Source organism: Xenopus laevis, chromosome 7S (genome assembly GCF_017654675.1).
Source record: "Xenopus laevis strain J_2021 chromosome 7S, Xenopus_laevis_v10.1, whole genome shotgun sequence".
Lineage (NCBI taxonomy): Eukaryota > Metazoa > Chordata > Amphibia > Anura > Pipidae > Xenopus > Xenopus laevis.
In genome coordinates this window covers 51049067-51115874 of record NC_054384.1, presented here as the reverse complement: position 1 = coordinate 51115874, position 66808 = coordinate 51049067, and the positions used below count along the sequence as shown (strand labels likewise).

At 41.4% G+C, this 66808-nt stretch overlaps 1 long non-coding RNA gene across 1 annotated transcript; it reads left to right on the top strand.

The window, feature by feature from the left end:
• The first annotated feature begins 18738 nt into the window (after positions 1-18738).
• LOC121396376 lies at positions 18739-66339 on the top strand. Its single transcript, XR_005963011.1, has 3 exons — positions 18739-19808; positions 56754-56884; positions 65891-66339. It is a non-coding gene; the product is annotated as an uncharacterized LOC121396376 (long non-coding RNA).
• The last annotated feature ends 469 nt before the right edge of the window (positions 66340-66808 follow it).

Here is a 66808-nt window from a genome sequence, read left to right as displayed (position 1 = left end):
TTATATATTTTGTTTACCAATTTATTAGCAATTCCATCTCCTATCTGGTTGCTAGGGCTTAATTACCCAGACAGTTGGGAAGTCAACGTGGAAGATGACTAGTAGTGGCTTTCAACGTATAAGTAATACAAGTAATACAAAGTAAGAGTAATAATAAAATTGAGCCATTATAGTCCAATTATTATTTGAGTTGCTGGGGGTCAATGACCCCAACAACCAGGTAGCTGGCAAAGAAAATGCCATAAACTTAAAGTAACAAAAATAAGCTCTGTATGTTATAAACATAAAGCAGACAAAAATACTGCATCTGTTGCAGAAAACATAACATATTAATGTACAAATAGTACAATAAGCTGACTGTGGAGTTCATTGTTACTTCATTATCCCTGGTGCTTAGAGGAATGCATGACGTAGAGTTATAGGTTTGTGCTGAAGGTGAGATCTGTGCATGATCAGGGTGCTATCTACTGCAATCTTTTAACTAAATGGGCTCCATATAAGATTAATTCCGAAGTGTGGATTACAGTACAGTTGCGTTCTCTTTGTTATAGACAATCCAGCACCCTGCTGGGAAAAGCACTTGGCACCTGGGACATAGCTCTGTAATTTGTAGGTTCATTATACTGACTGCCATTGTCTGCAGACTGGGTTGTTAAGGGTTAATATTTATAACTTCCTCCACCTTGATAACCTAAAGCACTGTCTAGTGTTTAGATTTATCAACATGAATTTTCTCGAGACATGTGACAAAATGTTTCTTATTGTCTCCATTCCCAATGGAAGAGAAGCATATTGATTTATCCACACATTAAATTAGGACATAGACAGGCTTGTGTTGGAGGTTCAGAATCATAGCATAATGTCCAATCTGTCTATACAGGTATTGTTATGTTTTGGTAGCTGAGGATGCATAAAGTATAACAATGCTTTATTAGCAGGCTCATGCAGCCATTACACAACAGTAAGCAACTCTAACACCACAAGCTGTATAGAAAGTATGCACAGTATCAGTCTTGAGCACAGTGACATCTACAAGCCATTTGTATAAACATCACAGGTCAGTGGCGTAACTACCGGGGGAGCAGGGGGTACGATTGGGCCAGGGCCCACACCCCCTCAGGGCCCCCCAGCAGCTCGAGTGCCACCGACTTCGGGTTATTCCGGGCGGATTCCAGGCGTACGGAGGGGGGCCCGGCTGCACGTCCCACACCCCCTATAGTTAAGTTGCTGCCACAGGTATATTGCTATAATTCATCTGCATTGATCTGCTCAGTCTCAAATGATGCAGGTGGAGTTGTCAGGTTGTGGCTTTGCAGGACACTTTGTTGAAACCAGCTCCAATGTAGAGATAGTTGGATACAGAGGCCACAGTAGGTAGGAGATACTGGTTTCTCTATTTGATGTGAGCTTAAGGGCAAAGGCACATGGGGATATTATACCATAATACTGCTTACTTAAATAGAATCTAAGACCAGTGGCATACACAGCATTTTCTCCCTGGTGCATACATCTCCCATCTGCCAAGTCTAGTGTGTGGACTGACAGACACAACATTAGCATTTTGGTGCCAAAATCTGACCTAAGTGCACATTGATGCGCAGATCTTCTGCGAGTATCTATGTCAGTGGAGAAATGCTGTGTACACCACTGCCCTGATGGCTCTTTTTTTAGATTGTAAAATCTAAATTATACATGATTTTTCTCTTTTTTTTGGCAATATGCATGGAATCCAACAAAGGAAAAGAAATAAACCATCAAAATTTGTCAGATTTTTTTTTTTAATTAAATTTTTTTTTTTGGTTTTATACATTCCATATCAAGAAACTGTAATAAAATTACCTGGTGGTCTAGTGGTGCGGTGGCGTGGACGGGCGCCACGCCGCCGCGCTCCTGTTCCGGCCTCCAGCGCCGGCGCCATCTTGGTTCTCTAGGGCGCGCGCGGTGCGCCTGCGCGCCTCATAAAGGTACAGGCGCGCTGGCGCGATTATGCCAGCACGCATTGGGCACGTTTTGGCGAGAAATTTGGAGGTATTTAAGGCCCATTCTTACTCCCAGCCAGGGCCCGTGATAGAATCTTGATTCTGGTGGTTCCTGAAGCCTTGTGCGGTCTGTTCCTGTGAAACTTGTATCTGTTATTCCGGTTTTGATCCCTGCCTGTTCCTGACTATTCTGATATCCGAATCCTGACCTTTGCCTGCATCTCGACTACTCTTCTGCCTGACCCCATCTGTTTGATTACCCGGTTTGACCCTTGCCTGCCTGATGATTCTTGATATGTGCCTGCCTCGACCCTGCCTGTCTGACGATTCTCTTGCCTGCTCCATTTGTACCGTGACCTTCGGCCCAAAAGACTATCTACCTGCCGTGCCCCTCTGCTAGCCAGAAAATCTCGCCTTGTACCCCTCGTTAAGTCCAGGTGGCACCCAAGTAAGTTGAGGGCTCCTCCCGAAGCCCAACGGTGGTCACACTACTGGTGAAGCCGAGCCGAGACCAGGGTACTTGGCACCTGTTCTGGTATTGGGTGCCGGCCGTGACATTATCACGGCCATGGAGGACGATGGTCATGAAGCTGCTGCTGCCTCTGCTACACCTCAAACTTCCACTGAGATGTTGCTCACTACCTTGCTGCATCGTATGGAGGAGCAAGAGCAAAAACAGAATTATTTGCTTCAAGGGTTCCACAATCTGACCCGCCAGTTGGGGCCTTCGCAGCAGCCGCCTAATCCTGTTCCTGCACCTCCTGTGGGTTCTTCTGCCAGTTGGGGTAACTCATCTAAACCCCATGAACCCAAGATTGTGTTCCCCGAAAGGTTCAGTGGGGATCGCACTAAATTTTTTGTTTTCAAAGAGGCTTGTAAGCTGTACCTTAGTTTCTTTCCTCATTCTTTTCAATCTGATGAGGAGAAAGTAAGGTTCATAATGACCCTGCTTTTGGGTGACCCCCAAATTTGGCCCTCAGGCTGCCTTCTTCAGACCCTGCTCGTTATTCCCTAGACACCTTCTTTAACAGCATGGCCATTCTTTACGATGATCCGGATCATGCATCATCTGCCGATACCGCAATTCGTAAGTTGCGCCAAGGGAAAAGGGATGCGGAGGTGTACTGCACCGAATTCCGCCGATGGGCAGTGGAAACTGGGTGGAATGATTTGGCTCTAAGGAGTCAATTCCGGTTGGGTTTATCTGATTCTGTAAAGGATAGTTTGGTTAATTACCCCCTGCCTTCTAACCTGGATGGTCTCATGTCCCTCGCCATCCAGGTAGATAGAAGGCAAAGGGAGAGAAGGGGTGAGAGGAGTACAAACTTCTCTGGGGTTACCAATATAAGATCCAATGTGGTGACCAATGTAAAATCTCCTAACCCCTTTGTGCCTCTGCCTCAGGAGGAGCCTATGCAATTAGGCATATCCCACCTAACTCCTGAGGAAAAGGCACGCAGGCGTTCCATGGGTCTTTGTATGTACTGTGGTGAGAAGGGACATTTTCTGAACTAATGTTCTAAGATCCAGGAAACTCCGAAGCCTAAATGGAGAAGGGGAGCTCCATTTGGGTTCAGGAGTTTCCTCTCCCCAAACTGCCTCTAAAGTCTTGTTACCAGTTAAACTAACTTGGCCTACGGGCTCTGTTAAACTGTCCGCATTTGTGGACTCAGGGGCGGAGGGTAATTTTCTAGATACTGCTTTTGCAGCTAAATTCTGTATCCCTGTAGTTCCTCTAAGTGCCCCCATGAGAATAATGGCAGTGGACAGAAGACCCTTAGGGTCAGGTGTAATCTCTAAGGAGACGGTAACTCTTTCCATGTGTGTTAATAACTTGCATTGTGAGGAGATAGCTTTTTACCTCATAGAGGGTGCTTCCTCTCCTCTTATTTTGGGGTTACCGTGGCTCCAGAGGCATAACCCTCTGATTGACTGGGTCTCAAGGGAGGTGGTTCAATGGGGTACTATGTGTGGTGGGGTATGTTTCCCCTCTGTAGTTGCAACTACTTCACTTGAAGGGTTACCTGCTGCATATGCAGAATTCGCTGATGTCTTCTCTAAAAAGGCAGCAGAAACCTTACCCCCACACCGGCAGTATGACTGCATAATAGATCTGATCCCTGGGTCAACTCTTCCTCGTGGTAGAACCTATCCTCTTTCATTGCCCGAAGCCCAGGCAATGAAAGAGTATATAAAAGAGAACCTAGAAAGGGGTTTCATCAGACCTTCTAGTTACCCTTTGGGGGCGGGCTTCTTTTTCGTTGGGAAAAAAGATGGTGGTCTTCGCCCCTGTATTGATTATAGGGGGCTCAATAAGATTACCATAAAAAATCGCTATCCTCTCCCTTTAATTTCTGAACTTTTCGATCAAGTTAAAAATGCAAAAGTCTTTACCAAGCTTGATCTTAGGGGGGCTTATAACTTGATTCAGGGAAGGGGATGAGTGGAAAACAGCGTTCAACACCAGGGATGGCCACTACGAGTATTTGGTAATGCCATTCGGTCTTTGTAACGCCCCCGCAGTGTTCCAGGAATTTGTCAATGACATCTTTCGGGACCTGCTGGGGATATTCGTAGTGGTCTATCTTGATGACATTCTTATTTTCTCTTCTAATCTGGTTGAACACAGGAATCATGTTTGTGAGGTTTTACGTAGACTAAGAGAAAATAATCTGTATGCAAATTTTGAGAAGTGTACTTTCAAAGTTACCTCTGTTCAATTTTTGGGTTTTAACGTTTCTAACAGGGGTCTTGAGATGGATCCAGGGAAGGTGAGAGCAGTCCTGGAGTGGACCCAACCCCTTTCTTTACGAGCAACCCAAAGATTCCTTGGTTTTGCAAATTATTACCACCAATTCATCAAGAATTTTTCCCTGGTAGTTGCCCCAATCACTAACTTGACCAAAAAGGGTGCTGACCCTAGTATTTGGCCCCCAGAAGCAGTTCGAGCTTTTGAACGCCTCAAACAAGAGTTCAGTTCTGCCCCTATTTTGCAGCATCCAGATACTGCTTTACCATTCATTGTGGACGTAGATGCCTCTGAAGTGGGTGCTGGGGCAGTCCTTTCCCAAAGGCACCCCATTACCAACAAGTTACATCCCTGTGCCTTTTTCTCTAGGAAGTTTTTACCTGCAGAGGCAAACTATGATATTGGGAACAGGGAATTGTTGGCTATCAAGTGGGCCTTTGAGGAATGGCGGCATCTACTTGAAGGTGCTAAACATATGGTAACCATAAAAACCTGCTTTACATAGAATCGGCCACATGGCTAAACCCTAGGCAAGCTAGATGGGCATTGTTCTTCACCAGGTTTAATTTTTCTTTAACATATAGGCCTGGATCTAAAAACACCAAAGCTGATGCACTCTCTAGGAGTTTTGAATCTACCTCCTCTGACTCTAGTGAGTGCATCCCCATCATTCCTAGGGAGTTGATTGTAGCCGCATTGGATTCTGACCTCTCCACCTTGTTGTCCCCTGTCCAATCTTCTGCTCCAGCAGATGCTCCCGCTCGGAGAATGTTTGTGCCTGAGGAGCTGAGGGAACAAGTTCTTGAAGAGGTTCATAACTCCAAAATGGCTGGGCATCCTGGCATTGCCAAAACTATTTCTTTGTTAGCCCGTCATGTGTGGTGGCCTTCTTTTAAACAGGATGCTAAGGTTTTCGTAAATTCTTGTCCAATTTGTCAAAGGTCAAAAACCTCTCGTCAATTGTCACAAGGTTTGTTAAATCCGTTACCAATCCCTGAGAGGCCATGGTCCCATCTTTCGATGGATTTCATTGTAGATCTGCCTCCCTCTCAGGGTAAAACTGTAATTTCGTGGTGGTGGATAGGTTTAGTAAAATGAGCCATTTTGTTTCCCTTCCACACCTCCCTTCTGCCAAAACCTTAGCCAATCTGTTTATCTCTCATATTTTCAGGTTACATGGGTTTCCTGTTAACATTGTGTCTGACAGAGGTGTTCAGTTTGTCTCGAAGTTTTGGAGAGCTTTCTGCTCTTTAGTTGGTATTGATTTATCCTTCTCAACTGCTTACCATCCCCAAACCAACGGACAAACTGAAAGAGTGAATCAATCCCTGGAGCAATATCTCAGGTGTTATGTATCTGATAACCAGTCCTCTTGGGCGGAATTGTTGCCCTGGGCAGAGTTTGTCTACAATAATGCCACTCACTCCTCTTCTGGGGAGTCTCCTTTCTTTATTGTAAATGGGCTACATCCAAAAGCATTTTCTTTTTCTGGTTTAGATTCCTCTGTACCCTCTGCTAATTCCTCAGTCAATCACTTTTCTAAAGTTTGGTCCCAAGTTCATCATTCTCTTTCTGCAGCTTCCTCTGCTCAAAAGAAAGCTGCAGATAGATCTCATAGAGAGGCTCCTCAATACAAGGTAGGAGATTCTGTTTGGCTATCTACCAAAAATATTAAGTTGAAGGTCCCCTCTCTCAAACTGGGGCCCAGGTTTATTGGACCATACCCAATAACTGAAATAATCAATTCCTCTTCTGTTCGTCTCCAATTACCTGCAGAGTTTAAAATATCTAATTCTTTTCATGTTTCTCTTCTAAAACCAGCCACTCAAGTCCGTTATATTCCTGTTCCTCCCCCAGTGCTAGTCGAAGGTCAGCCTGAATTTGAGATCCAGGAGTTCCTCGATTCTCGTCTGGTACGGGGTAAGCTCCAGTATCTTATTAAGTGGAAGGGCTATGGCTCTGAGGAGAACTCCTGGGTCTCAGTCGATGATATCAAAGCTGATCAACTCAGAAAGAAATTCCATAAAAAATTTCCTGGGAAGCCTGGGGGTCCAGTGGCCCCCCCTAGAGGGGGGGTAATGTAATAAAATTACCTGGTGGTCTAGTGGTGCAGCGGCGTGGACGGCCGCCACGCCGCCACGCTCCTGTTCCGGCCTTCAGTGCCGGCGCCATCTTGGTTCTCTAGGGCGCGCGCGGCGCACCTGCGCACCTCTTAAAGGTGCTGGCGCGATTACGCCAGCGCGCATTGGGCACGTTTTGGCGCGAAATTTGGAGGTATTTAAGGCCCATTCTGACTCCCAGCCAGGGCCTGTGATAGAATCTTGATTCTGGTGGTTCCTGAAGCCTTGTGCTGTCTGTTCCTGTGAAACTTGTATCTGTTATTCCGGTTTTGATCCCTGCCTGTTCCTGACTATTCTGATATCCAAATCCTGACCTTTGCCTGTATCTCGACTACTCTTCAGCCTGACCCCATCTGTTTGATTACCCGGTTTGCTAGCGGCATGGGAGGATCTAGCCATGAAAAAACCAACGTCCCATTAGACACTTCTCTATGTACACACACACTTATTGTGTCATTCATTTATTTCTCTTTTACACCCTTTCATTCTATGCTTACTTTCATGCAAACTCCCAAATACACATACACTTTCCCTTACCACTACCATACACATCTTCATATTTCACTTACACATGTATACACACTATTGTGCAACTGCACATATCACTCTACTTTGTTTTTAATTACAACACCTGACTTCTACTTTTCTAAAATGGGCGTTGGTTAAGGCAGTCTCTCCCTCTTAAAAGCCGCTTAGCAGTTGGCGGGGGAGGATTTAGCACAGAGTTTGAAACCAAAGCATAGGAGATGTTTACATAAAGAATTGTTACTACACAGAGAGGTAATATTCCTTTTTTACTATGACTAAAGATAAATAAGTTAGGGACCACCATGTGGGGTTTTACCTTGATGTGGTATGGTGGCTTATCAATATTATGATCATAACTTTGTAACAAAAAAACCCTGTTTCAAAATTACATGCACTTGCATATTTACTTGAATCATTTAGACAGGGCTTTAAACTTTTTGAAATTGGCCTTAGGTGTGCATCCACAATCTCCCCTAGTTTTGTATTTGCCAGGAGCTTTGGCTAAGCTCATGTGGTTATTGCACCCTCATACCCACCCCTTTTTACTTTTGGTGGTCCCCCTCACTTGTGGTGCCTTGGTTTATGCAATCTGTCTCCCTTAAAAGCCATAGATGCTAGCGGCATGGGAGGATCTAGCCGTGAAAAAACCAACGTCCCATTAGACACTTCTCTATGTACACACACACTTATTGTGTCATTCATTTATTTCTCTTTTACACCCTTTCATTCTATGCTTACTTTCATACAAACTCCCAAATACACATACACTTTCCCTTACCACTACCATACACATCTTCACATTTCACTTACACATGTATACACACTATTGTGCAACTGCACATATCACTCTACTTTGTTTTTAATTACAACACCTGACTTCTACTTTTCTAAAATGGGCGTTGGTTAAGGCAGTCTCTTCCTCTTAAAAGCCGCTTAGCAGTTGGCGGGGGTAGGATTTAGCACAGAGTTTGAAACCAAAGCACAGGAGATGTTTACATAAAGAATTGTTACTACACAGAGAGGTAATATTCCTTTTTTACTATGACTAAAGACAAATAAGTTAGGGACCACCATGTGGGGTTTTACCTTGACGTGGTATGGTGGCTTATCAATATTATGATCATAACTTTGTAACAAAAAAACCCTGTTTCAAAATTACATGCACTTGCATATTTACTTGAATCATTTAGACAGGGCTTTAAACTTTTTGAAATTGGCCTTAGGTGTGCATCCACAATCTCCCCTAGTTTTGATTACCCGGTTTGACCCTTGCCTGCCTGATGATTCTTGATATCTGCCTGCCTCGACCCTGCCTGTCTGACGATTCTCTTGCCTGCTCCATTTGTACCGTGACCAAAAGACTATCTACCTGCCGTGCCCCTCTGCTAGCCAGAACATCTCGCCTTGTACCCCTCGTTAAGTCCAGGTGGCACCCAAGTAAGCTGAGGGCTCCTCCCGAAGCCCAACGGTGGTCACACTACTGGTGAAGCCGAGCCGAGACCAGGGTACTTGGCACCTGTTCTGGTATTGGGTGCCGGCCGTGACAGAAACACTCACATGTCAGTACAATTGGAAATTATACATATCAATGCTGTAGGTTCAAATGCATTTCCCTGTTTGAGACACAACTTTATGTCAACATCCACAGAGCGGTCTGGGTGAATTAGCTGTGGTCTCTTCCGCCGGTTTATCCAGAAAGAACTACTGGTGTAGCTAGTGACCTTCCATATGGAATATTTCAGTCTAGTCATGCAGGGAAGTGCCTTGAATTGTTCTGACTTGAGTTGATGACAACAAAACCAAAAAGTATTGCTTAATAAACAACAACCATCATAACGGTAACAGAGAGGAGAGAAAAGCATGAAGCACAGAAGGTGATTAGAAGGGGAAGAGAGGAGTCCACTCATTTAGGTCACCAATTGACCATTATTGAAGTGCCACTTTTTACCTGTGGTAGGACCGCCAGAGTAACTAAATGAATGCTTCTATAAATATAATTAGAGAGAAGTTTCTTAATGTTTCTCCTCATTAAATGACAATGTATACGATCTGCAAATAGTACCCTTTATTTTTTCATCCTATTTTATCTTTAAACATATTTCCCATGCTTACAGTATTATGTATTGTTCTTCTATTAAAAATTATATTGATCCCTAAACTGAAAACAAAGCGCTCCATGTGCCTGCTCCCCAGGTGATTTTCATTTTAGCAGGCGGAAGGCAGGGGAAGGTAGATTGGGGAGATTAGTCACCGCGAAGAAGAGGAGATTTGTCATCTGGCGACTAATCTCCTCGATACTGCCCATTTGGCCAGACCCTTATAAACATAAGAGAAGCAAAAATCACTGCTTCACCTTATGTGGCCTACATAATTGTAATTATTATTATATTGACCTATTACTGCACCGTTTGAATCATTACAGTGTCTAAATATTTCACAATTGTGGGAAACCATGCTTCCTTCCATATCTTACCTTTTATTTTTTCACAGTTACATTGTTTTTGTTTTTCTAAGATCGTTACCTTGTTTCCTAAACCTTTACATGAGTCCAGTAAATTAACTACACAAGGGCCACTTTACAGGAAAATCACAGAAGTGTGTCTTATGCCATTCAGAATAGCATATTAACATAGTTTACATAAGACTAACATGGTGTGGGCTTGTTCGCAATTTTCAAACAGCTTTTCTTACCCTTGTGTCGCTTCCCAAGGGGGAAAAGATTTGTAATTCGGAGATAGGTTGGGAATTCACTGGCATATATAGAGACAATGCAAGCCTGACTAACATAGATGACACTTGACCACTGGGAAAGTTAGAGGGGAGATCTGACAGTCAGTCAATGAAATAAACACTTTGAGTGGGTATATTAGTACATGTGTATGTAACTGTAATTTTAATATAGATACAAAATCCAGAAATATTCAGTGATTTAACCAAGTAACAAAAGCCACCATTTTGGATAAGGGGCTAAATAAGAAATCGTCTAAGGTGATTGCTGAGATGTAAATTAGTGTGTATGGGAAGCAAAATATTGAAAACACAGTCCTACACTTTTGGAACAACAGAACCACAGATAAAATCTCACATGGCATCTTCCACCCAAGAAACAAGAATGTGCATGGTGTATATCTGCCTTTTGATGCTACTTAACAGTGAGACAGTGACTCTGCTTCCCTTACCTCTCATGGAGGGAAAAGTTTCTATGAATGATGTCAAAGTTCCCAAGGTTGTGCCTGAGGCTATTCAGAAGCTTCAGGAAGTGTTTGCTTTTGGTGAGGTGCCCCCAAATATTCTGCCAGGAAAGAAGCCCCCTCAGTTCATGTTGGAGCTGTACAGTCGAGTGGCAGGTCCCGATGGCAGCACCAAAGCAAATGGACTCATGCAGGGCAACGTCGTCAGGAGCTTTGAGAACAAAGGTAAGTGTCATGGCAATTTACAAGAAATATTAACTTTTTAAAACATCATTGTACTTCTCAGTGCTGTACAATAACAAGGATTCATGGATAGAGATCCATTTGCAGGGTAGTTAATCTTCAAATTCTGGGGGGGGGGGGGCTTCCATGAAGTTTGTAGAACTTTTAAGGGCAGAGACACACAAAGCTATTTCGGGAGATTAGTCACCCAGTGACAAATCACTTCTTCTACTGGCGAACTGCCTTCCTGCCGGCTAGAATGTAAATCGCCAGGGAGATGCCATTTGGATCGCTTCGGCTTTCTGAAGTCACCAGAAGTTTTGAAGCTCTAAGAAGAAGCAATTTTTCACTGGGCGACTAATCTCCCAAAATAGCAGCTTGTCTCTGCCCTTAAGGATGACTGAATAACTAAAATTCACTGAATTACAGGTGCCTCAGGTAACCAAATGGATCACCTGGATTACTATGTTTATGTTTTTATCTATCTGATTTTTCTATTATAGATATGCTGCCATTTCAGTGCTGATGCAAAATTGTTTGAGAAAGGAACTAGATTTTAGATTTGCATTATTTTATTTTATTGCATTGCATTTGTTTATGTTACATATAATAATAATAATTAATAATCTTTGTTACTGACAGTGGTACTAATTAAAGGTGGTTTTCTGCAGCATACTCTGAGTCAGGAGAACCTTTTTTTTTTCAATATCTTATCTATGGGAAGCAGTGAGAGAATGTTAAAGGCAGAGCTTCGAGTTAAGTGGAAGCCTATTAGGATCATTCCCAGGCATTATTTTTGCAAGGTACGAAATCCAGTTGTGACTGTGTACTGTTACAGTTAATTTACAAGCAAAATAAGTTAAAAAAATAGAAACCCTGTCTTATATTTATAAACAGATTTGTATAATATTTGCCATATGAACAAAACAAAAAAAATGTGTGTTTGAGCGCACACAAATATGCAGAGCAAAGCTAAGCAAAGCTACAGTAAAGCTGGCCATAGACGCAAAGATCTGATCGTACGAATCGAGGATTCGTTCGATATTCGGACCGTGTGTGGAGAGTCCCGACATTTTTCGTCCGGCGGAGATCGGTCGTTTGGTCGATCGGACAGGTTAGAAAATTTCTGTCAGCTGCCGATAATATCTCTGTGTATATTGCCGATCGTACGATTTTCAGTGGGAGACTCACTAGCTTTGGTTGGACATAGATATCTTACGATTGCTGTCAGGGGCAGAACATTGCTGATCTGTTCTTTAACTAATCTGACTGGTAAGACTTTGGTCTGAATGGTTAGTGGCGGGTCGGGAGATGGGAAAGTCCGATCGTACGATGATTCGTACGATCGGATCTTTGCATCTATGGCCAGTTTAAGGGTAGCTAGGGTTTATTTTAATGCAAATCATTGTTTATACCATTCAGCCATGGGCTAGCTATACTTTGCAATTAGAGCATAAGCATTATTTTACAAAATGTTAAATATGTGGTATTATATTGACACCTTGAGTAACATGGTTGTTAAAAGTGTTTATCACCTGTATACAATTACATATATATTTATTATGCTCCCTCCCTGTTTTAGGTGGAAGTATATGCACTTACAGACTATGCCTCAAGGCCATGGAGTGGTAATTTAATTTCTTCACGTTTGCTGCCCCTACAATATCAGGGTTGGGAGATGTTCAATGTCACTCAAATGTTAAGTGCAACGTGTATGCTGCACAGCAGTTGAAAATGAGCAGGGTACAGATATAATAGAAGTTGCTGATATTTTTTCAATGACTAGTTACACTACTTGTATAATGGCTGTAGCTGTTGGCCAAATAATAGTTTCCGATAAAATGTAATTCTTATTCTTCTGCCAAAATAGATAGGTTAGCAGAAAATGTTCCACTTTTAAAGGGGTTGTTCACCTTCCAAACACTTTTTTCAATTTAGTTGTTTTTAGATTGTTCCCTAGAAATAATGACTTTTTCCAATTACTTTCCATTATTTATTTTTTACGTTTTTTCCAAAATCTAAGTTTAAAGTTGAATGTTCCTGTCTCTGGTGTTTGAGTCTGGCAGCTCAGTGATCCAGGTGCAGATTCTGAACTGTTACAATTTTGCAACATTTAGTTGATACATTTCTCAGCAGCATCTCTGGAGTATTAGCAACAATTGTATCAATTCTAACAGCTGCCTGTAATGAAACCCAGAGATTCTGCTCAGCAGGGACAAAGATAAGAAATGTATCAACTAAATGTATCAATTTAGAACAGTTTACAGGATCGGCGACCCCCCCTCCCAGAGCTGCTTCAGAAGGAGAGAAATGACACTTTATACTTCAATATTAGAAAAACCGTGACACATAGAAAATAGAAAGTCATTGGAAAAAGTCGTTATTTCTGGTGATCTATCTGATAACAACTAGTTGTTTGAAGGTGAACAACCCCTTTAAGATGGTTACCATTTTGTTTCCAGTGCCAATAAGTCTAATCACATCATTAGTGATGGGCGAATTTGTCCTGTTTCGCTTCGCCATGAACTTCGTGATTTTCTTGAGAAATTTGAGAAACGGGCAAAAAATTCACAAAACGTGAATTTTGACGCTGGCATCAATTCGCAAGCGTCAAAATTGATGCAGACGACAATTCAGACGCCAGCGACAATTGACGTGCATTAAAGTCAATGGGCATCTGTTTACTTGTTGCAGGTGTCAAAATTGTTGCCACCGTCAAATTTGCGCCTGGAGAATAAATTCACCCATCACTACACATGATCACTTAGAGCTGCAGTAGATGAACCTGTCATTTTGTTGTCAAAGGTCTCAAAGTGGATTGGTGATAAGACAAATCATGGCTTCCTCGTGATGTTCACATTGACTTCTGGTAATTTCCTAGAGGTGGATATCTCAGCCTTCACCAGACACCAGCCAGACAGCAAAAGGTCCTACCTTGTTCTCTTTAACGATGATGGGAGAAGAGTCCCTTACAGCTTTATATTGTCGTTGAATATGAAAGACACAGGTGAAATATTATCTTTAAGCAATAACTGCTTCTATTGCATATTGTACCATGTGTTATTGTCACCATGCACAAAAGCAAAAACTTTTTTATATGTAATCTTTATATGCCAGTATACTTGTACTTCCTATATGAATATACAGTAGACATGACATTTAGGGGCAGCTTTACTAAGGGTCGAAGTGAATTCGAGGGAATTTCAAAGTAAAAAAATTCGAAATTCTAAGTAATTTTTTGGATACTTTGACCATTGAATAGGACTACAGCTTCGAATTTACTCCGACTTCGATTCGAAGCAAAAATCGTTTGAATATTCGATCCATTCAATAATCGAAGTACTGTCTCTTTAAAAAAAAACTTCGACTTCAATACTTCACCAAATTAAACCTGCCGAAGTGCTATGTTAGCCTATGGGGTCCTTCTAGAACCATTTTCTAAGTCTTTAGAGGTCGAAGGAAAATCCTTCGATTGATCAATAAAATGATTCGAATCGTTCAATTCGAACGATTTAATCGTTCGATCGACCGGTTTTTATTCGACCGCAGGATTGCCAAATTTGTTGAAAAAACTTTGAATTCTATATTCGAATTCGAAGTTTTTTAATTCGATGGTCGAATTTCAAGTTTTTTTGTACTTCGAAATTCGACCCTTGATAAATCTGCCCCCATGGCTTCTTTTTAATAGTCAAAAAGGGAAGCTTAATTTCCATACTGGCAGGGGCATCTTTTTAATTTAGTTATTTTTGCCTATCTTTCTACTGTTTCAAGTTATTGAACAGGTATAGGGTATTTCTACTGAATCTGGATATAGTTTGCAGATTTGGTGAGTTTCATAATGTAGTTGCACAGGTATCCAGAATGAGGGGGAACTGGGTCTTTCCAGATAAGGGGTCTTTCCTTAATTTGGATCATCCAAGGTTCTGGAAAGCATTTTAAAAATTAGAATTATTTGATAAAAAATTGGATAATTTGTTTCTGTATAAATGATCATATATCTGTATACAATTTCTTTACAGAAACCTACAACTTTTCGGTGAGTAGCCAAACTATAGTCATTACTGATTTCACCTAATAATACTGAGTACATAGTAAAATGAAAGATCCTTTGGTATTAAGCCTTTTAAAAATTGACACGTTTATATAATATTGCTCTTCGTCACTACTTAGAATGTTATCAAAGTGCCACAAGAAAAGAATCTTAGATTTGACACTCTCTGAAATCTGTAATGTTGTAATTTTTTGTTAGGTTTCCACATTCCATCATTTGAGGACTCTTCAGTTTTACTGCCTACACCATACAAGTCTTCACTAGTGGTAGAACTGTCCAAGAGTCGAAGAATTAGAGAAGTTTTCATAGAAAAACAACCACAATGCCAAAGCAGACCTCTTTATGTAGATTTTGAGGAGATAGGATGAGCAGGATGGATCATCTCTCCAAAAGGATATAATGACTACCACTGCAAGGGAACATGCCTCTTCCCTCTGGCGCAGGGGTTGGTGCTACCAACCATGCTACAGTTCAGTCAATTGTCCATGCTCTAAAACGCAATAAAGACATTGGGACTCCATGTTGTGTTCCCGATGAGCTGAACTATATTTTTATTTTTTTTTTAACTTAAATTTTTTTATTAGGAAGTAAAGGAGACATACACAATCATAAGCCTTGCAAAATAGTACAGCACATCGCAAGCAATGTTAAACAGTTGCAAATTCTATAAGGCCCCTTTGATAGAGAAGGTTGATTAAAGAGAAGAAGTAAAGATGAGAGGGGTGGGGTAGACAGACGGTAGGGCGGGGGGGTGAGTAAAGAATAAAGAATAAAGAGGGAGGGGGTGGGGGTGGGGGTAACAAAAACAGTCAGCCTAGGATAGTTAACTCCAGCAAAGCTAATAACAGCAGCATGTGAAAAAGTCTTCTGTAAAAAGAAGAAAAATAAGCAAAAACATTCATCGGGTTAGACTACAAGTGGAAAAGTCTCATTCTGCTAGACCCTCGAGTACCCAAACAGACCAGACCTTTAAATATTTCAGGGTTTTGTTCTGCAGGAAGGCCATCCTTTCTTTGAAGGATCGATTACTATTTACCCGGGTTATTACTTCAGAAGTTGGAGGATCTAGGGCTTTCCATTTGGCTGCTATGGCTAATCTGGTCGCCGTTAGAATCTGATTGACTAAGGACTGGGACTGTCTGGACAGCCGAGGGAATGGTTTCCCCAAAAGATATGTTAAGATATCTCTGGGTAAGGTAAGGTTAGTTTTTCTGGTTAGTTCTCAATATCATCCCATAGTTTTTGTAATTTAGGACAAGACCAAAAAGTATGGATTAAAGTTCCAACTTCACTACATTGCCTCCAACAAACATTCGGATGATCCGGGAACAGAGTGTGAAGCTTGTCTTGTGTGTGGTACCACCTCATAAGTACTTTATATAAGCTCTCCTTTTGTCTGGTACAGGTGAACATTTTTTGGGCATTGAACCAAATTGCGGACCAGTCCTCTGCGCTCAAGCTCCCTTCCCATTTGAGCATGTATGGGTGCCAAGCTCCCTTCCCATTTGAGCATGTATGGGTGCTTTCAGTGATTGTCTGGTGGTGTGCCCATCAGCAGTTTGTAGATTCTAGATATTAGACCTTCTTGTGGTAAGCCTGATCTGGCTAGGAGCTCGAAAGGTAGAGCCGTGGATTCAGCCTGCTGTATATAAGGATGCAGAAAGTGCCGCAGTTGGAAGTATTCAAATTGTCGAAGTTGAACCGATGGAGCTTTTTGGGAAAGTTCTCTGAAAGTGAGGATTGACTTAGTGGGAGACAATAGGTCCTTGATCGTGTGTAAGTTAGTTTTCTGCCATTTAGAGTAAAACTCCCGCAGTGTGCCCGGATAAAAGTCCGCATTGTTCAAGTAAATAGTATTCAGGGAGTAAGCAGAATTCAAGTGAAAGGGGAGAGGGGACATCGCTGCCTCGTACCATTTGAAATTGGAATTGGATTATGAGCCTGGCCTGGAAGTTTGAGATAAGTGAAAGGAGTGCTATACAGGCTATTTAGTGCTGTTAGGTAGGGGCCTGATAAATCCAGGTGACGCAGAAGAGTAAACAGAAAAGGCCAACTTAAGTGGTCAAAGGCCTTTTCGGCGTCCAGACTAAGTAGAAGCATTGGTTGTTTCTGTTTATGGGCAATCTCCAAAAGATCTATGGTCCTTCTGGTATTGTCTCCCGCCTGACGGCCCTGAATGAAACCTACCTGATCTTTATGAATGAGGCGTGGCATGATAGGGGCAAGGCGATTGGCAATCTTGGAGAATAACTTTAAGTCAGAGTTTAGTAAGGCTATTGGCCTATAGTTGGAACACAATGTTGCATCTTTACCTTCCTTAGGAATTAAAGCTAAATATGAAGTGAGGTCTGTATGCGGGATGGGGTTACCGTTAAGATATTCATTGAAAAGTTTTGTAAGAAATGGAGAGAAAATATGGAGGAAAGTCTTATAGTAGCGATAGGCATTGATTTAAGCGTCATTGCTATCTCCTCCGGAGTGATGGGTTGATTAAGTGTCTGTAGGTCTAAATCTGTGAATTTTGACAGGTTAGCTTCCGTCAGAAAATCTGTAATAGGGTCAGAATCTGGGGTATTACCGTCAGGCAGTTGCAGATCTAGATTGTATAACTGATGATAATAGTCATGAAATATCTGTCCTATATGATCAGGGTTATAAGTTATCTGTGCTGTCTGGGTTTTTATAGCAGTTATCCTAGACCTAGAGGAAGCTTTTTGCTCTCTAAGTTTTTTCGCTAGAAGTGTGTGTTGCTTGTCCCTTTCTCATAATATTTCAGCTTGGTCCAAACTATAGCTTTCTCTGTATCTTTATATTTGGTTGCCTTAAGTTTATTTCTCACTTGTAGAATTTGCGTCAGCACAGTGGCCGAGTTTTGGGTATTATAAGAGCTCTCCAATGTGCGAAGTTGGGTTTGCAGGTCACTGAAAGAGTTAGAGTATAGCTTCCTCTTTTTGCAGTAAGAGCTATAAATCTACCTCTTATAGTAGCCTTATGAGCTTCCCACAAAATCGGCAGAGATTGTACTGAATCCATATTTAATCGAAAGTATTCCTGCAATGCTTCTTCAATTATTGTAACTGTATCAGTGTCATGTAGTATTGTCGCGTTCAGACGCCAGTGGGGGAGTGGTGAGTTGTAATTGCAAAGTAATAGGGGAGTGATCGGACCACGTAATGGGGAGTATGTCTGTGGAGTAATGAAGTTTCAAACAGGTATGTGAAATAAGGAAGTAGTCTATACGTGTATGGAGTTTATGTGGGTTAGAATAGAATGTGTATTGTTTCTCATTTGGATGATTGATTCTCTATGCGTCAAATAGAGAGAATTGTCTCATTAACTGTCTAAATTTCTTGGACATGTTGTGGGATGGTTGATTGGGTGCTTGTTGTGAGCGATCCATTATTTGGGAATAAGTCATATTAAAATCACCTCCAATAATAAGATAAGAGTGGAACGTGTCCAAGTGTCGCTGGAGGGTCCTCGATAGGAAAGCATATTGCCTTTTGTTAGGGGAATATATATTAAGCAAGCTAATTGGGATTCCTGCATAAGTAGCCAATAGTAATAGATAGTGGCCTTCAGGATCACTGATGATCTGAGTGACCATAAGGGGACAATCTTTATGAATTAGGATGGCTACTCCAGCTTTCTTTTGGTTATTGGAGGCATAATAGCCGTTTGGGAAATATTTGGTAGACAATTTGTGAGGTTTGGAAGCATCAAAGTGAGTTTCTTGTATAAAAGCTACGTCCGCCCCCGAGAGTCTCAGTTCCTTAAGAGTCAGATACCTTTTGGTTATACTGTTCAAACCTTTAACATTGAACGATATCAACTTAACCATTGTGGATCATCCAAGGAGTGAGCGGTAAACTGGTACAAGGAGGAGTCTCTCCAGGGGCGGAGTTTCTATGTCTCAAAGATAACATCTTGGTTGGTTTCAACCTATCACAAACAACAATTTGCATAGTTATACAAAGCATACCCAACGGAACATGAAGCTGACGTCCAGACATCACATTTACATTTACTAACCATTCAATTTTGAGTGCAGAAAAAAGTAGGGAATCAAATACCAAGGCTGAAAATAACATGAATAAAAACAAGGTTAACTGGTTAAAAATACCGGTAAGAAGAAACACATATGAATTGCCTAAGTGGCCATATAAAAGTCCAGGTTGGAAAATTCCTGGCTTAGTATACCAAGGCATATATGAGCCAAAAAAGAGCCTATGGAGGGGGGGTATAGGTAACATGTGGAGTAGCGCAAAGCTAGTCAGCACCCCACCATTTGACCTGTAGCAGCTGACCGAATCAGAGGTTAAAGGGGAACTATCGCGAAATTAAAAATTTGTAAAAAGAATCATTGCATGAAGTTATTAAATTGTCTAAATATAATGTATTAAAAAAAATGTACAGTTTTTAAAATATTGAAGTCATTATAATGAACACATGCCTAGCTCCTTCTCTCCTACCTGCCTCTGGCTAGCTCTGGCGTCGGAGTCGAGTTTCTTTGCATAACAACGCTGTCCTCACTCTCATTGGCTATCAGTGCTGTCAATCTTGAACTGTGTAGAGGCAGCATAATTAATGGCTCCGTTATTTGTGCCCTGCTGGATTGATCCTTTTCCTCTTTAGAGCCAGCCCCCCATCCCCTGCAGCCAGCCCCAGTACTTATAGTGCTTTTAAAACTCTTTTTTTTTACACTCAGCTGCTTTCCTTCGGCAGCTCCCCCTCCCTTCCAGAAAGTTATGTGAAAAGAAAGCCTCCGTAACAAGCTCCTGCTCAGCCCCTCCCCCTGCAGTCAGTCAGTCAGTCAGCATCGTAGTTTTACAAGTCCGGTTACATGAAGACTTGCTCTCCTGAAACTCCCCCTCCCTCCCAGAAACGAGGCAAAAGGAACTAAAGGTGGACTGATTAACACTGGCTGAATCTGTGCAGGTCATTAGTCTGTATGTGACACTGAGACACGTGAGTATTGAAGGTGCTGCTGCTCCAGTTGATTTTTTTGCTTGTCTAACATGGCTGCGTCTCAGTGTCAGCTTATTTTCTACTGAAAAAAACAATGTATAGTTTTCCTAGATAAACTAAAGGTTTCTCCTCAGAAAATGCCCCTAAAGTGAGAGAACAGGGGCAGATTTATCAAGGGTCGAAGTAAAAATTCAAAGTAAAAAAAAATTCAAATTTCGAGCTATTTTTGTGTACTTCGACTATCGAATAGGCAAACATTCTATTAGAATTTGAAAAAATTTAGCTTTTCGAATATCGATTTTCGAATATCGAAATTTATCATGTGCTGTCTCTTTAAAAACTTTCACTTGAACCATTCGCCATCTAAAACCTGACGAAGTGCTGTTTTGTGTGAGAGAGATAGGAGTGGCTGGGGTGAGTGAGAGTAGAAGGTAAACATGGCAGGGGTGAGTGTAAGTGAGAGATGAGTGGCAGGGTTGAGTGTGAGAGAGATAAGAGTGGCAGGGGTGAGTGTGAGAGAGATAGGAGTGGCAGGGGTGAGTGTGAGAGAGATAGGAGTGGCTGGGGTGAGTGTGAGAGAGGAGTGGCTGGAGTGAGTGAGAGTAGAAGGTAAGCATGGCAGGGGTGAGTGTAAGTGAGAGATGAGTGGCAGGGTTGAGTGTGAGAGAGATAGGAGTGGCAGGGGTGAATGTAAGAGAGATAGGAGTGGCTGGGGTGAGTGTGAGAGAGATAGGAGTGGCTGGGGTGAGTGTGAGAGAGATAGGAGTGGCTGGGGTGAGTGTGAGAGAGATAGGAGTGGCTGGGGTGAGTGTGAGAGAGATAGGAGTGGCTGGGGTGAGTGTGAGAGATAGGAGTGGCTGGGGTGAGTGTGAGAGAGATAGGAGTGGCTGGGGTGAGTGTGAGAGAGATAGGAGTGGCTGGGGTGAGTGTGAGAGAGATAGGAGTGGCTGGGGTGAGTGTGAGAGAGATAGGAGTGGCTGGGGTGAGTGTGGGAGAGATAGGACTGGCAGGGGTGAGTGTGAGAGATAGGAGTGGCAGGGGTGAGTGAGAGAGACAGGAGTGGCAGGGGTGAGTGAGAGAGACAGGAGTGGCAGGGGTGAGTGTGAGAGAGATAGGAGTGGCAGGGGTGAGTGTGAGAGAGATAGGAGTGGCAGGGGTGAGTGTGAGAGATAGGAGTGGCTGGGGTGAGTGTGAGAGAGATAGGAGTGGCTGGGGTGAGTGTGAGAGAGATAGGAGTGGCAGGGGTGAGTGAGAGAGACAGGAGTGGCAGGGGTGAGTGTGAGAGAGATAGGAGTGGCAGGGGTGAGTGTGAGAGAGATAGGAGTGGCAGGGGTGAGTGTGATTGAGATAGGAGTGGCAGGGGTGAGTGTGAGAGAGATAGGAGTGGCAGGGGTGAGTGTGAGAGATAGGAGTGGCAGGGGTGAGTGTGAGTGAGATATGAGTGGCAGGGTTGAGTGTGCGTGAGATATGAGTGGCAGGGGTGAGTGTGAGTGAGATATGAGTGGCAGGGGTGAGTGTGAGAGAGGAGTGGCTGGAGTGAGTGAGAGTAGAAGGTAAGCATGGCAGGGGTGAGTGTAAGTGAGAGATGAGTGGCAGGGTTGAGTGTAAGAGAGATAGGAGTGGCAGGGGTGAGTGTGAGAGAGATAGGAGTGGCAGGGGTGAGTGTGAGTGAGATATGAGTGGCAGGGGTGAGTGTGAGTGAGATATGAGTGGCAGGGGTGAGTGTGAGAGAGATAGGAGTGGCAGGGGTGAGTGTGAGAGATAGGAGTGGCAGGGGTGAGTGTGAGAGAGATAGGAGTGGCAAGGGTGAGTGTGAGAGAGATAGGAGTGGCAGGGGTGAGTGTGAGAGAGATAGGAGTGGCAGGGGTGAGTGTGAGAGAGATAGGAGTGGCAGGGGTGAGTGTGAGAGACAGGAGTGGCAGGGGTGAGTGAGAGAGACAGGAGTGGCTGGTGAATGTGAGTGAGATAGGAGTGGCAGGGGTGAGTGTGAGAGAGATAGGAGTGGCAGGGGTGAGTGTGAGAGAGAGATAGGAGTGGCTGGGGTGAGTGTGAGAGAGATAGGAGTGGCAGGGGTGAGAGAGATAGGAGTGGCAGGGGTGAGAGAGATAGGAGTGGCAGGGGTGAGTGAGATATGAGTGGCAGGGGTGAGTGAGATATGAGTGGCAGGGGTGAGTGAGATATGAGTGGCAGGGGTGAGTGTGAGTGAGATAGAAGTGGCAGGGGTGAGTGTGAGTGAGATAGGAGTGGCAGGGGTGAGTGAGTGAGATAGGAGTGGCAGGGGTGAGTGTGAGAGAGATAGGAGTGGCAGGGGTGAGTGGAGAGAGATAGGAGTGGCAGGGGTGAGTGTGAGAGAGATAGGAGTGGCAGGGGTGAGTGTGAGAGATAGGAGTGGCAGGGGTGAGTGTGAGAGAGATAGGAGTGGCAGGGGTGAGTGTGAGAGAGATAGGAGTGGCAGGGGTGAGTGTGAGTGAGATAGGAGTGGCAGGGGTGAGTGTGAGTGAGATAGGAGTGGCAGGGGTGAGTGTGAGAGGTAGGAGTGGCAGGGGTGAGTGTGAGAGAGATAGGAGTGGCAGGGGTGAGAGAGATAGGAGTGGCAGGGGTGAGTGAGATATGAGTGGCAGGGGTGAGTGAGATATGAGTGGCAGGGGTGAGTGTGAGAGAGATAGGAGTGGCAGGGGTGAGTGTGATTGAGATAGGAGTGGCAGGGGTGAGTGTGAGTGAGATAGGAGTGGCAGGGGTGAGTGTGAGAGAGATAGGAGTGGCAGGGGTGAGTGTGAGTGAGATAGGACTGGCAGGGGTGAGTGTGAGAGAGATAGGAGTGGCAGGGGTGAGTGTGAGAGAGATAGGAGTGGCTGGGGTGAGTGTGAGAGATTGGAGTGGCTGGGGTGAGTGTGAGAGTAGAAGGTAAGCATGGCAGGGGTGAGTGAGATATGAGTGGCAGGGGTGAGTGTGAGTGAGATAGGAGTGGCATGCTTTGATCTGGGAGTATGCAAAAACCTCATTCTGCCAATAATATCAGCATTTTCACACTATAAAAGAATAACAGCCTTACTGTTCTCAGAATGAGATTCCAGAGAATGCAGTTGGTGTGTGGATGCTTTGGATTCAGCATGAAGAGGGTGGGACTTTGCTAGTTGCTACGTGACATCACAGTTGGGGTATAGCCACTCCCATTCAGCAATTGCTTGAACTGGCTCTCAGAGAAAGCATTCTAACTCACTGTAATATTATTGAATGCCTTTCAAAAAGTAAGCATTTCTGTTAAATGAATATATTTGAGAATATTGTTATTTTCATCCTATCTATCCACTGGGAAAATTCGATTTTCGCGATAGTTCCCCTTTAAACAAACCAAAAGGCAAAGTCATCCTTCACATACTGGAGGAGAGGGACTGAGTGCAAGTGTGGGTTCCTGTGAAGACATAGGAGCCTTGTTCCATAGAGGAGTGAGTGGTGGTTAAGCTGGAGATTGATGCGGGGAGGTGGTAGGACTTTTGGACTGGAGTCCCAGTGCTGCCAGCAGTTTATTCCCCTTTGCCGGATTTAGGAGAGTGTGGCTTGTGCCACGATGATTGACAATCAATTTAAAGGGGAAGCCCCATCGATAGGGAATTTTGTTTTCTCTCAATTTCTGTGTAACCGGTTTAAGCTCCCTTCGTTTGGCCAGGGTAACCAGAGACAGGTTCGCAAATATCTGCAGTTTATGATTCTGAAATTCAACCGTCTGCATTGAACGTGTTGCAGAGGCTATCGTTTCTTTTCCCTCATAGTAATGGAATCGCGCAATAATGTCACGCGGTGGTTTGTTGTCTGGGGGCCTGGAGGCCAGTGAGCGCTGGGCCCTGTCTAGTGACCAATGGATTGAGGGTTCTTGAGGGCAGAGCACTCCGAATAAATCCTGTAAATATTTCCCAATCTCTGGGCCACCTACGGTCTCAGGGACTCTCCAAAAACCTTAAATTTTGCCTTCTTGACCTGTTTTCCAATTCTTCACAGTTGTCTTTAAGGTATGTTAGATCATCCCGTAATGAACAATTTTCATCCTCCAAAAGTCCCAGCCTTTGAGCAATGTCGTCTGTATATGTCTCCAATTTGACAGTTCGCTCACCCAGATCATTCAGATCCCTCTGAACCTCCCTAATTGCTGATGTGACTGCCCGTCAGACTGCTTGTGTAATGGTGTCTTGCAAGGCCTCCTTAAGCTGCGCCAAATGTTGCGCTAATATCGGGGCAGTAACAGGTTGAAGGTGTCCTGGGAGTGAATCAGTATTGAGGGACTGAGGGACTGAGCATGCAAAACCCTCCAGGAAAGATTTCAAAACTTTCAGGGGTCTGCCGTACAGAATAACCTTTGGTTCAGGCCACCCCAGTCCTCCTGATCCTTTCAATGGATGCATGACCATAAATCCAAAGGGCAGCTAGTATAATTTATTATACAAGTTGCATTGTAATTGTAACAGCAGAGAATCTCTAGAGGCTTTAATAAAGTAAAAGGATATGACTGACTGAATAAACCAAAGACAGGGAAACCATAACAAAGATCAACAGACTTGTTGCACTCCTATTTGTAAGGGCAAATAATATATCACCAAATCATGAGGCATTGCACCAATTACCTGGCCCTGTTGTTTAATATTGACCCTTTAAAATGGGGATCAGTAATAAAATCATTTCTTTACACAGTATAAGTCAAAGTCAAAGTAAACTTTATTGTCTCAGCAGTATACAAATACACAGTGAGACGAGACGATGTGGCTCCAGCTAGTACATATCACAAAAAGGCACTTAAAAATACACAATAAATATGTAAACATGAAATGTGCAATATATTGGCAGAAATTGGATATATACATGTGTAAACCTTTAGAATTGTGCAAATAAATTAACTTGTCTGGAATGTAATTGGAGGCAGGCAATGAGTTGGGGAGTCTGATAGCTTGCAGAAAAAAGCTTTCATGCAGTCTGGTTGTTCGGGCTTTAATGCTGCAAAAGCGTCTGCTGGATGGGAGCAGCATGAACAGTCCATGTGAGGGGTGTGTGGAGCAAATTGGTAATTGCTCACGCACACCTGTCTGTGTAGATAAATCCAAATTCACTTGGTGCTCAGTGATAGAGGTAACCAGCAACCTCAAATCAGATACTGAGAAAAGGCACACTGGCACACAAGATGTGAATGCAGATGAAAACCTTGCAAAATTTTATTATCGGAAGTGCAACGTTTCGGGTCAAGCCCCTTTGTCAATGCTTGACAAAGGGGCTTGCCCCGAAACGTTGCACATTTAATGACACCCAGTTTGTGTTCCAGCGGATGGTGGGAATCAAACAACAGATATTGATCCATATAAATGGGTTTCCTGTATACTTCCATTTTCAAGTTACCCCCCTCTCGGATGCATATCAAACAGTCCAAAAAGGCAAGTTTGTTCTCGTGGACATCTTCCCTTGTGAACTTGATGTTATTGTCCACTGAGCTAATGTGTTCTGTAAAGGCCGCCACTTCAATGGATCTGATTTTAACCCAAGTGTCATCCACATACCTGAACCAGTGACTTTGTGTAGTTCCCTGGAATGTAAGTAAGGCCCTCCTTTCCACTTCCTCTATGTACAAGTTAGCTACAATGGGAGAGACTGGAGAACCCATTGCACAGCCATGTTTCTGTCTATAAAAAAGGTCCTAGTATTTGAAGTATGTGGTGTTAAGGTACAAATCTAGCAACAAACATACTTGGTTAGGACTGAGCTTTGTTCTGCCTATGAGGTTTTTATCTTGTTGCAGTCAATTTCTTAGTCTTTTGAAGTGACATCATATGCTACCATTGTTTTTACTGCCTCTAGTGTAACGCCATGAATCTTGGTAACAAACTCTTTGGCATTCTGGATATGATGCACTGTATTGCCTACCAATGGGGCTAAGATATTAGCCAAGAATTTTGCAATGCTATATGTCACTGAATTTATGCTGCTGACAATGGGTCTTAGCGGGGCTCCTTCTTTGTGTATCTTGGGGAGTCCGTATAAGCATGGTGTGGCTTCTCTGGGGTACAAGCGGCGGTATAAAACTCGATCAATGGCTTTATCCTTTTCAAGTTGTTGTAGGCAACCTATCATCTTTTTCTTGTAACCGCTGGTTGGGTCTTTCCTTAAGGGTTCATATGTATTGCTATCATTGAGTAGTGTGGTTATCTTGCGGTGGTAGTCAGTTGTGTTGAGCACAACCATGCATTGCCCTTTATCTGCTGGCAGGATAGTGATGTTCGGGTTACACAGAGAACTGAGCGCTCTCCTCTCTTGTGTAGTAAGGTTAGAGGGAGGTGTTCTGACACTTGACAAGGCAGCGGCCACTTTTGGCCAGAGTTGTTCTTCTTCTTCCTTCATTGTGAATTTGCTTATTTGTCGCTCCTTACTCTATAGGGCCGATTTATCAAAGATCAAAGTGAATTTTCAAAGTAAAAAATGTTGAATTTCGATGTAATTTTTGGGTACTTCAACCATCGAGAAGTCCAACTGTCTCTTTAAGTATACAGTTGTGTGTGCTTCAACCACCTCACATAGGTTCCTTTCGGGCAGAGTGCAAAGCAGTATATAGGCCCTTGCCATGGGCCAATTATACAGCAAAAAGGAAAAACTGCAGCACCTCTTATTTGCAAATTGTGAAAAATTTATTACAATTGGTCAGTAACAGGCAATGTTTCGGGCCTTGTCTTGCCCTTTCTCAAGCCTGCCTGATAGTGTGTGATACAAACATTTATACCCCACATTGGGGGAGTGCACAATATCAGGACCCACCCCCAATCATGTTCAAACCAATCAAGTGAGGACATCGTGAAAGTTCAGTAAAGTCCAAGCATTATTCATTTTTCGTGTGTCTTGTTAGTCCATATTCCATGTTGGTATTTAGTTGTATTTATAAGACAAAAATTTCAATAGTGACACTTAGTGATTAAAAATTAAAACAATATATAAGGTTATAGAGGCTGCAGTACCTTTTACCCGGAGAGGATAGTTCCGAATGGAATCTCCTCGATGCAGTCCGGGATCATGTACCCATTCTTCATAAATGTTGATAACCTTAAAAGACAAATATCATGTTCAGAACAATGTAAACATACAATAAAAGGTTAAAACCAATCAGAACAAAAGAGGGTGTTGTCTGACCTAAGTGGAATAGAAGGGTATTACAACTTAAATAAAGCACATAGGTGTATATTCCCTATTAAAGGGGTTGTTCACCTTCAATGTACAAATCTTATGAAACCACTAACAATGCTCTCAATGTGTTAGAAAAACCATTTTCCATAACAAAAAGTAAAAATGCCATTGTAAAAGCTAATTTTTATAGCTATTAACTCAGTCCTTCTCCTGTCTCTCTGACCAGTTTTCTGAAGTGATGGGAGTGGCCTATTTTGAACCTGACACACCAAGAACTTCCTATATGATGACATCATCATGCCCAGGCTTTGCCCTTACTTGTTTCCTATTGGATGTTGATACTGCCCTCCTCCTAGTAATTTATTGGGTGCTTGTGAACTGTAACCAGTCACATCATTTGAATGGTCATTGGTTGATTACTCAATTGTAATGGCAGAGGTTAACAGACGCAGCATATAATAAAAAAACCTGCCTTGTAACAAACAATCACACAGCCATGCAGACAAATACTGCAGAAAAGGAAGGAGCTTGTTCTCCCAATTCTGGGATTCTCCTTCTGCCTAGACTAAAACTGAATGGAGTGCCAAAGGGGTGCAACCTTTTCTGGGAATAAATACTGGCTTTTCTATATTTTTATCTTTTAATACCTTTGGCATTAAGCATAATGTCAGTTATTTACAAAATTGCAACAAAAACCAGCACTGACTTGCTTAGAAACGTATGTAACTTACACATCTAGCAGGGACAGTAGGGCTGCCACCTCACCCTTTTAAAACCAAACACATATGAAATCCACAGCCTGCATGGCTAATTATCAACTCATTTAGATGCTGCAGACTGAACTGATTTCTGTGCAGCCATGTATCGTGCATCTAAATGAATTGCTTATTAGCCACGCACGCTGTGGATTTCATATGTGTTTGGTTTTAAAAGGGTGAGGTGGAAACCCTAAGTGATTTTGTGCGCTCTCCTGGGGGGGGGGGCGGTAATTTACCTAGAAAAACGATACCTTTTTTAAGTGTTTAAGTGTTCCACTTCTGGAACAAGATTTAGAGCTCTAAATACCAAAAAATTAAAAAGTTATATTTTTCATGATATAGGGATCTATACCAGAAAAATATTTTACTTTATGCACAAAAATTCAACTCATTTGGAAAGCCTCAAGCTCATACAAATAGTCCTGGAAGTCACGTCAGCTGCTGAATAATGATTTTTTATGAGGTAAATACACAAAATAATACATGCCCCCCCCAAATAATATATTTCTGGAAAGTACAAGTGTCATCTCCCATAGTATCCATTTTAAAAATGATTTATTTTTTCTCTGTAATAATAAAATAGTCGCTTGTACTTGAGCCCAACTAAGATATAATTAATCCTTATTGGAAGCAAAACCAGCCTATTGGGTTTATTTAATGTTTACATGATTTTCTAGTAGACTTAAAGGTATGAAGATCCAAATTATGGAAATTATCCGTAAAACTCCAGGTCCCAAGCACCTTGATCCCCCCATCTGCACAGTTGAAGTCTCTGCTGCACACAGCCCACACTCCCCCTCCCTCTCACAAACTTGTAACAGTTTCTCTTCAGTACCTGAATGCTGCTCAAATTCCCCAGCACAGCCCAGCACAGGAAGCAGTGGCAGATTGACAGCAGACATAGCCAATAGGAGTTAAGTTAGCTGCCAGTACAATGTGTGATGTCATATAAGGAAGAGGAAGTGAACACTGTAGTGTTTTTAGGGGTCAGTGACCCCCTCCCAGCACAGGGTCTGTGTGGAACTGAAGGATTAGTACAGGGACACTTCTGAGGTGAATATCTCTTGAACTGTACTTTTTCTGTTAACTATTTGTATGGAAAAGTTTGTTCTATTCATGTGAACTGTTAGATTTGTCATTTTGTTACAAAGGTGAACAACCCCTTTAAGGCCCTTAGGCCAAAGCGTACCCAATTTGTTTATCCAGTACATTTCTTTTCTTTTAAGGGCTTTTAACTGATCGCCCCCTCTTCTTAATTTGGGGACGCCATCAATAATCTGAAATCTCAGCTGACTTGGTGTATGTTACGCTGTGTGAAAGTGTGCAGGCATAGGGAGTTCGAGGTCTTCACATCTTATGGTTGATTTATGTTTTGAAATTCTGTCTTTCACTTTCTGTGTTGTTTCTCCCACATATCCTAGTCCACATGGGCATTGTGTCTCTTTAAAACTTCAACTTCTACCATTAGCCAACTAAAAGCTGCTGTTTTAGCCTATGGGGGACCTCCTAGAACCTATATGGAGGCAATTGGTGGAGTTTGAGAGATCAAAGTTTTTTGGGGGAAAAACTTTGAATCAAAGTACATCAAAGGCGCTATAACTTTGATCGTACATAGGCCGAATACGTACCACTTTGACCCCCAAAAACCTTTGACCTCTATTCGCTTGGTCTTTTTGAATTCAAAGTTCGAACTTCGACCCATGATAAATCTGCCCCTATATGTGTTGGGCAATCTGTGCATGTTCAACAAAAGCAACCACCCTTTCCAGAGTTCAGGCAGTTCTTTTGCCAGACTCAGTTTCAGATGTTCAACTTTCTGCTTAGGGGCATCAATCGTAAAGTTGATCTGTCATTTAGTAGATGTTTTTGGGCTTTTTGTAAAATCTTGTTGTCTCTGTGACTTTTTACAGTGAAACCCAGGCATAGGTTACAAGAGAGGAGTCCCTGATGTCAGCATCTGTGATTAAATCGTAGATGTTTTTGATAGTCCACCAGTTTTCTTGCTGTTCTTTCATAGTCCCAAACCAGTTTTAGAGTATTCTCTCCAAAATGAATGGCAATATGACTATGAAGATTTTCATTCATCCAGGTCATGGTATATCTAGTATAGGTAAAGCTAAAAACAACTGGACTTACAGCAAGTCCAGTTGTTTTTAGATTTACCTATACTAGATATACCAAGACCTGGATGAATGAAAATCTTCATAGTCATATTATAAAAATGGTTTATTTACATGAAGCAGGGTTTTACATATGAGCGGTTTTATGCAATATATTTTTATAGAAACCTACATTGTTCAGGGGTATAGTTTTGCTTTAATGTGATGCAAGGTGCAGAACAAATCTTGACTTGCAGCATGAAGAGCAGCATTTCAGACACAAGGGAGCCCTAGAATTAACACCATAGCAATACAGTAATTACAGGGCTTTCCAGCTCCTTGCACCCACTGGTGCTCCTAGTTTGTCTGTCTGAATGATTTGGAAATGATTGGGAATTTCACAGGACCTAAATGTTGTGCCCTTCAATGACCCCTATGTGTGTAAAGTTAAATGTAATGCAATACATACGGGGTGAAGTACAACTTTTCTGTTCCAAACTAAGGTGCACAGGGCACTTTGCTCCCATTTTTTTGCAATGTGCTTGTTTATCAGAATGGAAGTGAAGACTTCCCAGAATATTAATAATTATTTTTTTGTTCCATTTAGAAGATATAAGGGATGTTTCTGTTCCATCAATAACATTTACTTAAAATGTGATATACAGGATGTAAAATGGTTAATTATACTCAATACCCCCCAAATGAATCAAAGAAAGATACTCTGCACAGCTATTAATAATTATTTGCTTCCCTTACCCATCCTTTTGGCATCATTAAACATTGACAATTAAAACCAATTGCAATTGTTCATTCTAAAGTGGGTTAATGTTGAGGAATTTTGCATAACATATAGGTTTGTAATCAAAATAATAAATAAAATGTAAGTTTCTTGGATGTTAAATTGGGCTACATGCATTTTAGCAGTTTTCCTTTTACTGATTTTGTAACTCTGCTTATTAACTTAGATGGCTCAGCATGGAAAATGTATGAATAAAAATACTGCCTTGTAAGTATAACTCTGGCATACTGGTAGCAAATAATGTTTTTGTTTTCTGTGGCTCAGAAACAAAAATATATGTGTAACACCTATTTGGGCCATACGGGGTTAGTTCACCAGCTAGTGCACTAGAGCATGGGTTACACGTGCCTTCGCTATATGGAAGATTAAAGGTGTGGTGAAGTGTAACTACAACTCCCACAGGCTACTGTGCAATAACAAAACATACAAAAGACTTGGGCGCCAGGAGGTTCTTAATACAACAGGAACAAGGTTTATTAACCATGCATGAGGCAAGTGACATCAGGTTTCTACTCACGCAGGAGTTGAGGGAACAGCATAAGGAGATTTACTTACCTGGTAAAGCTCTTTTGCATAGGCCCGTACTGTCAGTGCAGGACGACTGGGGTTAAGTTCTCCTCTCTGGAGGCAGGACAAACAAATAATGAATCTTAAACTCCTCCTCTTCCTGTGTCTCCTTCCAGAAACATGGAACTAACTCCCTATCTAGCTAAGGATCGGTAGCAACCGGCACCCACACCAAAAAAAGGGCGGGATGCTGCACTGACAGTACGGGCCTATGCAAAAGAGCTTTACTAGGTAAGCAAATCTCCTTTTATGCATACGGCCCTACCTGTCAGTGCAGGACAACTGGGGATGTCCCACAGCCGTCAAAAACAGGGCAGGGCAGAAAAATATTTAACTTTTTAAAACAAAAAAAATGGAAATTGTTTTGAACTAAAGGAAGCTAACTATGTGCTACTGCTGCTCGTAGCACCTTCCTTCCAGAGTCCGACTGTTCGGAATTATACAAATCAAACTTGTAAAACTTAGAAAAAGTGTTAGGAGAAGACCAGGTGGCGGCCTGACAAATTGATTCCAAATATTTTGGAAAGCCAGGGAAGTGCTGATCTTTCTAGTGGAATGGGCCCTTAACTGAATAGGAGGGGGCAAGTCTGACTGTGAATAAGCAGTGGAAATGGTGTCCACTATCCACCTAGCAATAGTCCTTTTAGAAGCTGGTGAACCAGTTTTATGACCACAGAAAAAGATGAAAAATGCATCAGTCTGTCGAAAATCCTGAGTTCTCTGAACATAAATCTTCAAAGCTCGAACAGGGTCTAAAGAAATAGTACTCCCCGAATCTTGGTCCACTTCCGAAGACCGAAATGCAGGAATGACAATGTCTTGGTTCACGTGAAATGCTGATACCATCTTCGGTAAAAAGAGAGGCTTAGTACGGAGTACTGCTTTGTCTTGATGAAATTTGATCCATGGTGGTTTGCAAGATAAGGCAGCCAATTCTGAAACTCTTCGTGCTGAAGCTATGGCCAAAAGAAAAATTGTCTTGAGAGTCAGGAACTTAATTTCTACCGAATCAAGTGGTTCAAATGGAGCATATTTAAGTGCCTCTAATACTAAGGTCCCAAGTAGGTATAGGACTTTTAGTAGGAGGTTTAAGGCGGTAAAGACCTTGAAAAAATAATTTGAACTCTGGTAAGAGAGCCCACTGGAATTGAAACAATGCTGCCAAAGCCGAAGCTGCACTTTGAGTGAAGTAATGCCTAACTGCTTGTCGAAACCATTCTGGAGGAACTGTAGAATTTGAGGAGATTTGCAATCTTGCCATTGCAATTGCTTTGAGTCGCACCAAGAAAGAAAAATGCGCCAGATTCTATGATAAGATTGAGCAGTTGATGGTCTTCTAGCTGATAGTAATGTATCAATTACTGACTGTGGAAAGCCCTTCTGTTTCCAGATGCTGGATTCAAGAGAAAAGCCGTTAAACTTAGCTTGTCGACATTCTGATACCAAGCTGGCCCTTGTGTTAACAGGTCCGAAGTGAGAGGTAACCAAAAGGGCTGATCCTCTAGCATTGCTATCACGTCTGCAAACCAGCTGCGAGCTGGCCATTGTGGTGCCACTAGAATGATTGGTACCCTTACCTGGCGGATTTTCAATAGCGTTCGTTGAAGTAGTGGCAATGGTGGGAATGCATAACCCAACTGGAAGTTCCAGGGAGTAGCTAACGCGTCTACAGCCTCTGCCATTGGGTCCCTGATCCTTGAGAAGAATCTGGGTACCTGACAGTTGTGTCTGGAGGCCATGACGTCGACACAGGGAGTTCCCCACTTTGTGGTGATGAGTTGGAACACTGATGTCTTGAGTTGCCATTTGCCTTTATCTAGGGTGTTGCGACTGAGGTAATCCGCCTGCCAATTTTGCAGCCCTGGAATGTAAATGGCAGTGAGTGTCGTCGCATGTGTCTCTGACCAATTGATGATTTTGGATATTTCCAGCATTGCTGTTGCACTCTGTGTACCTCCCTGCTTGTTGAGGTACGCAACTGCAGTGCTGTTGTCGGATTGAATTCGAACATGAGAAGTTTTGAGAAGTGGTGACCAGTGCATGAGGGCATTAAATATTGCTCTGATTTCTAGGATATTTATGTGGAGTTTCCTTTCCTGTAGACTCCAAAGACCTTGACACGATCTGTGCTGCCATGCTGCTCCCCAGCCTGAGAGACTGGCGTCCGTAGAAATCACTGCTGGAGCCGGGAGATGCCAAGGTTTGCCTCTGGTAAGAGGTTCTGGTGATCTTTGTTCCACTGTCTGAGGAATTCTCTTTGTAGAGGTCTCATGTGAAATTTTGCGAATGGTACTGCATCTATGGTTGAGGCCATAAGACCTAAAAGTTGGAGAACAGAGTAAGTTGTTGCTGTCTTGGATTGCAAGGATCGGATGATTGATTGGATATGTAGGACTTTTTCCGTTGGAAGGAAAAGTGTTTGTAGGGTAGAGTTTACTACCATCCCTAGAAATGGAAGAATCTGGGTCGGAGTTAGTAAACTCTTTTGATGGTTTATTATCCAGCCGTGTCGAGTAAGGTGATGAATGCATAATTGCGTTGCTAGATGAGCCTTTGGGCTTGATTCCGCAAAAATGAGAATGTCGTCCAAGTATGGGTAGATCTGTATTCCCAATGAGCGAATCATTGCTACCAGTGCCCCCAGAATCTTTGTAAACACCCTCGGAGCTGAGGTCAAACCGAAAGGCATTGCCTGGAATTGGAAGTGTTGTTGGTTTATAAAAAATCTGAGGTACTTGTGGTGATCCGGGTGTATTGGGATGTGAAGATATGCATCCTTCAGGTCCACCTTTGTCATGAATGCGCCTGGTGGTATGGCTGTTGTGATGGAGCGAATTGTCTCCATTTTGAACCTCTGGTATTTTACCGCCTTGTTGAGCGGATGCAGATTTAAAACTGGGCGGAAGCCTCCATCTTTTTTTGGTACCAAAAATAGATTGGAGTAAAAACCATGGAAATGTTCCTTGGGTGGAACTAAAGAAATGACTCCTTTGTCTTGGAGGTCTCTTAGAATTGATTTGGTGACTTCCACCTTGACAGGGTCTGAAGGTTGTTTTGAAGGAACAAACCTGACTGTTGGTGGGAATCTTGTGAAATATATTTTGAGGCCTGATGTAACAATATTGAGAACCCAGGGGTCCGAAATGGAGGATCGCCAGATGTTTGCGAAATGTTGTAGTCTGCCTCCCACGTTTCCTACTGAGTCAGGAATCCTGACTCTTGGAAGGTCCCCCTTTCCTAGTATTCTTGAGTTGGGATTGCCATGGCTTGAACTTCTTGTTAGTGTTGGCAGAGGTGGGACGACTTCTGTTGGATTGTTGTGAGTAGGAGCCCCAAGATCGATGATGGTAGTTACGTTTATGAACCACCTTGTAAGGTCTTTTACCCTGAGGTAGGAATGCTCCTTTCCCACCTGTTACCTCGGCAATGATTTGTTTGAGCTCTGAGCCAAACAATTGTGTCCCTTCAAATTTAAGTGACACTAATCTGTGCTTGGAAGCCGTGTCTCCAGACCATTGTCTTAGCCAAAGTGCACGCCTTGCTGTAATGGCAGCTGCAGACGCTCTGGTGGCTAATTTGGTAACATCCAATGAGGCTTCACTGAGGAAGGATAGAGCTAGAGATAGTTTGTCTAGCGTAGCAGCAGTGTCTGACTGTTTGACAAGAGGTGATTTCTTTAGTTCTTTGCACCAAAATTTAGCTGTGCGTGCCACGCTGATAGAAGCGGGCGCTGAGCGTAAAACTGCTGCTGAGTGAATAAAATCCCTTTTGAGAGCTGATTCCATCTTTTTGTCCATGGGATCGCGGAAAGAGCCTGCATCTTCCGCTGGTAGAGTGGTGTTCCTAGACAAACGAACTATAGCCGAATCAACTTTAGGTGATTTGTCTGCAAATTGTTTGAGTTCATCTGTAACTGGATATTTCGGATAAAATTTTTGTGGAACCGTGTTACGTCTGTATGGTTGAGACCATTCATTAGATATAATTTGAGAAACAGATTTGCTAGTGGGAAATGCTCTAGATTTCTTGTGGGTGTTACCCAAAACCTTGTCTATCTTGGAGACAGGCAATGGAGCCTCTTTAATTTCTAGGGTATCACATAGTTACTGAAGAAGTAATTTGATATCATCAGGTTGTTTTGAAGAGATTGCTTCATCGGAAGCTGAAGAATCTGAATCAGAGGAACCACTGTCATTAGATTCAGAGTCTGAACCCAAATTAGAATTTGACTGTGAAGAATCAGAATGGGTATTCCGTTGAAGCTTAGTTCTAGGTCTAGACCTAGTAGGCATTTGTACGTGGCTATCAACAGCCTGTTGGACTGATGAATTGATATGTGTTTGTAACCAGCCAAAGAATTGAGAAAATCGATGATTTGCAATATTAGAAGATGGAGAAAAATCCTGTGGTACAGACTGTGATTGAGAAGTATGAGCAGGGCTGGCTGGGCCCGGTGAATTTTGTGGTGTAGGAGGGTCCTGAATAGCATGAACAGTGGCAATTGTAGATATAGGCACTGGTAGATCTAATCCATCATCAGAATCTGCTGAATGGGTAGATTTTGCCATCTTATGTAGGATAGGAGGAGAGGGAGAGGCATTGTAAGCTTCTTTTTTCTTTCCCTTCTTTTTAGATGGTCTGGTAGGCTTTTTTTGGGTTTCAGAGAAATCCTCAATTAAATCAAAAAGTTTTTTAGAATGTGCCATGATGTATCAGGCTAATTCAGATCGTCTCCTTGTGTGTTTAATATAATACAGATAAAGTCAGCATGAAAACGATTGCACTTATCTGTGCTGCGCGCATGCAGCCTGTCTCACTCCCTGATGACGTCACCACCCTGCGCGGCAATCACTTGGCGCGCTTAGAGCAGTTAGCAGTAGGCGGAAGTGACGTAGGGAGGAGGATGCGGCCGAGGACTGGCTCCCACGGACAACATGCGGCTTTAGCAACAGCCGTTTACAGGGACGCAGAGTTTAAAACAGAGCGGCAGAATGGTAGGGGGCCTTGGGAGAACAGCCGGTCATCCTGAATGCGCCAAAATTGCAATATGTCAGAGTGGAGCTTCACAAATCTTGGCCATAAATGGGTGAGAGAGGGCTCACAATAACTAGGCAAACGCTGCTCGAAAGGAGCGGAGCACACAATTGGGGCTCATTATTGAAATCAGTGAAAAACAGGAGCACACTACATAGAGAAGGAAAGAGGGCTCACCTGATTAGAAGCTCAGAATAAGGGCTCATTACACTGAAAAGCACACAACCATATAAGGGGGCTCAATTACAGTGAAGAGCACACTAATAAATATAAAAAATAAAGAGTAAATAAAAATAAATGTGGAGAGGAAGAATGATGTGTCCACCTCTGAGCAGGGCAAACAAAAAACTGAGCATAGAAGGAGACAGGAAGAGGAGGAGTTTAAGATTCATTATTTGTTTGTCCTGCCTCCAGAGAGGAGAACTTAACCCCAGTCGTCCTGCACTGACAGGTAGGGCCGTATGCATAAATAGAGTTCACACAGATCTGCAGGCAGGCTCACTTAGAGCAGACACAGGCATTTCATGAGGAAGAGCCTCCATTAGGCATTTGCAGAATTCACACACATTCCCTCCTGCAAGTTGTCTGGAAAGCAGCTTCTACCCTACAGTCCCTCTTCACTGTGGTCCCTGACTGGAGGCAACACACAGAGCCTCTGGGAAGCTACTCCCTTACTTTAAATCCTTGTTGGAGATTCAGCTGCTCTTTCCCTCTAACCTTACTGCCTTTCTCTCCTAGAGAGACTATGACAAGTCTGCCCTAGTATATATATTCCTCATTCACGGGGTTTCCTGGTCCCCGACTTGGACACATGCCTTCTTCTGGGCCTAGTGTACTCAGCCCCTCTGAGCACACCCAGCTGGATCAGCATCCAGAGGAAGAGGCCACTCCTTACACAGACTATAGTGCAGTATAGCAGGAGCTGTCACACCTCTCCTGGCAGATCACTCTAAGAAAAAGGTGGGGGTCTTAAAGCTGCAGGGCAGATTAACCTGTAGGGGCCCCTACATATGTGTAGTATGTATGTATGTATAGTAAATTGCTCAGCTTAGGGCTCTTATACACAAACAACAAATAGCATCTCAGTACAACCTGGGCTCTGTTAAGACATGTTCCTTTATAGTAGAATACATAAAAAGCCACCGTAAGGGAACAAGATTGAACATTCGTATCTAGGAACTTCCTAGACTGGAGAAGAAAGGTTAACATATTGGTGCAGAGGATATCATTTTCAAGCAAGTTCACTATCTGCATGGTGTTTATACACTGTGCTTGCGTAGGGTTCCTCCAAGTACTCCAAAACAGGGTTGCCATCTGGCTGGTAACATAGTAAGTTAAATTGAAAAAAGACACACCATCAAATTCAATCTTTGAACTCTATTTTAACCTGCTTAACTGCAAGATATGCCAATTTTATTCCAATGTAATTAATTGAGAATAAATATAAAACACAGAACTGTATTTTGTTCTATAAAATGTGGCAACCCTACTTCATTAATATACAGCCTGGTTAACGGGTTACTGATAAAACTGAGCATAGTGCACTGCTCAAATATGTATACTGTCAAATATGTATAATGCCTGTATATTGCTGCAAAAATGTCAGCAATTAAAAAAAAAAAGTGTAATGTCTATTAGCAGCAGGGCCTCCAAATGAATTGTCCAGTACATGGCTTTAGATGGGTTATTTTTGCCTTCTTTTGTATCAGCCAGCAGTTAGGCAGATTTCACTTAAAAAGAGCTTTAGTGTTGGCGTGTTTTTCACAAGTCTCATGTAATATGTTACTATGTACTATGTACACAGTGGGGAATAAACATTCATGCGTAATTGAACTTTTCAGGCAGGCAAGGCCATTTGGTCAGAAACTGTCAGGAAAACTATACTCATATCCTATATCCTATACCCATATCCTTTAGCATGTAACTTACCTGCTAAACTGAATGACATTTCAGTTTAACAGTATCCATTTCATTTCAATTCAGTGTGATCATACAATCCAAATGGCCAATTCATCTCACTTTTCTGAAGCTAGCTATAATGTCCTATCATATCAACCTGGTTTTATATAGAGGTCACTGCAGAGTCCCTTGGTAGGCTTACACATCTTCATACCTGGATAAGAGTTGCCTTTGGGAGGATATGTGCAATGTCCATTGGCACAATACTACAGAAAGTAAGGGAGTACCTTAGTATTTACCACTCTTTGTTCCAAGAACTTTTGGTGCTTTTTGGAAAAAATACTGTGCCACCCATAAAAACCCTTCATGTTGAGCCACCCATAAAAACCCTTCATGTTGAGCATGCTATCAGTCTTCTGTTAATATCCCTAAAAATGTCTTTGCCAGCAGTGGACAGAAACAAACAACACCCATCCTACTGACATGAAAAGAAAAAAAGACACTTGGGATCAGAGAAAATCTTTAAAACTGTCGACAACAAGGTTTTTTTTTTTTTGCCTGGGGTCTTGGTTGTGGAAATCACAAAAGCACAATCTGTTATATCTTTTATTGTCATGTTCCATTTTCAGGAATCTGAAACAGGCTGTTATCAGAAAACAGTTGTTTCACCTGAGTGCCTGAGCTAAGAAACAACACAAGCAATGCAGAAGAACAGCACTCTCAGGACTTGCTTCAATCTTCCAAAGGTTTATTCTGCCCAATGTTTTGGTCCCCCACAGGGACCTTCGTCAGGAATCAAACAAGTCCTGTGTGTGCCGTTCTTCTGCATTGCTTGTGTTGCTTCTTAGCTCATGCACCTAGGTGAAACAACTTCCTATGGTATGCAAATTATTTCTCTCTCTCTTTTACCTATTGAGTCATACTTCGATGCAATTGTTGATGGTGTGCACCAGAAGTCAGAGCAGAGTCAAGGAGTATTGATGTCCAAGACATTACTACCTTTCTCAGCACCCCGCCATCCTTGACCTGGCTCTGCACATTTGCTATCACTCTAGCTCTCCCATTCCCAATGTTGTCAACACCACTGCTACTCCCCCACAGAAGCTGTCACTTGCTCACAAGCTTTCCTCACAGGCCTGTAACATTTTAAGAACTATGTCCCATTCTGACTATGCTGTCCAGACACATGCTAAGCACTTTGCTAAGCACTTTTTGTTATGACCAAATAACATTTTTGTCTCATCAATCCAAAGCACTTTGTTTCAAAATGACTGTGGCTTGTCTAAATGAGCTTTTGCATACAACAAGCGACTCTGTTTATGGCGTGAGTGCAGAAAGGCCTTTTTTCCATCACCCTGCCATACAGATGTTCTTTGTGCTGAATTGTAGAACGATGTACAGATACACCATCTGCAGCAAGATGTTCTTGCAGGTCTTTGGAGGTGATCTTTGGGTTGTCTGTAACCATTCTCACAATCCTCCGCATATGCCTCTCCTGTATTTTTCTTGGCCTGCCAGACCTGGGTTTTACAGCGTCTGTGCCTGTAGCCTTCCATTTCCTGATTACATTCCTTACAGTTTAAATGAATTGATCAGTGTAAAAATAAAAACCGGGTAAATAGATAGGCTGTGCAATATAAAAAATGTTTCTAATATAGGTAGTTAGCCAAAAATGTAATGTATAAAGGCTGGAGTTATTTGATGTATAACATGTCAGTCAGAACACTACTTCCTGCTTTTCAGCTCTTTTGGTTTACACTGACTGGTCACCCTGGCTACCAGGCAGTAACCAATCAGAGACTTGAGGGGGGGCCACATGGGTCATATATGTTGCTTTTGAATCTGAGACGAATGCTGAGGATCAATAGCAAATTCACTAAACAGAAATGTTTTTTAAGAGTAGGAATAAAAAATCCAAATTGATAAAAGTGAAAGATAAACTGGGCTCCCTGACCAATGACCCTTCAAAACTAGTACAAATTTTTAAGGAGTATTACAAAACCTTATATTCTGCTCCAGACTACAATCAAGACAAAAGCATTAGGTTCTTTGAAAAAATCCAGATCCCTTCTATTTCACAGGAGCAACTAAACAATTTAAATAATCCTATATTAATAGATGAGGTCTCGAACGCTATAAAGAATCTGAAAAAGAAAAAAGCTGGTGGGCCTGATGGTTTACCACCAGTTTTTTTTACAAAATACTATCCGCTAAAATTGCTCCTTTTCTCACAGAACTCTTTAATGATATTTTATTATCTGGTAAGAAACTCCCAACTAGCATTGGGTCTAACTTGATAATCCTTCCAAAAGAAGGAAAAGATCTTTCGTTACCAGAATCTTACAGGCCCATCTCATTACTTAACCAGGACATTAAACTGCTTTCTAAAATTTTAGCGGATAGACTTTCTTTAATCCTTCCATCCGTTATATCTGAAACCCAGAATGGCTTCATGAGAAGGAGGTCGGGCATAAAGAACATTCGAGCAGTTCTCTCTGCAATTGCCCATGCTAGAAGGCATAAGCTCCCTTGTACTGTGGTTAGCTTAGACGCTGAAAAGGCGTTTGACAACATAATTTGGGAACATCTCTTAGAACTCTTTGAAATCACAGGTCCCTTCTTCAGTTTTATTAGTTACTTGTACACTTCTCCAGAATCTCAAATACTAATAGCTGGAGTGAAATCCTCTTCTTTTAAAATTCACAAAGGAACCAGACAAGGGTGCCCCTTGTCCCCACTACTCTTTAACATTTCACTAGAACCATTGATTAGAGCATTAGATAATCTGAACACTTTCCATGGCATCAAAATCAACAAAGTTCTGTTGAAATCCTTAGCATTTGCCGATGACCTACTTTTGATAACACAGAATGTTAATGACTCTCTAGGGGACATTTTCAACATACTCCATGAATTTGGGTCTTTTTCGGGTTATAAAATAAATGCCAATAAATCAGAACTAATGAATATAAATGTATCCGTGGCGACTTCTCTATTAAGAAACTTAAATTTAAAAAATCCCAAACCCCATTTGAGATATTAAGGACTCCTAATTCCAGTTGATTTGAGAAAACTATATGACCTGAACTTCACACCTGCTGTTAATAAAGTGCTTTCTCTTTGTCACAAATGGAAAAATGCTCCCTTGAACTTAAAAGGTAAGATAGCTCTCTTCAAAATGCTAATTTTTCCCAAATTGATCTACCCGCTAATAAACTTACCGCTGTTACTAAAGCATTCCGATATCAAGAAATTGGATTCTTCTCTGAACACTTTTATTTGGGGGTCCAAGAAACCCAAAATTGCTCTTTCAAGACTAAGATGTCCGAAAGAACTGGGGGGATTGAAGGTCCCTAACTTTAGAATCTTTAACCTAGCTTCTATCACTAGATACTTAATTGAGTGGATATCTGGGGGAAACCGATATATCAACCCTAAACTTGAAATTGTCCAAGATAACTGCCCCAACATCTTGGCTATTGTACACAGCAAATGGAGTGAAATTCCCGTTGTTTACAAAACTAATCCCTTATACAGAGACTCACTTTTCACTTGGAAACATTTGTTTTTGAGTCATGGCTTCAACCATACTCAGACCCCCTTCATGCCTATACAACTCCTTTGGAAAAATTCTAAATCTGGCTTCCCTCCTTTCATCTCCGGCAAGAGTAAGAACTTACCTTTATTGATTAAAGATGTGGTAGATCCTACTAATGGAAATTTACTTAACTGGCCTGAGTTAAAGAGACAAAACAATCTGAAGCCCAACGACCACTTCAAGTATATGTTTATTAGAAGTGGTTTATTAGGAGTCCAAAACAAAGAGACATTTGCTTTTCAAAAACATTGGCTAGCTTTGTCAATACATGATTTAACTGAGAATCCTGATTTAATGAGCATTAACCTCATCTCTCAAACATTGTGGGTTCCAGATAATAAGAAAAATCATCCACTTAAAAAAATAGCTGAAAAGTGGTAGGGTTATATGCAATCCGAAATCACTCCCACTCAACTTATACTCTCCATTTGTAAATATAATAAGTACTTAGTGTCTGAAAATTGGAGAGTTGAGCATTTTAAATTGATCCACTTAGGATATGGTAGATTGTATAGAAAGTCAATAGGTTTGGGTTCCCAGCCTTTCTGTCCAAAATGCTCCCAATTAAATGTAGATTTATTTCACTACCTTTGGAGTTGCCCTAAGGTGCAAAAAGTTTGGCTAGTTCTGGAGAAGTATCTGAACCACAAGTTCAAGCTTCATATTAAATTAAGCCCAAAATTGGCATTACTCCACATAAACTCTCCAGATAAGGATTTACAGAGACATCTAAATGTTATAAGTAATTCTCATTTTAACCTGGTGATGCTGTTTACAGCTGCTACTAAGAAATTATTATTCTCAAATTGGTTGTCAGAAAGTACTCCCTCACTTTCAGATATCTAGTCTCTTCTAAATAATCTTTGTTGGCAAGAAGCAGTAAGGATTAAATCAGAAGATCCAACTCACATATGTATATTTACAGAAACTTGGTCAATATTTTGGGATCAAACAGATTCTAACTTAAAATTTCGAATCCTCGACTGGCTCAAGAAATAGTCTTTCCTGTAGTGGCTAAAACCTATTTGTCCATTTTCTTCACATTCCTTACAGAATTATTGTATCACTGGTGCTTAATATTCACTAAGTGTTGTCAGGTTGTTGGATTTAGAACTTGTTTTTGTTACTTTACTTTTATTTTTACTTTCACTCTGGTAAAATGTAAATAAGGCACTCCAATTGTTATCATTATTGTATTCCTGTTCTATATCTCGAGTCTCCATAACCAGTTTGGAGATGCCTCATTTTACAACTTTGCATTTTTGTTAAATTCCTACTTATTTTGGTTTTAAAACTCAATAAAAACATTTACATGATAAAACAGAAATGTAGCATGTGGCCCCCCTTCAAGTCGCTGACTAGCTCAGAGTTATAGAGCTGAAAAGCAGGAAGTTGGATTCTGGCTGTTTTATTAGACATCTGTTCACTCCAGCCTTTATATATTGCATTTTTGGCTAATTAACTATATTAGAAACATTTTTTATGTTACACAGCCTATCTATTTACCCAGTTTTTATTTTCACACTGAACTGTTCCTTTAAACCTCTGAGATAGCTTTTTGTAGTCTAAACCATGATACTGAATCTTTGTTTTCAGACCTTTTGAGGGTTGTTTTGTGGATCCCATGCTGTCACTCTTCAGAGGAGACTCAAACAAAAGCACAACTTGCAACTGGCCACCTTAAATACCTTTCTTATGATTGGACACACCTGCCTATGAAGTTCAAGGCTTAACAAGCTAATCCAACCAATTTGGTGTTGCCAGTAATCAGTATTGAGTAGTTATATGCATTCAAATTAGCAAAATTACAAGGGTACCCACATTTTTGCACAGCCAGTTTTTCACATTTGATTTAATTTCATACAACTGAATACTGCTTCACTAAAAATCTTTGTTCAGAGAACACCTCAGTACTCAGATGTTCCTGGGAAATGAAAGACATACCACTGTTATCTTTTTTGTTGAAAGTGGAATAAATTATTATGCAGGCTGAGAGGGGTTCTCAAGTTTTTTCATACCCATGCTTTTTTTAGCCCTGCCAGAAGACAAAAAAAAATTCCATATATTATATGCAATTAGATATACAATCACCCATAGACACATATTCAGTAAGAAAAACTTGCATTTTCAGTGATTTACAAAATAAAATCTGTATCTACATCACAATGCATTCGGTGGCACATCTGCATTTGTTTGAGGACTTTGTATGAAATTGTTGCACCCTATTTTATCATCATTACACATTTTTCAGCTTTACATGCTAATAGAACATATTAATTTTATTGTTGATTTAGAATTTCCTTACCATGTTCCTATTGTAACCTCATGCCAACTGGGACCAGCTGTGCATCTGGCCCAAAAACACTATAATCTCATTCAGTATCCCAAATGTCTGATGCTTCAGCTGTGCCCCCTAATTCTACAGTTTGTTAACCATTAAACAGACTGCTATAAAAGTTCTCTGTTATGTGGCATAAATGGATTTAAACAACAACAATAGACTAACATCATGTTTTAAAATGGACAGCAGTACCTGGGGGATGGGAAGTATGTGAGCCTCTTTGCGCAGCACTACAAAGTATTAAAAGGACCTCAGTTGGAATATTTTTTCTACTTTCAAAATAATTATAATTTAAGATTTGAAGGTAATGATTTATTTAGATTTTTCCATTCATATACAGTTACCAAGAAACCCATTATGCAGAAAGCTTCAAATTCCGGAAATGCCACCTCTCATAGACTCCATTTTATACAAATGATCCAAATTTTTAAAAATGATTTCCTTTTTCTCTGTAATAATAAAACAGTACCTTGTACTTGCTCCAAACTAAGATATACAGTAATTAATCCTTATTGGAAGCAAAATCTATTAGCCTATTTATTTAATGTTTTAATGATTTTATAGTGGACTTGGGGGGTTATTTACTAAACTCTGAATGCAAAAATCACGAAAAATTTGTGATTTTTTTTCATAAAATTTGACTTTTTGAAAAATCAAAAATTTTTCAGAATTTTATTAAACCCAGAGGGTGAAAAAGTCTGAATCTGAATATCGGCATCTCAGACCTGTCGAGGTTGCATATAAGTAAATGGCAGAAGTCCCAATGGTTTTTTGATGTGTGCTGGGTTTCGTGCAAGTTTTCGGCCAAAAATCAAATTTTTTTCCCGAAAAGCAAATTTTCGGGAGAATGTAATAAAAAATAGGCGCAAAAAACCAGAGCAGATTTGATCGGATTTTGTAGCAGAAAATATTGAGATAAATTCTGACTTTGATAAATAACTCCCTTAAGGCAAAAAGATCCAAATTAGAGAGAGATCCATTATCCGGAAAATCTCAGGTCCTGAGCATTCCTTGAAAAAGGTCCCAGAGAGGACTGAAACGTTGGAAATGAACCTGTGAATAAAAACACATTTATTTCACTAATATGAACGAGTGCGGGTCCATTTACTGGATTGTAACATTAAGCTTTGACCAACACACCACCATCGACAGAATTGTACCCGGGAGGAGTGCGTTCACTGTACCAACATATTATATATATATATATATATATATATATATATATATATATATATATATATATATATATATATATATATATATATATATATATATATATATATATATATATATATACATGAAATGACTTTGACGTAGTTGGCCAGATTAAATATATTGCAATATATAGACAAAACATTCCTGTTTTGTTTAAAGGGTAAGGCATTTTTTTTAGTAGCTGTATGCACAAAATGTCTCAATGTCTTAAATATATTGATATTGGTGCAGAGGACCTCTTGTATTTGTCTATATGTATTTTGTGGTCACAGCCTTGTACCCCCACCTAATAGTTGTAAAAATTAGTGGTGAGCTCAACTTTCCCTAGTTTGTTATAGTATATATATTATATACTATATAGTGAAATTCTATTCCAGTAGTATTTTATCACTGCAAGGTAATAAATAGGCAAAAATTTGCATTTAGTACTTTTAATTTTAATTAAGTGCAGTGTACACTTAAATTATTACGTGTTTTTGATTCCTGGGGACAGGCCCTACTTTAGGAGATCATTCTTTGGATTAAAATTTCCCCTATTTTTATCCCAGTCCACTGCTTATGTGTACACCATAGACAAAGTTGGCCATGGTCATTTTAATGCATTATTCAAGTGATTATTGAATAAATTGATGAATAGATGAAATTGCAAATAGGATATCATCTGTCTTGTGCATAAGGAAAATTTAATGGGACATCTGTGCAAAAGGCTGAGTGCTTTAAAAGCATTAAATGTGCATAGATTCTAAATGTAAAATGCATAGTGTTCCATTACAATACAGCCTCTCTGGGTCCCTAGGAAAATATGGGCACATTTTAATTACATTTTTAACATAAAAGGGGTGTGGTCTTCATCTGGAGTGGTCAAAAAGGAGCTTGCGTCACTTGAATTTTCAGGCTTATTCTTGAATGGTTTTTTTCGTACTTTTTCCCTGAATCGCTCAATTTAGTCTTTTTCAAGTCTTTTCCTGAAAACCTGAAAAAGTCAGATTTTCAGGGGAAAACCCCCTCAAGATCCCGATAACTTCAATTTGAGATAGGTGAAGCCTCTTCCTATCTGACCTCCACCCACCCAATGCTGGATCATTAAGCACTTATATATTATAAGTATATCAATTGATCTATATTCTAGTTCCCTTGTTCCTGTGTTCTAGCTCCCTCATTCTTATGTTTCAGTTATCCTGCTCCTATGTTCTATCATCCAGTTTACTTGGTCAGTAAGTCCCTTCCTGCTTATCTTTTCCCTGCATATTTGATCTCCTGGTTTTGATCCCTGGCCTTATTATTTGGACTTGCTTTTGCCTTCCCCTTGCCCTAAACTTCAGTCTGATTATAAATCTGTGCCTTAGCTTGCTTCCAGCCCTAACCTTTGATTCTGTTGCATGGACTTGCCTTCTGTCTGCTGTTACTTATTTTGTTCATCTCCATTTTGTCCTTACATTAAATCACTCACTGCGTACAGTAAGGGGCATATTTTTCAAGGGGTTTTCAAGGGTCAATTTTTCGAATTGAGAAAACTTCGAAAATCGAATTCAAAAAGACAACCGAGTTTTCGATCGAATAGGTCTGTATTCGGTCGAATTCTAATCGTACGAATTGAAGGAATAGTGCAATCAATCAAATTTGATTCAAAGTTTTTTCCAAATAAAACTTCTATTTTTCAAAGTCAACCAATTGACTCCAAATAGGATCTAGGAGGTCCCCCCCCAGGAAGACAGAAAATTACAGTGCTTAGTGAAGCTGTACAATATAGCATAGCATAGAAAGTGCATTAATCACTGTGCAGAATATATAAACAACAACCTGTACAAATGTAAAAGGGTGAGAAGTATCTGTATATAGCATAAGGCCTAGATACCTGGGGAGGAACATATACTGCATAGCAGTGCCATGAGGTAGCTGCATATATAACCTGCTATAAAACTTGTATAAATGTACAAACCAAGTAAATAATGGTCTACATTCATAAACCAGGGTTGGAGATTAGTAATACCTACCAATGATGCTACCACAAGGCTGGTTGGGGAAGGAATACTGCGGATGGTGTTGTGCTAGCTGTGAACTGTATAAAGATGGCAGCTAGACTGGCCATTTTCCTGGTATTACACAGGTTCACATGGTAAGGGTATGGTAGCCTAAGAAGGACATTTTTATAACAAAGCATAACCATACAACTAAATGACTAAGTGATGAAACACAAACAATAACACAATGCTGGAGGCATAACAGTTACTCTTGGTTATTCAGAACCTTATTAATAAAAAATATAATGCAGTGCCCCCCTGCACTATTAAAACTGCTGTGTTTGCTTCAGAAACACTACTGTTTATATAAATAAGCTGCTGTGTAGCCATGGGGGCAGCTATTCAAAGGACAAAAGGCTCAAGTTACACAGCAGAGTAAAAGGGGTTATGAGGCACATTGGCTCTTACTTTCCAGTCACACACCTATAACTGTACCTGACAACACCTGAGCAACTGATAAAATTAATTATTGTTATGATCACTCAGGCGGTGTAATAAAATTACCTGGGCATGGTGTGGGGGGACGGCAGGGACGCCTGCCGCCCCCTCGACGGGGACGCCCGTCACGCCGCGCTGCTCCGGTGCCGGCTTCCTAGCGCGCGCGCGCATGCGCACTCGGATTTAAAGGCGCAGGCGCGCTGACGTAATGACGTCAGCGCGAGAGGCGCCAAATTCAAATAGTATTTAAAGGGCATTCCCACAGGTTACCATTGCCCGTGATAGGATTGAATTCCTGGTGCTTCTGAGCTGTGTGCTATTGTCTGATTCTGCCTGATTCCTGTTTTGACCCCTGCCTGGCTATTTTGACCATTCTGAATTCTGGATCCTGACCTTGCCTTCTTACGACTACTCTCCAGTTTAACCCCTTGATTGATCACCCGGTTTTGACCCTTTTTGCCTGTTTGACGATTCTTGTTATCTGCCTGCCTCGACCCAGCCTGTCTGACGGTTCTTGTTTTCTGCCTGCCTCGACCCAGCCTGTCTGACGATTCTGCTGCCTGTTCCGTTTGTACCGTGACCTTCGGCCCAAAAGACTCTGCTACCTGCCGTGCCCCTCTGCTAGCCAGAACATCTCGCCTTGTACCCCTCGTTAAGTCCAGGTGGCACCCAAGTAAGCTGAGGGCTCCTCCCGAAGCCCAACGGTGGTCACACTACTGGTGAAGCCGAGCCGAGACCAGGGTACTTGGCACCTGTTCTGGTATTGGGTGCCGGGCGTGACATTATCACGGGCCATGGAGGACGAAAGTCACGATGAAGCTGCTGCCGCTGCTGCTCCTCCAACTACCACCGAAGTGCTTCTTACTACATTGTTACAGCGCTTGGAGGATCATGAACAGAAGCAAAATTACCTCCTACAGGGTTTTCACAACCTAACCCGACAGCTGGAGGGTACGCAGGCTTCACAGCAGCAACCTGTTCCGGTTCCTCTGCCAATTGGGGTAACTCATCAAAACCCCATGAACCAAAAATTGTGTTCCCCGAAAGGTTTAGTGGGGATCGCACTAAATTTTTTGTTTTCAAAGAGGCATGTAAGCTGTACCTTAGTTTTTTCCCTCATTCTTTCCAATCAGATGAGGAGAAAGTAAGGTTCATAATGACCCTACTTTTGGGTGACCCCCAAGTTTGGGCCCTCAGGCTGCCTTCCTCTGACCCTGCTCGTTTTTCCCTAGATACTTTCTTTAACAGCATGGCCATTCTCTACGATGACCCGGATCGTGCATCGTCTGCCGATACCGCGATTCGTAAGTTGTGCCAAGGGAAAAGGAATGCGGAGGTGTATTGCACCGAATTCCGCCGGTGGGCAGTGGAGACTGGGTGGAATGATTTGGCTCTAAGGAGTCAATTCCGGTTGGGGTTATCTGATTCTGTAAAAGATAGTTTGGTTAATTTTCCCCTACCTTCTAATCTGGACGACCTCATGTCCTTTGCCATCCAGGTAGATAGAAGGCAAAGGGAGAGAAGGGGTGAGAGGAGTACAAGCTTCTCAGGGGTTACTAATTTTAGATCTAATGTGGTGACCCATGTAAAATCTTCTAACCCCTCTGTGCTTCTACCTCAGGAGGAGCCTATGCAATTAGGCATATTCCATTTAACTCCTGAGGAAAAGGCACGCAGGCGTACTCAGGGTCTTTGCATGTACTGTGGTGAAAGAGGGCATTTTCTGAACCAATGTTCTAAGAGGCCGGGAAACTCCGAAGCCTAAATGGAGAAGGGGAGCTCCATTTGGGTGCAGGAGTTTCCTCTCCCCAGTCTGCCTCCAAGGTTTTGTTACCGGTTAAACTAACCTGGCCTACAGGCTCTGTCAGGGTGTCTGCATTTGTGGATTCTGGGGCAGAGGGTAATTTTCTGGATACTGCTTTTGCCACTAAATTCTGTATCCCTGTAATTTCCCTAAGTGCTCCCATGAGAATAATGGCAGTGGACAGAAGACCCTTAGGGTCAGGTGTAATTTCCAGGGAGACGGTAACTCTTTCCATGTGTATAAATAACTTGCATTGTGAGGAGATAGCTTTTTACCTCATAGAAGGTGCTTCCTCTCCTCTTATTTTGGGGTTACCGTGGCTCCAGAGGCATAACCCTCTGATTGACTGGGTCTCCAGGGAGGTGGTTCAGTGGGGTACTATGTGTGATGGAGTATGTGTTCCCTCTGTAGTTGCAACTACATTGCTTGAAGGGTTACCTGCTGCATATGCAGAATTCGCAGATGTCTTCTCTAAAAAGGCAGCAGAAACCTTACCCCCACATCGGCAGTATGACTGCCCAATTGATCTGGTTCCTGGATCTACTCCTCCTCGTGGTAGAACCTATCCTCTTTCATTGCCCGAAGCCCAGGCAATGAGAGAGTATATAAAGGAAAATCTAGAGAGGGGTTTCATCAGACCTTTTAGTTCCCCTGCGGGGGCGGGCTTCTTTTTTGTTGGGAAAAAAGATGGTAGTCTTCGCCCCTGTATTGATTATAGGGGGCTCAATAAGATCACCATAAAAAAACGCTACCCTCTCCCTTTAATTTCTGAACTCTTTGATCAGGTCAAAGATGCTAAAATCTTTTCCAAGCTTGATCTTAGGGGGGCTTATAACCTGATCCGTATTAGGGAGGGTGATGAGTGGAAGACTGCATTTAACACCAGGGATGGCCACTACGAGTATCTCGTTATGCCTTTCGGCCTCTGTAATGCCCCCGCAGTGTTTCAGGAGTTTGTTAATGACATCTTCCGGGACCTGCTGGGGATCTTCGTAGTGGTCTACCTAGACGACATTCTGATTTTTTCCTCTAACCTGAAAGAACATCAAAATCATGTTAGTGAAGTCTTACGGAGGCTAAGGGGAAATAATCTTTATGCGAAACTAGAGAAATGTACTTTTGGGGTTTCTTCTGTTCAGTTTTTGGGGTTTAACATTTCCTGCAAGGGTCTAGAAATGGATCCAGGCAAGGTGAGAGCAGTCCTGGATTGGACCCAACCCCTTTCGTTACGTGCAACCCAAATATTTCTTGGTTTTGCTAATTATTACCGTCAATTCATCAGAAATTTTTCCCTCATTGTGGCCCCCATCACTAATCTAACTAAAAAGGGCGCTGATCCCAGTATATGGCCCCCTGAGGCCGTTCAAGCATTTGAATTCCTCAAAAAGGAATTCAGTTCTGCCCCAATCCTCCGTCACCCAGACACTGCGCTTCCTTTTATTGTGGAGGTTGACGCTTCTGAGGTGGGAGCTGGGGCAGTCCTTTCTCAAAGGCACCCGACTACCAACAAGTTACATCCCTGTGCTTTCTTCTCCAGGAAGTTTTCTCCCGCAGAGGTGAATTATGATATAGGTAACAAGGAATTGCTGGCAGTCAAATGGGCCTTTTAGGAATGGCGGCACCTCCTGGAGGGTGCAAAACATCTGGTGACGGTCTATACTGACCACAAAAATCTGTTGTATATAGAGGCTGCTAAACGCCTTAATCCTAGGCAGGCTAGGTGGGCTCTATTTTTCACTAGGTTTAATTTTTCTTTGACTTTCCGGCCTGGGACTAAAAATACCAAGGCGGATGCACTTTCGAGGAGTTTTGAAGCAATTTCCCCTGACTCTAGTGAGTGTACTCCCATCATTCCCAGGGAAATAATTGTTGCGACCTTGGAGTCTGACCTCTCTTCCTTACTGTCCCCTTTACAGTCATCAGCTCCTGCTGAAACCCCATCTGGTAGATGGTTCGTTCCTGAGGAACTTAGGGAACAAGTGTTAAGGGAGGTTCATGATTCTAAAGTGGCGGGTCATCCAGGTATTACAAAAACCATTTCTCTTTTATCCCGTCATGTCTGGTGGCCTTCCTTCAAACTGGATACTAAAACATTTGTCATTTCCTGTCCAGTCTGCCAGAGGTCTAAGTCTTCTCATCATCTGTCCCAGGGTCTATTAAACCCCTTACCCGTTCCAGAGAAACCATGGTCTCAGATTTCCATGGATTTTATTGTGGAGTTGCCTCCTTCTCAGGGTAAGACAGTGATTTGGGTGGTGGTCGATAGGTTCAGTAAAATGGCTCATTTTATTCCTCTTCCACATCTCCCTTCTGCTAAAACCCTGGCTGACTTATTTATTACTCATATTTTTAAGTTTCATGGTTTTCCTGTAAATATTGTTTCTGACAGGGGGGTTCAGTTTGTTTCAAGATTTTGGCGTGCTTTCTGTTCCTTGGTGGGTACTGAATTGTCTTTCTCTTCTGCCTATCACCCCCAAACTAACGGTCAAACCGAAAGGGTGAACCAGTCCCTTGAGCAGTATCTCAGATGCTATGTGTCCGATAACCAGTCCACATGGTCCGAACTGCTACCCTGGGCAGAATTTGCATACTATAATGCTACCCATTGCTCCTCTGGAGAGTCTCCTTTCTTTGTTGTCTATGGTTTGCACCCCAAAGCTTTTTCTTTTTCTGACTCTAATTCCCCTGTACCCTCTGCCAATTCTTCTATCCTGAAATTTTCCGAAATTTGGTCTCAAGTTCATAATTCTTTATCCGCAGCTTCACTAGCTCAGAAAAGAGCTGCTGACAAATCCCGTAGGGAAGCACCCCAGTACAAGGTGGGAGATTTGTCAACAAAGAATATCAAGTTGAAGGTTCCCTCTCCTAAATTGGGTCCTAGATTCATTGGTCCATACCCCATCATTGCAATAATTAATCCGTCTTCTGTCCATCTTCAATTACCTCCTAATTTCAAAATTTCTAATTCTTTCCATGTCTCTCTGTTGAAGCCTGCCAGTGATTCTCGTCTTCTTTCTGTTCCTCCCCCAGTGTTGGTTGAAGGTCAGCCTGAGTATGAGATCCAAGAGATCCAAGAGTTCCTCGACTCCCGCCTCGTGAGGGGTAAGTTACAATATCTTACCAGGTGGAAGGGCTTTGGTCCTGAGGAGAACTCTTGGGTCTCAGTTGATGACATCAAGGCCGACCGCCTCAGGAAGCAATTCCACTCTAAATTTCCTGGTAAACCTGGGGGTCCAGTGGCCCCCCCTAGAGAGGGGGGTAATGTAATAAAATTACCTGGGCATGGTGTGGGGGGGCGGCAGGGACGCCTGCCGCCCCCTCGATGGGGACGCCCGTCACGCCGCGCTGCTCCGGTGCCGGCTTCCTAGCGCGCGCGCATGCGCACTCGGATTTAAAGGCGCAGGCGCGCTGACGTAATGACGTCAGCGCGAGAGGCGCCAAATTCAAATAGTATTTAAAGGGCATTCCCACAGGTTACCATTGCCCGTGATAGGATTGAATTCCTGGTGCTTCTGAGCTGTGTGCTATTGTCTGATTCTGCCTGATTCCTGTTTTGACCCCTGCCTGGCTATTTTGACCATTCTGAATTCTGGATCCTGACCTTGCCTGCTTACGACTACTCTCCAGTTTAACCCCTTGATTGATCACCCGGTTTTGACCCTTTTTGCCTGTTTGACGATTCTTGTTATCTGCCTGCCTCGACCCAGCCTGTTTGACGGTTCTTGTTTTCTGCCTGCCTCGACCCAGCCTGTCTGACGATTCTGCTGCCTGTTCCGTTTGTACCGTGACCTTCGGCCCAAAAGACTCTGCTACCTGCCGTGCCCCTCTGCTAGCCAGAACATCTCGCCTTGTACCCCTCGTTAAGTCCAGGTGGCACCCAAGTAAGCTGAGGGCTCCTCCCGAAGCCCAACGGTGGTCACACTACTGGTGAAGCCGAGCCGAGACCAGGGTACTTGGCACCTGTTCTGGTATTGGGTGCCGGCCGTGACAGGCGGGTTGCAAATGAATGTCTTGCCTGAAAGAAATAATTATCCAGAAAATAAATTTTATCTTATCAACTCCTGCATATTAACAGTTTAAGTGGTTTTAATTATGTTTTGTTGCTTATGAGCATGACTGCAACAATATAATAAAATGCCAGATATATAATCTGGTGCAATTAGATGTGAATTCAAAATCATTATAGAAGAAGAAATAAAGTTGTATTACGTTTTATGTCTTATTTCAGAAAGCATCTTAAACTTGTCCACTAAATCATGTTTTTATATGTTGTAAGAGGTTTCATTATTTAAGATTGGAGTTATGACAAAATGTACTAAGCTTCAGCATAACCAAAAACCAGAGCTAACCAATAAATAAAAAAACTGTGAATGCATTTGTTCTTATTTTATTTTTATAATAATGGCATGTACAAATATGGGACCTGTTATCCAGAATGCTAGGGAACTGGGCTTCTTTCTGTAATTTGGATCTTCATAATTTAAATGGACAGTTCAGTCTAAAAATAAAAACAGTTAGCCAAAAATGTCATCTATAAAGTCTGGAGTGACTGTATGTCTAACATAATAGTTTGAACACTACTTCCTGCTTTGCAGATCTCTAACTCTGTGTTAGTCAGAGAATTTAAGCAGGCCCACATGTGACATAACTGTTCAGTGTGTTTGCAATTGATCCTTAGCATGCAGCTCAGATTCAAAAGCAAAGAGTTATGAGTCATGTGCCCCCCTCAAGTCACTGATTGGTTACTGCCTGGTAAGCAATCTGTGGAAAACAAGGGGCAGATTCACTAAGCACCGAATTTGCAATAGCGTCCGCTTCGCTCACATCGCAACACTTTGTTTAGGCGTACATTCGCCAGGATAATGCTAATCCGAAGTTGCGTCCAGGGTGCCGAACGATGGCAAAGTTGCGCTAGCAATACCGCGGCAAGCGAAGTTGCACTATCATTGCCTAATTTGCATACGGCAGTAAGTTAGAAAATAAAATAGAGTTGTTATATTGCCCTACACATGAGCCCAGTGTATAGTTTATGTGCGATATGATATCAACTTCGCCAGGCATAAGGGAGTGAATTACTGCTAGAGTCTCTCTCCTTCGTTAGCAAAGTTACCCCTGCGCCCATTAGTAAATCGGCAAAGTAACGAAATGACGTCACACTGGCGAATTTTCGCTAACGTTAGTCACTTCGCCCTTTAGTAAATCTGCCCCCAAGAGAGCCGAAAAAACCGAAAGTTGTGTTCTGACTATTATGTTAGACATCCAATCACTCCAGCCTTTATAAATTGCATTTTATGTAACTAACTATATTGAAAACATTTTATATTTTGCACAGCCCACTTATTTACCCAGTTTTTATTTTTATATTAAACAATTCTTTTAACGGGATTCTGTCATGATTTTTGTGATGTAGTTTTTATTTTTAAATTACACTGTTTACACTGCAAACAATTCACTTCACAATATAACATTTCATTCCTGAACCAGCAAGTATATTTTTTATGTTGTAATATTGGTGTGTAGGCAGCCATCTCAGGTCATTTTGCCTGGTCATGTGCATTTAGAATGAGCCAGCACTTTAGGATGGAACTGCTTTCTGGCAGGCTGTTGTTTCTTTTTGGTCAAAACCTTTTCAAGCATAAGGCAGATGTTGTAAGATCACTCACCAAAGTAGAAACGTGGCCCAGGTGCTCCAGCCCCAGGAGCGGACAATCCGTATACTGCAGTGTAAATGTTGGTGCCGAGCTCACTGGCAGACTCAAGTAATTGATCAGACCAGGAAAAATAGTAGATTAAAAATTGAAGCTTTATTACATAATCATCTCTTACCTGACTTCAAGCTTCAATTTTTAATCTACTATTTTTCTGGGTCTGATCAATTACATGAGTCTTCCAGTGTGCTCGGAACCAACATTTACACTGCTGTTGTTTCTTTTATTCAATGTAACTGAATGTGTTGCAGTGAGACCTGGATTTTACTATTGAATGCTGTTCTTAGATCTTCCAGGCAGCTGTTATCTTGTGTCAGGGAGCTGCTATCTGGTTAGCTTCCCTTTGTTCTGTTGCTAGGCTGCTGGGGGGAAAGGAGGAGGGTGATATCACAGCAGTAAAGAGTGACTGAAGTTTATCAGCGCACAAGTCATATGACTGGGGTCAGCTGGTAAACTGATAATATGTCTAGCCCCATGTCAGATTTCAAAATTAAATATAAAAAAATCTGTTTGTCCTTTTGAGAAATGGATATCAAAAAAAACCATTTTTTCCCATTACAGTATCCCTTTAAGTCTACAAGGAAATCATGCAAACATTAAAGAAACCCAATAGACTGGTTCTGCTCTCAATAATGATTAATTAAATCTTAGTTGGGGTCAAGTACAATGTACTGTTTTATTACTACAGAGAAAAAGGAAATGTTTTTTTTTAATTCTTTTAATTTGCTTATAATGTAGTCTATGGTCCTGTTGATGTCCTGTATAAGTCAATGGGAGAGGCCCCAATCTCAATTTGAAGATATTGTGGTTTCCGCAGAGCTTAGCCCGAAATCCCTGAATTTTTCAGGTTTTCAGGCTAAACTCATTGGAAACCACGATATTGAGATTTTAGCCTGAAAATCGGAAAAATTTGGGGTTTTCAGGCAAAAACACAAATAAATCTGAAGATTCAGTGAAAAAGTCCGAAAAAAATCTGAATATTCTGCTTTTTTCATTAATAAATAAGGTCAAATTGGGTATGGGGGTGTGGATGTGTTTTTTTCCTAAATAAAATATGAGATAAATTTGAAAATTAGTAAATAACCCCCAATGACTCAATATTGACTTGAGAAAACTCAATAGAAATAGCAATCTAGTCGTAATGCAGGATTACAGGCATGTGGCAAAAGAATGTTAATTTAACCAATTTGCTGTTTATTTAGAATTACAAAGTTACATATAGTTACTAATAGTTACATAGTGTAGTAGCCAGTATATTTTAAGTACCTATTAGAATTATATTAATAGTTGTATTACACCCACCAAGAGATGCTATAAATTAAATTCCTTATATAAGTGTCAAGACTATGTACCTGTACCAGTGATCACAGAAAGTTAATACCAATCTCTGTCCTTTGAATAATAAACAAATTATTATATTCTAAATGCAAACAGTTTGCAGTTCACCAAATAAAACATTGGATCCACACTCCTTTCTTGACTGTGTTGCCTATTGTTCTTTTATCCTGTTTGCAGGTTTCTAACTCTGAACAGTGATTCAAAGCTCCAAAACCATACTGAGATACCTGATTGAAGTGAAGCTCCCCAGTGGCTATGCAGATGTTGTTGAAATGCCTACACACTGAGCGTCACAGTAATAACTTACTGTGAGTAAACCCTTGGGAAATGATAAATTATTGGTTGTAGAACTAATGTATCATCATAAATGTTGCTAAGTACGAAGCATCCTTTTTCTTAGCATCAGGTCTTGACTGGGATTCAAATTAGGCTCAGGCCCACTAAATAGTGACTGTCTATGGCATTTTACAGCAGCCCTTCTGGCATTTGCAAGAACCCACATTTTGCCAGTTTGGGCCTAGCATCTTCTGGCAATTCTGATGTATACACTCTGAATGACACACAAAGTAGGGTGCTGTAAATTGATGGCTGGGTCCCTACCAGCGCATACAAAATTTGAGTGCAACACTCGACTTTTGCCTTTGGTTTCAGGCATAAAATATAATTTCATATGGTTGGATCTCTTGACTTGCTAGCTTTAGTAGTGAATTTTTAACCAGTCTAATTGGTATCTGAATAGATATTAAGGTGGAAAGATTATTTCTTTGGTCACCCATTTGAAGTGGCCTGTGAGTCTGACCATATTACTTAAATTTATAAAGTGTTGTGGAAATTCAGTTGCCGAAGACCACGGGATGTCGAAAGATAAAGTTTAATTCACATGAACTCTGTGGATTTTGAACTCACCAAGAGTCAAAATACAGAACAAAGGAATCATAGGGTGTTTTTAAACTTTTCATGTTCACAGCACATGTTAGGTATGGTAACCTAAACCCAGAACAAACCCAAATGTATGGGCCTCAGCTCACTCTTCCGCCTATAACAACTGTCTTTTGCTTCGGGAGGAGCCCTCCACTACTCAGATGCTGCCAGATCTTAAAATGAGAGGACCAGGGAGAGAGTTCTGGGCAGGCAAGGAAACAAAAGTTAATAGGAAGAACAGTGAACTAGGAACGTGGTCATGGAACAGGCAGATCGGTACCAAATAAGGAGGGAATAGAGTATTTAAGGTCACAGGCCGGGTCAACCACACCAGTAGCGCAGTACAGAATTGTGATCTAAGAGGGTATTCAAAAAACAGACAAGAGTTAGTATAGGCAGCAAACTAGGCACGGTCAGAGACAAGCAAGCTCAAGAACAGACCAAACACACTAGATTCACACCCAGGATCTATTTTAAATAAACCTATCTTGGTCAATGAATATTTGGATGTAGCCGCAAACACGATGACGTCACATGCGTGCCCATGTGTGAAACCCGGAGCCCCACTAGACCACCAGGTACTCTCACAGTTACAATGTAGTTCTGAACTAAAGGACATGGTGAAACTTAACCATGAATGTCTTGAGACAGTACTGACAACTTAAGGGGGGGGGGCACAATGCTGCAGGTGAAACCTGCCTAATACAGATTCAGTCATTATAAAAGTTTATTCTTTTTCAGTATTAAATGTATGTTTGCAAATGCAAGGAGCCTGACTGGTAAAATGGGAGAGCTGGAGGTGCTGGTGCTGGAGGTAAAATATGACCTGCTTAGCATTGATCGCATGGGGGAAGTAAGGCAATAATGTGCACATGCGCAGGGCTTGCAGAATTTCTTCTGTGCATGTGTGTTCCCTGATAGTGCCGGTTCTGTTAGTGAGAGGGATGTCTTCTGTATTCCATACACCTAGCAAAATGTTTCGAACTCTCAATACAGAGACATACAAAGCTACTATTATTGTAAGTAGTTGTCCTTTTTGTGGCCAATATGTAGAAATGTATTTGTTTTTAACCATTCCTTATCCTTTAATGTCTGGTGCAAAAAACAAATATACACCGGGGCAATAAAAACCATGAATTTCAGAAAAGCTCATTTTAGTGCCATGAGGGCTGCCCTTCAGAGCATTGATGAACATTGATGGAGCATTATGTTTTCAGCTAAAAACACAGAACAGAAATGGTTGTCATTTAAAATGATATTAAATCATTTCTGTTCTCAATTTATTCCCTTAAGGAATGGTACCGGTATTGTTGTAACTAATATAGAAAAGATAAATGTGCTAAATCAGTTCTTTTCTTCAGTGTATACAATAGAGGAGTTCCCAGGCTCACTTCATAGCTGCACTGATGGCTCAGCTCAATCTAGTTAGTGGCTGACTCAGGATATGATCCATAAAGCTTTAATAAAAATTAATGTAAACAAGGCTCCAGGGCCTGATGGCATACACCCCCGGTTCTAAGAGAGCTTAGTTCAGTTTTAGACCAGCCCCTATTTCTGATTTTCTCAGATTCACTTTCATCTGGTATGGTACCTATGGATTGGAGAAAAGCTGATGTCATTCCAATATTTACTTACTTGGAGTAAGGTTCTTAGTGGGGTTCCTCAGGGCTCGGTATTGGGTCCACTTTTATTTAACTTGTTCATTAATGACTTAATGGAGGGTATTGTAAGTAATGTATTCAGTGTTTGCAGATGACACAAATCTATCCAGCCCAATAAATTCCATTCAGAATGTGGCATCCTTGCAACAGGATCTTGACAAACTGGCAATCTGGGCAGCTAAGTGGCAAATGAGATTTAATGTTGATAAATGTAGCCTGGTCATGCGCCTGGGATGTAAAAATATCCAAGCCACTTGGATATTTTTGACTAAGTTTGTATACTGATAGCTTACTAAAAGTATTCAAGACTGAGGGGGTTATTTTTTAAAGTCCAAATGGTAAAAACTTGAAAAAGTTTTGTCACTAGAAAACTCGAAATTTTAGTGTTAAAAAAATCTCAAATTTTTCAAGATTTACTATACTTGTTGTTGTATATGTTGCGAAACCCCACCATCTCAGACCTGTCGAGGTCCTGTATAAGTCAATGGGAGAGGCACCAATATCAAATTAAAGTTTTGATATCGAAACAACTGTACCATCATGAGGTGCAGCCCATCCCTAGCAAAGAGCCTGTAGCTGACTGAGAAATCAGCCCAGTTTTCCAAAAACCCAAAACCCTCTTCCCTACACCAATCTCTCAGCCACGCATTAATCTCCACAAACTAGCACCGTCTTCTTAGCATTGCTCGTGGCACAGGTAATATCTCTAGAGAAAATTACCTTAGAAGTCCTCACCCTCAACTTTACATCAATTCTTTTTTAAAATTGTTCTTGAGGACTTCACCACCTCCTCTAACTTTGTCATTGGTAGCTATGTGAACCAAGACTGCTTGGTCTTCCCCAGCCCCTTCCAATAATCTGTACACCCGTTCCACCACATGCCAAACCCTAGCACCAGGCAAGCAGCAGACTGTTCGGCATGAAGGGTCCTTTCTAATAATTGAATACCCTATAACTAGAACCTGCCTTTCCTTCCTTACACTCCCCCCACCACTTGTATTAGAGCCACTTCCTCCCAGGGTGCTCTAAGAGTCTGTCTGCTCCATACACGCCAGTTCAGAGCTTTCCTCCCCAGCATCTTCAGCCAAAATGGCAAATTTGTTGTTTTGGACAAGCTGTGGACCAGCCCCCCTACCCTTCTGTCCCCTACTTCCCATCTTGACTGTCACAAACCTTCTTCCCTCATTAGCCTACACTGCCCCTTCTCCTCCCCCACTCCACTAGCCCCTGCCAGTGGTTGCTCTGTGAGCCTCCTTTCCTCCCACACGTATCCCACTGCCCTCAATGCTGCAAGTTCCCCCCTTAGAGTCTGCAGTTCAGATTCCAAGATGAAAACCCACGGCACCCTTTAATTTCTACCCAAAAGGGCCCCACTATTACCCCATTTGAGAATTTGGTGAGACAGGGCTGGCTACAGAAAGCTTTATTATCTTGTATTTATAAAATTTTACTCTCACCATCAGATATGAATCCTCCAAGGCTCTCTTATATGCAACAATGGAACAGTATTTGGGAATTACAATAGAACCAGAGGATTGGTATTCAATATCACCCAAAAAAATATGCCAAATCCAATTTTATCATGTTAGTCGATCAAAATTAAATCTAATTACACTGCATAAATTATTTGAATCTTGTTTCCATCAGTCTGGGAACTCATAATTATAGCAAGCAGGCAGGAGTCATTTTGTTGACACTGTTATTAAGGCAAGCCTTGCATCAACTCAGAATCTTGTTTGTGTACCAGAATGGGAGACCTGATGTAAGACTACACCAGGCATGTCCAAAGTCCGGCCCATAGGCCAATTGCAGCCTGGATTAAAATTTACACTACCCCAAAGCCTCGGTCATGAAATTAATAATAACCAGCCCGCAGTCTCAGCCTCTATCGTGACTATTCACCTCGTTCATGTACCCTCACCGCAATCTCATAACAACAGCTTTATTCTCCCCCCAGACTATACCTAACCCAACAGGCAGCACTTTGCAAGCAAGGAATATCCGTCCAACTTCTGGCCCCACCCCCACATGCAGGAAGTAACGTCTAATAGCGAGTGGCCGGACTTTAGAGAGCTCTGCTATAGGCAGTAGTAGCTGCACTGTGCAGTGCTGGGTTGGAGCTGTGAATGCTCAGCCTTCAGTTGCCAGAATGTGAAGTTGTGACAGCAATCGCTTGCTTAAAGGAATTGTTCGGTATAAAAATAAAAACTGGGTAAACAGATAAGCTGTGCAACATAAAAAATGTTTCTAATATAGTTAGTTAGCCAAAAATGTAATGTATAAATGCTGAAGTGACTGGATGTGTAACATAATAGCCAGAACACTTCTTCCTGCTTTGTAGCTCTCTTGGTTTTCACTGATTGGTTACCAGGTAATAACCAATCATTTACTTGAGGGGGGACTACATGGGTCATAACTGTTGCTTTTGAATCTGAGCTGAATGCTAAGGATCAATTGCAAACTCACTGAACAGTTATGTCTCACGTGGACCCCCTTCTAGTTGCTGACTAACTCATAGTTAGAGAGTTATTATAATAACATGTTGCTGGTATTCAGAAAATAATTTCCCTATCACAAAATCTCAAAGTCAAAGCACAAAACAAAGATATTTGAAAACATTTCCAAAAATTTTATTATACAGCTTTTAATCTGAGTGACAGGTACACTTTGAAAGGTTACCTGTGTGAAGCAAAAAGAGAATATTTACAAAATATTGATGTTATGGTACCAAACCCCAGTGAAATTAATTAAATATTTGTTTCTGTTTCCAGCTCATGTTGGAGGGGCAGATTTGGGGACATTGTTCCATCTATTCTGGACATAACATGGGTTATTGAACAAGTTACATGTAAAGAAATGTGAAAATATGCCTTAATTATCTTACTAGGAAGGCCAGCGAAGGGACTCTCAAAAGCATAAAAATTTAGACGAATCACATTCTAACAGCAGTCCACATAGCTATAGCAGCTAGCAGCAACTAGAAAAAAACCTTACGCCCTACAATAGCGGAAGTCCATAAAAGGCTGAGGAACAATAGGTACTTTGAGGGGGCAATTGCACAAATACAAAATAAAACAAAAGCCTATATGGATATTTGGGATACCTATGAGCTATTATCTAAGCATACAGATCCCCACACTTCTACAACTTGATACACCCTCTATTGTCCACTTTTTAAAGGGGTGCCTGATAGGCACACTGTAACAGAACCTCAAGATTAAGTTATTTGTCATAACCCTCAATGCAAATAAATATGATGCAACTGAACTTTATTGTAACTGATGCAGAAACATCCCTCCTGTACGGTACATTGTTATTGAAATATAAGTTATCATTTTTCATGGTTTTCTTTTGTGTTATTCCTTATTTACACCATAAAAACTTGTGTTTGATAAAATTTAAGTTACCAAAAAAAACATAATCAAGTTATTTTAATATGGCAGAGACCACTTCGGACTACAGTATCATACAGTATGTTGAATGGAGTTCTGGCTTTAACCACTGTAAATCATATTTGAGATTGGGGTACAATGTATAATAGTTTTGAAGAACATCTGCCCCCTTCAGTTCTGCATCAAGTGACTCATTATTTAAGTAATGAAATTCTCTGTGAAAACAATAGGTGTGAAACAGGGGTGCAATAAAACCAATGGTGCCCCACTCCTTTCATTATAGCAATGATCCGTTAACAGAACAAATTAACAGGGGGAGTGAGAAGGTGCGGACTGCGAACAGTCACCTTGCTCTTCACAGAGAAAAAATAAGAGACACAGACAGTCATTCTGATATAGATTAGACTGTCAAAGCGGGACAAATCTGCCCATTGCGCTAATTGCAAAATACATTTTATAGGAGTTAAATCCGATTCCAGCTATTTATTGCTCTCCTAGATAGCAAAGCCTCATAGGGAGGGAGCAGGAGCCAAACTTTGCATGTGTTTCTCCGAAAATTATTATCTTTTATTTATAGAATGGCATGCTGACATATTAGGCAACACTTAATACACAAACAAAATGACAACAAAATGGCAATAATTACTGCAGACTGAGAGACATTCACATAGTAACATGAACAGCAAATTAATTTTGTTCTTCTTTACATGGCCTGTGAAATGTAACCAATAAAATGTCTTAAATACATATGAAAATGTAAATAATTTCTGGGTATTGAACATTGTTATGCAAAGAAATTCTTTGCATGATTTCATATACACCTCCGATTTGTCGTTCACACACCTCCAATTTTAGTGTAATCACAGGACCATGTTAGATGTAAGTTCAGAGGATTTGAGTTGGATAGCAAAGACATCATACTGAAATGACATCAGTTTTTAAGAGTGCTTGAGGCACTCTTAAAGGGCACTTAAAACCTACCTTTTCCTACCATGCATAAAAGTTGGGCATATCTTCCCCACCCAAGCCACATTATTTGTACTGCACATACCCCCTAAACACATTTTCCTAAAACAAATAGCAGCTTTCACCCGGTGGCCATTTTCCCTCTGTCACATCATCAGTAACACTGACATCTGCAAACAGGACATGAATGCTGTAAAGTTCATGCAATGCAGAATGTAGGGTTACACAGGCATAACATACTTTGATAAAAAGTTCTGCTGGGGTTGAGCACTGTAATGGTTAAGCTGAGCTTAGGAGAGGTGGTTAGGAGAAAAAAAAATAGGATCAGACAGCTAGAGTAGAGTTTCTATGGGAACCTGTAATGCTATCTCTTCATTGGCTGTTAGACCGGGGGGGTGTGTTTAGTAATCTGAGCTGAGAAGAACTGAGCATTCTCATAAGTCAACAGCCAAAGTAAATTCCTGAGGGAGGGGGGTGAGTGGCTTAGAGGAGGAGAAGGATTTCTAAATGATGCTGCTGCCTTACTGTTAACATTTTAACAACCAGAGTTGTAGGTATCTAAAGATTTCAAAGAGACTGTTCACTGAAATTTTTTTTTGAATGGGTTTACACGTCCTTAAAGGAACAAAATCATGCAATCTCCCTTTTTGTTACTATTACCATCATTATCATTTTTCCTTATTCTGTTTAAGAAGAGCATCTTAATGTGTCAACCAATTTGTATTTGCTAAATAACGAGTGGTGGTCAAAACACCAGGAAGCTAATTGCAAGTAAACTTGGCTTGTTTCACCTGTTGCAATCCAGCCACAGGTGATCTGTATAAATTATTAATCTGGCTATAAAACCCCCTACTCTGCACTGACTAATTTCCCAACGTAGGTCTATTTCTTGATAGTTCCTGGGTGTGATTCTTGTACTGTACTCTCTGGTTGGTACTGTCCTAGCCTGTTCCACAACTACACTTTCTGTTCCCTGTTCCTACTGTATACTTTACAGTTTCCTTGCATGCCCAGAAATTCCCCCTTGGTCCTCACAAACATAGAAAGTTGAAACAGACTGGAACATAGGCAGTACTTTTGTCTGCAACCACCCTTTATTGGTGTTAAATCACAACATGTTTTGGGAATATATCCCTTTTTCAAGTGATACAAAAAAAGCCAATTGAATACACAATAAATACCATGGAGACTCTAAGCCACCTCCCCACAATTACACCATGGGATACATATTGGTTGCTGGCAAATTTAACCCTCAAGTCCATGTGTTCATCACCTTCACTGCAAGGCAGTCCATAGTGTTATAAATACGAATCCATAAATATCCTGTTAAGGTAAAAAATAATTTAGACATTGCGCTACGCCTATCTAAGTATTAACACAAGACACTGCAAATCTTTGCCTGTCTAGCTGAATAATAAAAACATGGAAAACATGTCACTTACTGTAGTCTTATTTTCAATTATTCAATAATTGTAAGAATTGCTACACTTACATTTGTAGTATTCAGTTCCTAATTCTGTGATCTGCATAAAGACAAGGGTATATTAGATACTTATAAAAAAACATTTGTTACTAAGTTTATCATTAAACCCTTTTGGTTGCATTGTATCCAAAGGCCTTATCCATTTATTTTCTTTTTGTAGTAGCATTTTAACCCTATCTCCACCTCTAGGGAGCAGTTGTACTTTATCTAACACTCTCTTTCTCAATTGTGAGGGGTGGTGTTCCGCTTCGAAGAAATGTTTAGCCAGTAAAGAATCGCTGGGTTTTTTTTGGGTCAAAATTCCTCATATATATTCTTTATGTTCACCAATACGAGTCTTTACTGGTCTGGACGTTTGTCCTACGTAAGCCAACCCGCATGGACATTTGATTAGGTAAACAACGTATGAACTCTCACATGTAGCACATGTTTTTACTGGTATATCAAAGCCTTTAAATGGATGACTCACTTTTTCTCCTTTTATCACCGAATTACAGACCCCACAACTTAGGCAGGAAAAGGTTCCCATTTTAGGCTTACCAAAAAATCTCGATGTTGTATTTTTAACTTTAAGGTCAGAGCTACTTAATCCATCTTTTAGTGTCCTGCCTCTTTTATATGAAAAAAGTGGGTTATCTTTAAATAGATGTCCATATGTTACATTATTCTGTAATAGTGGCCAAAATTTGTTGATCACTCTTTCTATTTTGTTACTCTTATGTTGAAACGTAGATACAAATGGTAAACAATTCTTTTTGTTCTTGAAGTCTGTTCAGGTTCATTGCTATTATTTTCATTTTTATTGTACCCTTTTTGTGTAAATCGTTCAACTAGATCTGCAGCTGCTTCTCCATAATCCTTATTCTCACTTGTTAATCTCTTTATCCTCAGGAAATGGCCTTTTGGGATTCCTTTCTTAACATTTGGATGATGGAAACTGTCTGCTCTCAACAGGTTATTGCTATCCAGGGGTTTACGATATAGACTAGTTGTCAATTTCCCATCTGTAATAGTTAAAGAAACATCCAAAAAATGGAATTGTCAGAGTACTCATACGTAAATGTAATACTTTTATGACTCTTTTTCGCTTGCTCCATCATTTTTTCGGAGGTTTCCTTTGTACCTGACCATAAGATTAAAATATCGTCCACATACCTGAAGCTTTTATATTTTGACAGTATGTAGTATTATTTAGAAAATATTCTATTATATATATTTCAAGTTTGTGTACCACTATATTGGCAAAAGAGGGTGCCAGGGTATTTATGGTGTATTCAAATGGCTTTTTTGTATCACTTGAAAAAGGGATATATTTACAATTTAACACCAATAAAGGGTGATTGCAGACAAAAGTACTGCCTATGTTCCAGTCTGTTTCAACTTTCTATGTTCGTGAATGCTAATACACGGTGGATGGTGTGTATATGAAACAGAAGGAAAAAGAATTTATACCACTCTGAAAAATAAGTTTCTTTAACAAGTATCCAACTTGGTCCTCTCACTTTAAGACCTGCCAGCATCCGAGTAGTGGAGGGCTTTTTCCAAATTGAAAGGAGGTTGGTAGAGGCAGAAACTTGAGCTGAGACTGGAACGTTGGGGTTAGTTCTGGGTTTTGGGATACCGCATGTGACAGTTCACTTGCTACAGTGTGCCAGTGTCCACAGCCCATTCTGCACATAAGGTTACTGCACCCAAATCTAATATACCCAAAGGATTTGAAAGTGTATCAGCAAAAAAAAAAAAACTCCACAAAAGAGGGAGTAGAGTGAAAAGTCCCCTAAGATAGTACTGAAAGACCATTAAACCAAT